General features: G+C 35.4%; 1 protein-coding gene across 1 annotated transcript; it reads right to left on the bottom strand.

The window, feature by feature from the left end:
• Nucleotides 1-13,388: 13,388 nt before the first annotated feature.
• Nucleotides 13,389-54,776, bottom strand: LOC145293315 (uncharacterized). Its single transcript, XM_080139960.1, has 2 exons — nt 54,439-54,776; nt 13,389-18,374 (listed from the first exon to the last, which is right to left on the bottom strand). The coding sequence occupies exon 2, from the start codon at nt 16,858-16,860 to the stop codon at nt 16,009-16,011; it is 852 nt and encodes a 283-aa protein (XP_079996086.1). The 5' UTR covers nt 16,861-18,374; nt 54,439-54,776; the 3' UTR covers nt 13,389-16,008.
• Between the last annotated feature and the right edge of the window lie 17,313 nt (nt 54,777-72,089).

Raw genomic sequence — 72,089 nt, 5'->3', positions numbered from 1 at the left:
ATATCTGGCTTGATGGCCTTGTCTTTATGTATCTGCCTGCCTGTATGTCTTTGTCGTAGAACACTGTCACTTTTCCATTTGATTTTATCGGTGGTGGTTCATGTTCCCAGATGTTCGATGACCTATCTAGTTGCATCTCTCCACAGATCTTCCAATGTAAGTTCCCCAGTGTGACTTCTCATATGTATTACTAACGTTGATTTTTGAGAAAAAGAATGACCACAAACGTCACAACAATGTGGCTTTTCGCTTTTTTATTTTATTTTACTTCAGTCGAAGTTCTCGGAAATCAAGGGGCCCACGACCTGGGCCTAACACTTGAACTCTATATGAGATACATAGATATTCGAATGTTCTATTAAAGTTCTTTATCTCTCAAGCACTGAGTTAGTAAAGAAATTGAGAACATAATTTTCCTCTCCACAATTAACCATTTTTATATGTTGTAGTATATCTTTCATTCGCCAGTATGAGTTCGCATATGTATTACTAATGCTGATTTCTTAGAAAAAGAATAACCACAAACTTCACAAGAATGTGGCTTTTCCTTTGTGTGACTTCTCATATGTGTCACTAAATGTGAGTTCCGTGAACAGGAATATCCCCAAACTTCACAAGAATGTGGCTTTTCCCCACTGTGTTTTCTCATCTGTATTGTTAATGTAGATTTCTGAGAAAAAGAATAACGAAAACTTTACAAGAATGTGACTTTTCTCTAGTGAGAGTTCTCATATGTTTCACTAGAGTTATTAGAATAAGCATATCCACACATAACAATAATATGGCTTTTACCTCGGTGTGAGTTTTCAGATGTCTCAATTTGATTTATTAGAAAAATAATATTTACACATTTTACAAGAATGTGGCCTTTCCCCAGTGTGAGTTTTCAGGTTTCACTAAATCTGATTTATTAGAAGGGAATATCCACACACTTCACGTGAATATGGCTTTTCACTTTCTTTTCTTAATTTTCTTCCTGTGAAGATTGTAACATTGGGTGTGGGCAAGCTAGACCAGCTGCCAACATTGCCCTGCTTTTTATTGAAACTAACCGAGAGCTTGTTTTAGTATCCTCGTTGTTCACTTAGATGCAATTGTCTGGATCTCTTTTGCACTTGGTTCACCAGGAATATTAGTTAGGTAGGACTTCAGGTTCTTCTTCATAAGCCCTGTGGCACCTATAATAACTGGTGTGATTGATATCTCCCTAAGATTCCAGTTTTCATATCATATATGAGACCTTGATATTTGATCTGTTTCTCCCTTTCAGCTCTGTTCAAACCTCCATCATTCGGGACACTCACTTCAACCAAGGTTGCCACTCTGTCTGATTTATTCCCTATAACTATGTCAGGTTTTACAGGAACATTTTCAAGGTATGTGGCTGTAGGGATTACATGATCGTAATGTATGGTATATAAGTCATTTCTAACTGTTCTTTCAGGTAGGTGTTCCAAGGATTTGCTGCTACATTGGATGTTTAATTTTTTACAGATGGTCCAGTGGAGGTACTTACATGTTTCTTTAAATTTTATTTATTAGAAGAGGAACATTTGCACAGTACAAGGATTGTGGCTTTTTCTCACACTGTACTTGTCTTTTTAGTACAAGTTCTTATAAAATATGGTATTTGATTCTCGCTTTTACATTCTTACTTCATAAATTTTATTTCATGCAAACATAGACGCCATGTACTTAACATGAAAATAACATTTATTCGGTATTCCTTCTTTTAGAAATATTGTATACTGCTGTGGTTTCATGTACTGTATAATATATTGTCTTTCCAAAAGCCACATTTTTTGCTATTTGTGATTCGATTTCTTTATGTTTTTTAACTTATTTGCACATTAACTACATATTTGCACATTAACCACATATTTCAAAGAAGTAAATATGAACGATGTTTTATCTAACAAAATTTGTAAATAGTAAGCTATAAATATATCTCACAGATTTTGCTGTTCGCGTCCAAATAAAAACTTCCCTGTTTATATGGTAATGTTTAAAGAAAAAGATGATCCATTAAAAATCAATAAATAGGGTTCAATCAGGAACGCCTGTAAAAATAAATGAAATTCAATATTCTTAGTATTTGCATTCACTTATTAACATTCTGTTTATTTTTGTTAATTGGATAGGGATTTTCTCGCCTTGACTTTCACAGACAGTCTTCTTTGGAACACATGGTTATGTGGTTGAATGTTCTTTGTGGGGAACTTGAATTAATTCCCAGTTAGAAAACGTGTAAGAAGAAAGAATTGATCTGGCACATTTTTCCATCATAAACTTTATAGAAACATTCAACTTTGTGAAAATATAGTTTATTGTGAACCTACTGAATTCTTGATATGTCTTAGTAAAGAAGGATAACCAGGGAGGCATTAAGAGCTCTAATAAACTCTTAAACCCAATATTTCTTCAACACAGTCTGCATCAAAATATCCTTTCAAACGTAAGTGTTCTGATTTTGCAAATTTCTTATCTTCAAGAGTATTTTATCTTTGCATTATTAATTTCTACACGAAGCACCATAATAAATGCTTCAGCAGTTTCTGATTTTCTCTGTTTCTTTGTATAGAAAATGCAACGTTCGTATGTTTCATATCTTTCTATTGTCGCATATTTATCGAATGTCCGAATTATTTCATTTGGGTTCTGTCATCTTTAGAAGTTAAAATTTGGACACAGAGTACAAATTTCATGACTTGATTCCCAGCGTAAGATGCAAAAACGCTATTCATATTGTAACCTATATCTCGTTAGATCTCTATTCATGGCAATATCATATTTCAGTAAAAAAGTTTTAATAAATAATTTTCAGCACATGGTGGAGGTAAAACGCCTTATGCGAGCTACATGCTTTCTTGTTTCTTACATACTGGGTCCCGACATTTTTCACATTCATACGAATTTAGAACAAGCATAACAAAGTAGCAATACACATGAAAACATTTTTGAAGTATATAAACATTAACAATGCATAATGAATAAAAATGCACAAGACAAAATAACATTATAGATAGATCGGCAGACGGTACGTCTCGTAGGGAAAGATCGTCTCCCGGTCCTTTTATTTACAAAAAGAAAAGATTTCAAGACTGTCGCGCCCTCTAGTGGTAGTTCATTGAAGTGCAAGGGAGATAATCCTGTCCAATATATTACATCCCTTCAATCTTACTCTGGATCACGAACATAGTCTTCAAATTTTTTTGGTGGTCTCCGAATACGCCCTGACTTGCGAGAGGGTGGTGATGCCGATTTTTCTACCACTGCTGGAGTCTCTGCAACCTCTTCCATATGCCTGCTCTCAGGTATTAAACTTTCCTCAGGACTGTCGGGTGTGCTGGAAACTTCAGGTGTGCCGAAACTCTCAAGATTCTTTGCAGCATTATCTGCTTGTATCTCAGGCGTAAGTTCCACTGCTACTGGTGATGAGAGTTTCACAAGCTGGTCCACATGCCTCCTTACTAGCCCTCTACCGGTTTCCACTTCAAAATTCACTGCTCCCAACTGTCTGGTAATGGTACCTTCAATCTATCGCTGAGTAGATCCATAGTTACGCACAAGCACAGGATCGGCTACTTTAAATTCACGGAGCGGCACCATTACCTTGCTCCCCCTTTCCATTTTATTTTTTACATCCATAGCCTTGTACGTGTCTGGCTTTGCCAAATGAAACGCTGTTCGTAACTGCCGTTTGAACATCAGCTCGGCAGGAGAAACCCCAGTTGATGAGTTTGGAGTTATCCTATAAGTGAATAAAAATCGGTTCACCTTGGTTTCAAGTGTTGCCTTGCCGTCTGTATTCATCCTTTTAAGCGCTTCCTTGAAGGTGCGTACACTGCGTTCTGCTAGTCCATTCGAGGAAGGATGGTAAGGAGCTGTGAAAATGTGCCGAATTCCATTAGCATTCATGAATGAATTCTTCACTTGTAAAACAGGGACCGTTGTCACTCACAATTAATACCGGTAGTCCATGAGTTGCGAAGATCCCTCTCAATTTTTCAATTGTGGTCATAGCAGAAGATGATTTTGTAATGCAAACTTCAGTCCACTTGGAATGAGCATCCACTACTATCAAAAACATGTGCCCCAAAAATGGACCCGCATAATCTAAATGGACTCTCTCCCATGGTGAACTTGGATATTCCCAGCAATGAATGGGAGCCTTGCCGGGGTTGCTTTGATAATGTATGCAGGTTCCACAAGCTTTACCGGCTCTCTCAATATCTGCATCAAGATTTGGCCACCACACATAGCTGCGAGCAAGGGCCTTCATTCGCACGATCCCTATGTGTGTCTGATGTAATTGCTGCAACACTTTTGTTCTGAGTATAGCCGGAATTACTACTCTACTCCCCCATAATACGGTACCATCGTCACATGTCAACTCTGTCCGTTTGTTGAAGTAGGGCTTCATTGCCGTGTCTGGAATACACCTACTCCAGCCATTCAGGATGTATTCGTACACCCGACTCAAAGTAGGGTCTCTTCTTGTCTCCAATCTTACTGCCGCCACAGTCACTGGAGCATCAACCAAGTTCATCATGTGTATCCTGTTAGAATTAGGTGTGACATCTTGCTCCTGCACACTGATTGGAAGACGACTGAGGCAATCTGCATTTCCATTAAGGGACCCGGCACGATACTCCAACCTGTAATTATAGGCAGCCAGAAATATGGCCCAGCGTTGAACTCTGGCAGCAGCAACAGAAGGGATCGGCTTGTTTTCAGCAAACAACCCCAATAACGGTTTGTGGTCAGTGAACAACGTAAAATTATTCCCATACAGATATTGGTGCAACTTTTGCACCGCAAAGACTAGGGCCAGCCCCTCCTTCTCAAGGTGCGCATAATTCCGTTCTGCCTCAGACAGCGTTCGTGATACGTAGCATACTGATTTCTCCCTTCCATCTTCCATTTTGTGAGCCATTACAGCTCCCAGTCCATAGGGAGAAGCATCTACTTGCACCAGAATCGGTCTAGATGGATCAAAATGAGTTAAAAGAGGTGCAGAACACAGCATTTTCTTTGTTTCTTCAAAAGCCCTGGTTTGTTCAGCACCCCATACCCAGGGAGCACCCTTCCTCATTAAGTTGTGAAGCGGTTCAAGTATAGTTGATAAGTTTGGCAAATGACTATGATAATAGTTAAGTGCCCCTAGGTAGGCTCTTAATTCTGTGATGTTTTGCGGTCGAGGTGCCTCTGTCATGGCGGCTACTTTGTCTGGAAGAGGCGCTATGCCTTCCTTACTAATTCTGAAACCCAGATATGTCACTTCAGGAAGGAGAAACTTGCACTTACTTCTCTTTAATTTTAATCCGGCCTTATCTAGAGCAGCAAATACACTGTATAAATTCTTCAGATGACTACTGTCATCACTACCTGAAACCAGGATGTCATCCACACGCACCTTGCAAAAAGGAATGTTCTTCAATCTTTTGTCCATCTCCCTTTGAAAAATCCCTGTAGCACTGTGTACCCCAAATTGTAGTCTGGTGGGCTGGTATAATCCTTAGTGAGTGTTTACTGTTAGCAGTTCCTGGGTTTCTGCATCCAATTCCAGCTGCTAATAGGCATGGCTCAAGTCGAGCTTGCTAAATGTTTGACCCCTTTCAGAGTAGCAAATATATCTTCTGTCCGAGGAAGAGGGTAATAGTCACATGGTGATGCCCGGTTTACTGTTTGTTTGTAATCTCCACAGAGCCGGATGCCTTCATTATTATTTTTGGCAACCGGTACAATGGGGGAAGCCCACCTAGAGTATTCCACTCTTTTGTAAATTCCCTGGTTTTCCAGGCGATCTAGCTCCTTTTCCACATCCGCTTTTATGGCATAAGGTACTGGTCTTGCCCGACAAAATTTGGGACTCACCGTTTTATCAATGGGTATTTTGACCTTAAAATCCTTTAAACACCCCATTTCTTCACTGAACAGCGAATCAAATTCTTTTAAAAGCCTTTCCAACCTCGAAGGGGAATCTTCCTGGTATAAAGGAAACATGCTTCTCCAATCCAGCTTTACCTTATTCAACCAGTTGCGGCCAAGAAGTGTCGGTACATTACCTTTCACCACCAGTAAAGGTAGTCGATGCTTTAACCCTTCCTGGATTACTTCCACGTCTGTGGTCCCATGTGGTTTCACTAATTCACCAGTGTACGTTCTCAACTTGACATGGCTTTCCTTTAGATCACGAACTTGGCCAATTTTATTGAATTTTTCTAGGTTCATTACTGTGCATGCAGCTCCAGTGTCCACTTCCATGACCACTTTCTCTTGATTAATTAGCAGTTCCACTAATACTGGTGGTGTCCGCAGGTTAGCAACTGTGTGCAAGTCTAGCCTTTCCATACTTATTTCCATTTCTTCACAACAATTTTCCTCCACATTGTTCACCATCCTGCTTTCCTTACCTCGTTTTTCGGAGTTAGGAGGCCTGCTCTCTTCTTGCCTACACTTCCGACGAGTATGCCCTATTCGCCTGCATTTAAAACATTCCTTGGTTTTAAACTGGCACTTGTCCGCTTGGTGGCCAGTGCTTCCACAACGATAACACTCTCGTTTTAATGGTAACCTGTGTACGGACGTTTCACTTCCACTCGTCTGTGCTCCCAACATCAACTTGGAATATTTCCTTGCCGATTCCATAGACACTGCTATTTCAATGGCCTTGTGCAAAGTTCGCATTCTTTCGCCCAGCAAGCGCTCCTGTATCTTCTCATCTTTCACTCCCACAACCAAACGATCACGTATGTGTTCATTTACTTTTTCTTCAAAGTTGCAATGTTCCGACATTTTTCTCAGTGTGGCCACATATTCACTAATGGACTCACCTTCTTGTTTGTCTCTCGTGTTGAATAAGAAACGTTCATGTATCTCGTTGGGGGCCGGCCTGATGTGCCTCTCCATCAGAATACATAGTTCTTCAAATTTTTTCTGCTCTGGCCTGTTTTCGGCTAAACCCCTGAGAATAGCATAATTTCTTGCCCCAATAACCGACAAAAATATAGCACGTTTCTTACCTTCATTCAACACATCATTGGCAGTAAAAAAAAAAAAACTTTACTCTCTCAATATAGTGCGACCATTCTTCTTCCGCACTATTCCATTCTCCAATGGTGCCTAATAAAGCCATTTTTATCCGCTACTCGGCAACTTTTCCTCGTTCGATTTGTTGTGGGTGTTCGCTTTTAATTTTAAATTGTCTTGTTACTCCTCCGCATTATTCGTTCTTCGTCGCCAATTGAAGTATATCAACATTAACAATGCATAATGAATAAAAATGCACAAGACAAAATAACATTATAGATAGATCGGCAGACGGTACGTCTCGTAGGGAAAGATCGTCTCCCGGTCCTTTATTTTACAAAAAGAAAAGATTTCAAGACTGTCGCGCTCTCTAGTGGTAGTTCATTGAAGTGCAAGGGAGATAATCCTGTCCAATATATTACAATTTTGTATATTGGTATTGGTATATATAGAAAGAGCCTGATAAGCTAAGAAAAAATCTTTTTACATTTTTTAAATCCAATTAAAATCAAGGAAGTTATGACTATTTTTATGTTTGGATATTTTCCCCTCTTTAAGACCATATGCATTTTGTCACATTTTTGCACTACTTTTTCAGTTAAAATGCTATATCTTTGTTAAAACACAAGACTAAGCAATGAAATTTACCATATAAGTGTATTTTTGTGCAAGGAATCTGAATATGCTACTGAAAATATCAGAAATTAATGGTTTCCAAATAATCTGCAGTAAATGCACATAAATTGCTGCGATTGCTTAAAAATGCCATGTATTCATTAAAAGAAAAGAAGTTAGAAAACTCAAAGTTGAATTGTAATGCATTTTATGTGTCAAAAACTGGAATCGAAATCTATGATTGGTTAAAAATGAATATATTGCAATATTTCTTTGGTATTATTGTAGATTAATACCTTCTGTTACCCCTCCCCATCTGACCACCTCTCCCAAATATGTGATTCTACCTTTATAGACAAGCGCATGTGAACAACTTGAAAAACTTTAATAAAAGATAAACAAAAATTATTTTAGAATTTAATGTAAAATGATTTCCCATTTTGAATCATTCGAGCGTTTTAGGGCAGTTACCCACCCCCTTTTCATATGATAAATAAATCCTGGGTGTTTTTTGTTTGTTTGTCTGTTTGTTTGTTTTCTAAAAGGCGATTATGCGTGGTTTTAAGAGGGTCTTTGTGCAATTATGAGAAGGTAGGGAGGTTGCCACTCTGACTTTGGGTTAATGATAGAGCGAAGGAAAATTATGTGTGAACATCCTGAAGACTCGATAGAACAACAAAAACAATTTTAGAATTTAGAGTGGGGGTTGGTTTCACATAAATGTAAAATAATTCACCATTTCAAGACGATCCTAGCGTTTTAGGACAGTTGACCAATTTATTTTTATGGGAGATTAATCATGCGCACTTTCTTTAAACGTTTTTTTATGTTTTTTTACGCTTATATGAGCTCACAGAGGAAGTTTGTTCAATGGGGAACTCTGCCACTTGTACTTAGCTTTATTGTTAAGGCTAAAGGTTTTAGGGGGAGGCTTGCCACTCATACTTAGGATTAGACATAGAATTAAGCGAATGGGGGGGGGAGTTACGAGGGTGTTTGATACCCGTTGTGAAACTTTACAAGAATTATGACAAACAGACAAAAATAAATGCTATTTAAAAAAGTGACGTCCCTCTAACAGAAAACATGATGCTTGGAAAAATATCAAGTATTTTTGTCCCACCTATTTAAATATAAAATAAGAAACAAGTTTTTGCTAAAGCTGACAAATTGTTAAAAATTTAAATTAATTTTATTTTGATTTTTAATTACATTTCATGTCTTTTTCTACCGTTTTTATTTTTTAACTGAGCACCTCCTACAAATACCTAACCCTAACCTCCAACAAATATTGAAATATTGATTTTTTTTTTGAATTTTTTTGTTTTTTAATAATCGGGTAAATTAGTTTCCATTCGATAATAATTCACTGCAAACATTTTTTTAAAGGACGAAAATTAAGTGTGTACCGATAGGTGTATCAGAATTTTTGTAGGAATTTTTGACACCCCCTAACACAAAACTGCGAATATAATATAAAAAAAAAAAACTTGTAAGTTCTCTTTTAAAAGTGGGTTGTTTATTTTCTTTATGGATTATACTTCCAAAATAAACTATTAAAGTTGTTTTAAAAGTAATAAAAATATTTTTTTTTATTTTTTTAAAAAACAGTAATGAAATTAATTGAATTTTACGAGTTCAGTATTTTTCAATTTTTAAACTTTAAAAATCTATCAAAAATTTTCTATTGATTCTATTTTTACGATATTTTCAGGGTCAATGTGAAATTTTATGCTCTTTCCAATAAATAGAATATAATATTTTAGACAAACGTTTTTTTTGTTTTTTTTTTATTCACGTCCTCCCCATATTCAAGTGTCTATTAAAAAGTAACTAATTAATTTACTCACCAAAGTTTTATATATCACAAACTGAAAATAAAAGATCAATAAATAATATATTCAAATTTAAAACAAAAAAGTAGTATTTTTTAGAAATTTACGTGTAAAGTCCGAAGTTTAAAACCTTTTTTTTTAAAACCACGTTGTTTGTTTTTTCTTTTGTTTTTTTTTTATTTTTTAAATGAAACCTTGGTCCTTGCTCCTTTAATTGAAAAAAATAGGGCTTGGATTACATTTTTCGAGTAGTTATAAGCTTGGAAAGACAGGGGGTCGAATTAATTCACTCCTCCCATTTTGGAATGTCTATTAAAAAGTAAATAATTAATTTACTCACCAAAGTGTTATATATCAGAAACTGAAGATAAAAGATCAATAAATAATATATTCAAATTTAAAACAAAAAGTAGTGTTTTTTAGAAATTTACTTGTAAAGTCCGAAGTTTAAAACCTTTTTTTTTTTAAACTAAAAAAAACACATTGTTTGTTTTTGTTTTCTTTTTTTTTTTAATGAAACCTTGGTCCTTGCTCCTTTAACTGAAAAAAAATTTCGAGCTTGGAAAGACAGGGTGGAATTATTCAATATTTTTCACGAAATTTCTGACACGCCTAGTGTACCGACGGTGTACCGTTCATACATGTGAATCAAAACAATCGTATTTCATATCTTCGCTTGTTCAAATATTTGAAAATTTAATACTACCCAATTTTTAAAAATAGTTGTATGGTTGATAACAAAATAGCTCTAACTAAACATGTAAGAAATTTTTTTTATAAGCAGATTTTCAATTAAAAAAATCGATCTGAAATAAAAATGAATAACAAAAACAAAATGTCTGTTTACGCCATGCTTATCGCTGCTCTGCTGCTGCTGTTATTACTAATATTACAGAAGTCTTGATTAAAATTCAGAACGATTTCTTTGGATATCATGTTTTTAAATTGCTACGTACCACTAGAGAAACACTGTCCAATTATCTTTTTAACGAATAAACATAGTAAAAATATAGTTTTATTTAATAGTGAGTGTCCGAAAAAAAATTTTTTTCAAAACTTTCAATACTCATCATTTTGAAATCTTTTTTTAACACAACACAAAAAAACGAGTGGTCAAATGAATTTCGGACACTTGAAATTATTAAAAATTGCATCTCTTTTGGCTAATTTCCAAATTTCATACGGTATGAGTGTTTACAAATCAGGGTGGGTCGTTACAAAATCTTACCGAAAATGCTGTTTTATGATGTTCACATTTTTATCACTTTATTTGCTTAAAACTCTAAAAATATATAATGTATGTTATTATTTACTAATTTATTTGAAAGTATATTCATTTTCGAACAAAACGGTGGTATTTTGAAGACTTAAAGTGCTTTGGTTTTTAAAATATGACTATTTTAGCAGAAACCCCTTGAAATCTGTGATTATCCAAAGCGTTTTATTGGCCATGTGTATTGCTAAATAAAGCGTTACTTATTTGCGCTTGTTATGATGTTATGATTTAGATCTCGTTTTGACTTGGGGACGCCGTCATACTGTCTGCCACGTGTCACCGTGACGACCACCACTCAAGTTTCATGATTCCTGACCGCTTTGGGGAGAAACTGACTACGTAGGGATTCACGCTACGATCGCTACCATGGCACCAAAGTCGAGGCACATGATCATGGTTACCTCCACAAAACTACGGGCAAAACGCTTAGATGCCTTACACACCGTAGCGAAAACAACAACCCAAAAGAAACACAGTTTTCTCGACATGGAGGCAATTTCTTCATCACTAACCGTTTGTCTACAACTACGTCCGCGTGCTTGCTATATTTAGCGAAGCCAAGGAAAAGACAGCAGAAGGACCACCAGCCTCGCCATCACAACAACGCTACGGCTGTCGCGACCAATGCTACTACTACTACAACGAAGGCTTCGGCGCGCCTTCTAACAACAACAACTATCGCTATTGACACACGATTATAACCAGCACTACCATTACCAACGAAGGCTTCGTCGCGCCTTCTAACAACAACAACTATCGCTATTGACACACGATTATAACCAGCACTGCTGCTACTACCATTACCAACGAAGGCTTCGTCGCGCCTTCTAACAACAACAACTATCGCTATTGACACACGATTATAACCAGCACTGCTGCTACTACCATTACCAACGAAGGCTTCGTCGCGCCTTCTAACAACAACAACTATCGCTATTGACACACGATTATAACCAGCACTGCTGCTACTACCATTACCAACGAAGGCTACGTCGCGCCTTCTAACAACAACAACTATCGCTATTGACACACGATTATAACCAGCACTGCTGCTACTACCATTACCAACGAAGGCTTCGTCGCGCCTTCTAACAACAACAACTATCGCTATTGACACACGATTATAACCAGACCAGCACTGCTGCTACTACTATTACAAACGAAGGTTTCGTCGTGCCTTATAACCACAATAACAACAACTAACAACAATCTGCCATCTTCACCCCAAGGACAGCTCGTTATTATTCTGTGTTATTTATTAGAAAATAAATTGTTGAGTTCGTTCAAATCTTAATCCTGTGTTGTCTATTCTTTTTGCTTGTCACCATACGCTTCATAACATAACACGCTTGTCTTTCTCAAATATTATTACATGATTTCTCCTAACATATAACTTTAGTATTTACTGAGGTTTTTTCATTTAGTGTGTAATTTATAGCCCTGTGTTTTGGTTATGTATAGAAATGTCTAGCTTGTTGGGTGATCTCGACTTTATTTTCAGACCGGTTGTCGTGATGTTTCGAGAAGCTAGACATGTTGAGTCCTCACTTTCCTCTCTTGATTGATGAATGTGTTTGTGAGACTCTGCTTTGTGTACCAGAAGTGGATGCTTATGTACATTGTGTATTACAGTGGGTCAAAGTATTGTCGTTTATGTCTCAGTCGATAGAATATAAGCAGTCGATTGCATTGGAGTATAATTTTTTACCCTTGTTCTCTATAGAAGATAAAGCGTAGTAGGGAAGTTGTTCCAGAACAGAGTTTTCCTTATTACAACTAAGAAAGGCAAAAACTAGATGACAAATGCAGATGAACGTTGTAAAATGTTGCAAACATGTTTATTGCACCAAAAGTATAAAAAGAAATATCGGAATGAATAAAAAAAATATTTGGGGGCAAAATTAGCAAGAAAATATTTTGTCATGTTTTTGGACAGAAGGGATACGTTTAGCGATGTCTCTGGAACATGGCCAGTAGGAAAACATTTTGTGTCATTGCATGAATTATGTCGCAATATTCTTAACAACCTTCTTGATTTCATAGACCACCTTAATCTGTACTATTCTTGAAAGGTGATCGATGGTGTAGTTCTTTCCGATGAACAAAGCATATGATATATGTACTCCTTGTACTGGTAGCTGGGTATCCCATCAGGACGAACCAAGATGTGACGGATTGGATGATGATTGGTTTGCTGGAACACTCATATCTGTTCCGACCCACACCAACTCTGGGTCCTTATAGCACTGCAGAGCAAGGAAAATCACATTGCAGTTTAAAGTCAGGAGTCTGGAGTAAATTTGACTAACGTTTGGGAGTCTGTTGACTCGGAGGGAAACTGTCCCCGCCTCCACACCCCAGTTTTTTCGAGAAAGTACTTGTCTCTGATAGATTGAAAGCAAGAACTCGGTTATTGAAAAGAAGGCTAAGGCCTGTTCATCGACTATTATAACTACCCCAAAAAAAAGAAACATAAATTTATATTTTATTTCTTTTATTTTAATTCCCCTGTGAAAAACTGTACATAATTATATTTTTATTTTTCTCTTTTGTGAATAATTAATTTCATATGAAAAAAACAAGAGTTGGCGTCGTTTATTGTTATTACTTGCAAGTGAACTGAGGAAAAATTAATAACTAATTTGAATGATCTTTCTTTACAATCGAAGAGGATAGAAAAGATCAACTGCTGCCATCAAACGTCATATCAACCCAGTTTTCATGAAAGCGACTGAACCGCGTCACAGGACCTTGGTGTATGTTTGAGCCGAACCACCTAGGACTGCACTTGTAACTATGTGGACACTGCAGTCTTCGTGTTTCATCTTAACCGAGAGAGGTCAGGTCGTCACTAAATGTTATATTTGGTGCCGCAACAAGGATTCAACTCCAAAAGATATATATACTAGACGAACTTAAAAAGAAAATCGCTCAGGAAATATCCTGAAGAAAAAAAAGAGAAGTCCACGGGATCACTAAAATGTACTTTTAGAACCCCACAAAATTTCGTTGTTTGTCTTTCGAGGGGAACCTGTCTCACTGCTTCACTGAATCTCTCAATCTGTCTCGTTGCATACAATAGGAAGAAAACAGAGGGTGTAGACAATTTAAGTTCAGGTATTAAACTTTGGGGATTCAGACTTTCAACAACGTGCAATCTCATGAGGGGGGGAGCAACACCAAATAAAAAAAAACTAGCTCATCGGGGCTCCAGATACACAGCCCTATATTGGGAAGTCCCATGAGGTGACACTACTCCTCCTGCAAATAGAATATAATTCTCAACCTTAATGGAAAATATTATCAGACTACTAGTGACAATGTTCCTTTAGAGCTGCACCTCTCTTACTTTTTCCTAAAATGAACAAGGCTCCCCATGATCATAATTCAATTTTTCAGCACATTATTTCAATTAACTGCTTCCCTAGTCTTGTTAAACCTTATACCTTCTTTAAATCTTGCTAAGAATTGTAGTTATTGTGTCAATTCATGATTTGGATTTTTGAGGAAATTAGCATCACTTTTTGAGAGGGGCAGACACTATTTAGTTAATTAGGTTAATGGTACTCCACCCAAATATGGACGATTCATAATTTTGTAGAAATACATTCACTTAAGATAACTGATCTAGTCTTTATGGAATAATCTAGTATATCTCTTATCAATCACCTCTATTCGTGCTTTCTGTAATCAATTAACTCATGTTTTTTCCTTTTCTTTTTTCTGTCCTACTATCGATACATGAAATGTCAACCCTTTTTAAACTACAATATGTTTGGTATGCAATTGGGATAAATAATTTCAGTTTTCTAGTCAAATAAAATTCATTTAATTTTAGAAATTTTTGCTCCCACTAAACATTGATCTGATGATATATCCGAAAGGTTTTTGAACGCTATGTTATTTTCATGTTATAAAACAAAGATTTCGAAAATACTTTTTCATTTTTTATTTCATTTAAAAACATATTGAAGTTTTTATCAATACTTTCAAATTTATAACTGGCCTTGTACGTCAGCTCAAATCTTTTCTTCTTAAATGTATTTAAACATCTGCATCAGCAATTTGTTATGAAAAAGTCCCAAATATTAGGGTTAATTTTTGTATTCAAACTATTTCTTTAAATAAAATTGTAATCCCTTTCCTGTATAAGTTCACCAATTATAAACGTCAGGTAATTTTTAATGTTCTTGTTCATGATTACTGGAATTGCAATTCAGTGTGTCCACATACACTGAAATCATTGTGTAAGAGATAAGGCACATACCTCACAAATATGTTTCTATTGCAATAGAAGCATCCTTCATGACATTTCAGTTTTTATCGAGCAATTTTCATATTAGCTACAACATACTATACCTGTGGAATGAAATAAATTTAACTAGTACCGTTTTTTTATAGGACATGCAACAAAAATAAATTGGTTTTCATGTGTTGCAACATTTGCCGTTAAAATTGTAAATGAACAAAATATTGTATGAGAATATAGTTTTCTTTAGCACATTTGAAAATGAAGAGTTACATAGTTCACATGAATATAATTTTATGTAAAAATAAGTGAAACGTATTTTGTTTACAGTACGTGTTTGCATGAGACACAAATCAAAAGAATGATTTCTATCATATACGAGTTCGCATATGTTGCAACATATAGTCTTTTCTTGTGAAAGAAGAGCCACATATTTCACAAGAATGTGATTTCTCTCTATTTTTTCATTTTTCTTATCATTTTGTTTAAGCCAGGGATGGGGCATCCTACCAGATGCCAAACATACACCTGCTATTTTAGACACTCCAACCGAGAGATCTTTTTAAGATTCTAACCGTCCCTTTAAGTGCAATTGTTTGAATCTCCTTTGCACTTGGTTTACCTGGTATATTTGTAAGATAGTTTGTAAAATTCTTTTTCATAAGTCCGGTTGCTCCTATAATTACTGGAATGATAGAGATCTTCTTAAGGTTCCAGTTTCTTTTCATGTCATACATAAGACCCTGGTATTTGGTAATCTTTTCCCTCTCAGCTCTGTTTAACCCAGCATCATTCGGGACACTAACTTCCACCAAGGTTGCTTCCTTCTCCTTCTTGTCCCATATTACAATGTCGGGTTTTATAGCTCCGTTTTCTAGGTACGTGGCTGTATGGATTGCATAGTCATAGTGGATGGTATATGACTTGTTTCTGACTGTTCTTTCGGGTATATGTTCCCATGACTTCTTGCTGCATTCGATATTTAACTTATTGCAGATCGTTCAGTGGAGATATTTGCATACTTCATTGTGTCGCATTGTATAGTAGCCGTCCCTTAGCAGAACCTTACAGCTAGAAATCAGGTGGCTCACACTCTCTACTTCTGTGTAGCAGAACCTGCATTTGTTGTCTTTGCTGAGACCACTCATCTTTTTAAACGCATTGGTCATCAAGCCTTGATCTTGAGCAGCTATTATAAACTTCTCCTGGTCATAGTGGAGCGATCCATCCTTTAGCCAGCTTAGAGACCCTTCCTTATCAATATAGTCTTGGTTATATTCGTCCAGAAAATACTTGCCCCGTTGTTGGTTGGCCCATTCTTCAACTTTCTTGTCATGGAAAGCTTTAGTGTATTTCTGGCGACTTTTTCTGGCTATTTCAGTCGCAGGTATCTTTTCTGTTTCTGTCTCACTTGTACGACAGTCTTTCCCAAAATGTTTGGCCAGTTTTGTGATGGATGTTGTTCTACTGGCTCTTGATTCCTGATGTTGGTGTACCATTTTGAGAGTTGGGTTTTTAGAGCTCATCAGATATTGTCCGGTGCTCACAATAGTTGCACGATGTTGATGGTCAATCTCCGAGAGCCCCATACCTCCTTTCCATCTGGGCAGATACATTCTAGACAGACACTGGTTTCTGTATATTACTTTATACATTGTCAGCATTTTACGTGTCTTAGTGTCTAGTCTATTTATGTCTTTTTGTGGCCAGTCGACAATACCAAAACTGTATGTTACCACTGGCATGGCTAGTTGGTTAATGGCAGTTATTTTGTTTCTGCCTGTGAGTTCTCTCCAGTATGTGTTCGCATGTGTCGCAATACATGTCCCTTCCGTGTAAAGGAAGAGCCACATAGTTCACAGGAATATGGTTTTTCTCCAGTATGGGTTTGCATATGTTGTAACATGTGTTGCTTCAGTGCAAAAGAAGAACCACATACTTTACAAGAATATGGTTTCTCCCCAGTATGTGTTCGCATATGCTGCAACATATGGTGTTGTCTTGCAAAGGAAATGCCACATACTTCACAGGAATATGGTTTCTCTCCAGTATGTGTTCGCATATGCTCCAACATATATTGTTTTCTTGCAAAAGAAGAGCCACATACTTCACAAGAATATGGTTTCTCTCCAGTATGTGTTCGCATATGTTTAAGCATGCCTGATTTCCATGCAAAAGAAGAGCCACATACTTCACAAGAATATGGTTTCTCTCCAGTATGTGTTCGCATATGTTTAAGCATGTCTGATTTCCATGAAAAAGAAAAGCCACATATTTTACAAGAATACGGTTTCTCTCCAGTATGTGTTCGCATATGTCGCGATATATATGATTTATATAAAAAAGAAGAGCCACATACTTCACAAGAATATGGCTTATCCCCAGTGTGTTTGTGCATATGTCGTAACATACGGTCTTTCCTTGCAAAAGAAGAGCCACATACTTCACAAGAATATGGTTTCTCTCCAGTATGTGTTCGCATATGTATCTGCATATGTTGCTTCTGTGTAAAAGAAGAGCCACATATTTCACAAGAATATGGTTTCTCTCCAGTATGTGTTCTTATATGTTGCAACATATGGTGCTTCAGTGTAAAAGAAGTACCACATACTTCACAAGAATATGGTTTCTCTCCAGTATGTGTTCTTATATGTCGCAACATATTTTCTTTATGTGTAAAAGAAGAACCACATATTTCACAAGAATATCGTTTCTCTGCAGTATGTGTCCGCATATGTGTCCGGATATGTTGCTTCTGTGTAAAAGAAGAGCCACATATTTCACAAGAATATGGTCTCTCTCCAGTATGTGTCCGCATATGTGTCCGCATATGTTGCTTCTGTGTAAAAGAAGAGCCACATATTTCACAAGAATATGGTTTCTCTCCAGTATGTGTTCTTATATGCTGCAACATATGGTGCTTCAGTGTAAAAGAAGAACCACATATTTCACAAGAATATGGTTTCTCTCCAGTATGTGTTCTTATATGTCGCAACATATTTTCTTTATGTGTAAACGAAGAACCACATATTTCACAAGAATATCGTTTCTCTGCAGTAAAGGATTCACAATTCATTTTCAAAGTCGAAATATTTAAGAGATGATTATACACTATTATTTATGTAAAACATAATAAAGCTAAACACTAAGTTATAAAAGTGTTCAGTTTTTAAAAGTACTATAGCTATTGCCATTGAATGAAACTATGAATAGAAAAAATACTTTCCTAGTTAAAAGCAAATTGTTTTTAAATATATTTTCAGAAAATGCGAACTGATGAAAGAAAATTGTATGGTTTACAATTCTCTCATTTCTGCCTTTTAATTTTAATCCATTTGCATTTTTCTTGTGTTGTTTGCTTGATATTCTGCAAATTAAAAAAGAAATAAAAGATAAATTTGAAGAAAATATATAAATGTTATACATGTTTTTGCAAACAGAATTATTTTTATGACGTTAAGGTCTAGACATAGTTATTTACGAAAGATAAATTAGAAATAAGTTTCAGTATAATGTGCTGAAAACAAAAAATTGGAGTCATCATGTTCAACTTTATTAAGAAGTCACAAAATTCGAAATTATTTAATTTAAAAATGGAATGAGGATATTTTCCGATACTTATCCCTACTTTATATGAATGAATTCATTTTGTAGCGATAATATTAAACTAAATTTTCTACAAAACCTTCAATGAGATTAAAATTTAATGTTTTAATATAATTTACACATTTTATAAACAAAATAATTTCCAATATTTTGAAGCACAATTGATGATTTTAAAAACTGTAATAATAATCTCGTTACATGTGCAACACATTGACTAATCCATTCGATGCATTTAAACAATCTGGCACTCCTTTACCATTGTGCTTAGTTCAAGAAATTAATGTATAAATATTTACAGATGTTCAAATTGGAGAACGTATAAAAATCACCAAAATTACTTACAAATAGTTGCTATCCAAAAAAATACAAAAGAAAATTATGAATCTTCTTCACATGTTATCAAATATTTCCTAATTTACTATTACACATTTGTGTGAGAACAGGCGCTACCCACTGGACAATACACAATCACCATCTTCGACAAATAGACTGTGCCAGATGACATCATGGCAAGTAAGACAAAAAATGTATTGTTTTTTTTTTAATCTTGATGAGGGCTTTGTTATAAACCGAAGATTTGAAACTTAAAATAAATGAATATTTGTTTATTTAAAAAATAAATATCCGTACATGGTTGTTTTCATTTTTTACAAAAGGTGGATTACAACTAATACCATATATATATATATATATATATATATATATATATATATTCTGTCCAGGTCTGGATCGTTAATACGATTCAGTAGCAGAAACATGTGTAACTAAACAGATAAAATGGTAATAAAATAAAAAATATATATTTGCTCTGCAATAGTATTGAGCACCTTTTTCAAGTTTTCACTATTTACCAGCTGATATATATATATATATATATATTGTACAGAGAGAGTAAAATAGGTGGATTTGTGAAAGCAAACTGATTCAGCAACTGCAGGAAATTACAAAAAATAAAAAATGATTTTCTACGCAAAGGACTAATTTTTTATTTATATAATTCTAAATGTGGAAAATCTTCCTAGACAATATATATATTTATGTGGAAATATTCTTTATTCACTTATATTTCATTTTTATATATACTAATCCTTATTGAAGAAGCTCAATGTAATTATGGAGCATATTATGTCAAAAATTGTAAGTCTCAACTGAATTAAAAGAATAAATTGTAAGATGGTTACTGTCAAGATGATCTTACATCTTACAGATGGTTACTGTCAAGAATTGTAAAAGTTAATGGAATTACAGGAAATAAGTTGTAAGATGGTACACATAATAAAATTTGGAATATAGCCTTTTTATCATTTATTCATTATACATATAAATATATATATATATACATATAATAAATAAATGACAAAAGTGTACATTCTAAATTGCATGATGTGTACGAGCTTACAATTTTTTTCCTTTAATTCCGTTAACATTTACAATTCTTGACAGTAACTATTTCATAGTACAAAATCATTACTTTAATTATTATATATATATATATATATATATATATATATATATATATATATATATATATATATATATAAGCGAACATGTGTGTGCGTGTGTGTGTTTCTACGTCCACCAAAAACTTTCGACAGACACAAAACTTTACAAATTTGGTATTATCTTGAAACTCCAACCTTCGGGAAAAAATATTGAAATTTTGGCCCAAATGGTCAACTCTAGGTTGGTCGTCTGGCCGATTTTTTTTGCATAGGTGGGTCATCAGATTTAGTGACATTTTAACGTTAAATACTACTTAATTCGCTATAATTTAAAATAGATTCTTATGTTATTTATACATATTTGAAAAAATGTTTAGTCATGTCACGTAATGTGACGTCAGCACACTTTAATGGCGACGTTTGTATGCAATACAATGAATATAATAAGAGATGGGTAAGATGTCAGTATGGTACAGATTAAAATATAAACTTTCACATTATGAAAATGGTTCCAACATGATTATCGGGTTAAAAATAGTATAATATGAGAGTATAACGAAAAATGACAACGAAAAATGATAAGGAAAAAAATTATGCTTAAAAATATTTAGCGATAAGAGGAATGAATCGCTATACTTACAAAACAAAAACAAACAGCCATTTTCTTTTTAATATTAGTAACAATAAGGGGGGGCGAAAGATGTGATCACTTGAATTCTAAGAACAGATACTACATATTGATCTTAGTCAAAAGACCAAATAACCAGTTATATGGCGTAATTTATTACTGAACATTATATTCTACTAGACATACATGACCCGTTGGGTCAGTATGTTATATTAGCTATGGAATTCAAGTATGAGCCTTACACTTGTGCCGTAAAGAAAATAGGTCTGAAAAAAGAATATAGATAGATTTCTATGAGTCGTTCTGTTTATTATAATTGATTATTTTTGACAAAAAAAATTTACAGTTACTGAATTATAAGTGGTTGGCCATACTTATAGGTGCACTGAACAGATACCATAATACTTATTATAGTTAAATTCAAATTTTGATATATCTGCTTTTTTTACATCGTTCATTTCTATATTACATTTGAGTTATTTTAAACCCCACTCTTCCCATATTAAATAATAATTTCGAAATAATAACGTTAATATTTCGGCATCCCAATTGTTCTTTTGTTTTTTTGTTTATTTTAAACCCCACTCTTCCTACGTTAAATAATAATTTCGAAATAATGTTAATATATCAGCGTCCCAATTGTTCTTTTTTTTGCGTTTAAATTATCCAGATAAACAATTGTTAATACTGTCTGCTTTTTTTTTGTTTTTACATCATTCATTTCTGTATTACGTTTAAGTTATTTTAAACCCCACTCTTCCCATATTAAATAATAATTTTGAAATAATAAGGTTAATATTTCAGTGCGCAGGTCATGCACACATGTGCAACCGAATGTCATAAACCAGAAAGTGGGTTACATACATCATTACAAGGTCATTTGAGTTTTATAATTATATAGATTAAAAAAGATGCATATTATATATTTATCGTGTACTACATTGACACAAGATGTCATATTCCAAAAATCATATGGCTGAACTGCTGATTCAAAAAAGCAGGTAATGAATCAGTGCATGCTGAGAGTTTATTTGTAACATTTCAGAAATCATGTAAATATATAAAGTAATCCTGAGTTAAGGAGGAGGGGGATTAAAGTCAATCGAATGCTGAGACTAATACTACACTAAGGAATTCATGTTGAAGTAATATGCACTAAAAGAATACCCGGCGTTGCCCGGGATTAGATGAGAGGTGAATATATGTACTAGCAGAATACCCGGCATCGCCCAGGAGCAGAAAAGATATGTGGATATATGTACTAGCAGAATGCCTAGCGTTGCCCGGAATTGGATGAGATAGGTGGACATATATACTAGCAGAATACCCAGCATTGCCTCGGATTGGATGAGATAGGTGGATATATATATACTAGCAGAATACCTGGCATTGCCCAGGATTGGATGAGATAGGTGGATATATGTACTAGCAGAATACCTGACGTTGCCCGGGATTGGATGAAATAGATGGATATATGTGCTAGCAGAATACTCAGCATCACCCGGAATAGGATGAGATAGCAGAATATCTGTCGTTGCCTGAGATTAGATGAGATAGGGGGATATATGTATCAGCAGAATACCCGGCATTACCTTGGGATTGGATGAGATAGGTGAATATATGTACTAGCAGCATACCCGGTGTTGCTCTGGATTGGATGAAATAAGTGGAAATATTAACTAGCCGAATACCTGGTGTTGCAAGAGATTGGATGAGATAAGTGGATATATGTGTTGTATAATTGGGTTCATATTGGGGATCATATATCGAAAGATGGCAGGTACATGTAATGACGGTGATGAGGGAGAGGCATTTATAACATTTTAATACAGTTCTGTAGATTCTTATAACATATATTAGAAACTGAGAGAGGGTGATCAGTTTTTATAACACAGAAGAGGGGAGAAGAGATACATTTCTTGTAAGAGTTACATAAAGTTCCTAAAACGATGAGTGAGACAAAGTTCATATTAAGGATGTTTCACACATTACTTTTGCTGTTGAATGACGACACGACACAGGTTTACAAAACATGATGACTTCTTTATTATCAGATCGACCGGTTGAATGATGATGACGTCAAGGAATTCAAAGTCATTTCTACATTAAATGTTCTACCCCCTTCACCTCTGAGGGGACCCTCCTCTGATCATGTCAACTCTGTCCAACCGACTCAGCTGACTGTTCAATCCGGACTTGTCTGCCTCTGATCTTCGACTGCCTCTCTACTCATCCGAGCTTCTATTATTGAGAATTCATTTTTGCTATGACGTCAGATGTGTGGTTTCAAAACATGACCCACTCACGTGGGGAACTCACATGACTGACACGTTCTCCAAACACACTTCTGAAATAAAGAATTCTCACTAACCTATTTTTCAACATATTTTTAAATTGTATTGTTTATTATATTTTTAGCTGACCTTTTTTATTTCAATTTTCATAAAACAATGAAGAATTAAATTATTTTTACAAACACACAATAGCCAAACTATTTTATATGATATTTAACAATGCAAAATTCTAACATTCCATTTTCTGAATCTATTTCTGAACCTTGCTTACAATGTTCGAATCTCGATCTATCCTAATCTCATTTTCCACTTATCTAAAGTTCTTCTTACAGGAAAAGGGGACAGCCCTTTTTCCTGTAACATATGTATTAGCAGAATACCTGGTGTTGTCCAGGTTTGGATGAGATAGGTGGATATATATACTAGCAGAATACTCAGAGTTGCCCGGGATTGGATGAGATAGGTTGATACATGTAGGAGCAGAATACCCGGCGTCGCTCGGGATTAGATAAGATAGGTGGATATATGTACTAGCAGAATACCCTGCATTGCCAGGATTGGATGAAATAGGTGGAATGTTTCCTAGCAGAATACCCGGCGCTGCCTTTGATTGGATAAGATAGGTGGGTATTTGTACTAGCAGAATACCCGGCGTTGCCAGGGATTGTATGAGATAGGTGGAAATATGTACTCGCAGAATACCCAGTGTTGTGCAGGATTGGTTAAGATAGGTTGATATATGTACTAGCAGAATACCCAGCGTTGCCCGTGATTGGATGAGATAGGTGGATATATGTATTCACAGATTACCCGGCATTGCCCAGGATTGGATGAGATAGGTAAGTATATGTTCTAGCAGAATACCCGGCAATGTCCGGGATTGGAGTAAATAAGTAAAAATATGTACTAGCAGAATACACAGCGTTGCCCGGATTGGATGAGATAAGTGAATATATGCACTAGCAGAATAGCCGGCATTGCCTGGGATTGGATGAAATAAATAGAAATATGTACTAGCAAAATGCCTGGTATTGCCCAGGATTGGATTTAATAGGTGGAAATATGGACTATCAGAATACCCAGCATCGCCCAGGATTGGATGAAATAGGAAAAAATATGCATTAGCAGACTAGCCGGTGTTGCCCAGAATCGGATGAAATAGGTGGAAATATGTACTAGCAGAATACCCAGCATTGCTCAGGATGTGATGAGGTTGGTAGAAATATGTACAAGCAGAATATAAGGCATCGTCCGGATTTCGATTAGATAGGTGGAAGTATATATTAACAAAATACCCGGCATCAACCGTGATTGAATTACATAGCCTGAAATATATACTAACAGAATACCCAGCATCGCCCGGGATAGAATGAGATAGGTGGAATTATATACTAGCAGACAACCCGGTGCCACACTAGCAGAATACCACAAATCGCCCTTGAATTGATTAAATAGGTGGAAATATATAATAGAAGCATATCCAGCATGGCCTGGCATTTAATCACCTTGCTGGAAATATATACTACCCTTGTACCAACCACAGGCCTGTATAAAAGGACATTGCTGGAAATATATACTACCCTTGTACCAATACAGGCCGGTATAAAAGGACGTTGCTGGAAATATATACAACACTTTTACCCGCCATAGCCCGGTATAAAAGGACGTTGCTGGAAATATATACTACCCTTTTACCCGCAATATCCCGGTATAAAAGGACATTGCCGGAAATATATACGACCCTTGTACCCGCCATAGCCCGGTATAAAAGGACGTTGCTGGAAATATATACTACCCTTGTACCCGCCATAGCCCGGTATAAAAGGACATTGCCGGAAACATATACGACCCTTGTACCCGCCATAGCCCGGTATAAAAGGACGTTGCTGGAAATATATACTACCCTTGTACCTGCCATAGCCCGGTATAAAAGGACGTTGCTGGAAATATATGCTACCCTTGTACCAGTCATAGCCCGGTATAAAAAGACGTTGCTGGAAATATGTACGGCCCTTGTACCCGCCACAGCCCGGTATAAAAGGATGTTGCTGGAAATATATACTACTCTTGTACCTGCCATAGCCCGGTATAAAAGGACGTTGCTGGAAATATATACTACCCTTGTACCCGCCATAGCCCAGTATAAAAGGACGTTGCTGGAAATATATACTACCCTTGTACCAGTCATAGCCCGGTATAAAAAGACGTTGCTGGAAATATATACTACCCTTGTACCCGCCATAGCCCGGTATAAAAGGATGTTGCTGGAAATATATACTACCCTTGTACCCGCCATAGCCCGGTATAGAAGGACGTTGCTGGAAATATATACTACCCTTGTACCTGCCATAGCACGGTATAGAAAGACGTTGCTGGAAATATATACTACCCTAGTACCAGTCATAGCCCTGTATAAAAGGATGTTGCTGGAAATATATGCTACCCTTGTACCAGTCATAGCCCGGTATAAAAAGACGTTGCTGGAAATATATACTAGCCTTGTACCCGCCATAGCCCGGTATAAAAGGACGTTGCTGGAAATATATACTACCCTTGTACCTGCCATAGCCCGGTATAAAAGGATGTTGCTGGAAATATATACTACCCTTGTACCCGCCATAGCCCGGTATAAAAGGACGTTGCTGGAAATATATACTACCCTTGTACCCGCCATAGCCCGGTATAAAAGGACGTTGCTGGAAATATATACTACCCTTGTACCCGCCATAGCCCGGTTGAAAAGGACGTTGCTGGAAATATATACTACCCTTGTACCCGCCATAGCCCGGTATAAAAGGACGTTGCTGGAAATATATACTACACTTGTACCCGCCATAGCCCGGTATAAAAGGACGTTGCTGGAAATATATACAACCCTTGTACCCGCCATAGCCCGGTATAGAAGGACGTTGCTGGAAATATATACTACCCTAGTACCAGTCATAGCCCTGTATAAAAAGATGTTGCTGGAAATATATGCTACCCTTGTACCAGTCATAGCTTGGTATAAAAAGACGTTGCTGGAAATATATACTACCCTTGTACCTGCCATAGCCCGGTATAGAAGGACGTTGCTGGAAATATATACTACTCTAGTACCAGTCATAGCCCTGTATAAAAGGATGTTGCTGGAGATATATACTACCCTTGTACCAGTCATAGCCCGGTATAAAAGGACGTTGCTGGAAATATATACTACCCTTGTACCCGCCATAGCCCAGTATAGAAGGACGTTGCTGGAAATATATACTACCCTAGTACCAGTCATAGCCCTGTAAAAAGGACGTTGCTGGAAATATATGCTACCCTTGTACCAGTCATAGCCCTGTATAAAAGGACGTTGCTGGAAATATATACTACCCTTGTACCCGCCATAGCCCGGTATAAAGGGACATTGCTGGAAATATATACTACCCTTGTACCCGCCATAGCCTGGTATAAAAGGACGTTGCTGGAAATATATGCTACCCTTGTACCAGTCACTGCCCGGTATAAAAAGACGTTGCTGGAAATATATACTACCCTTGTACCAGTCATAGCCCGGTATAAAAGGATGTTGCTGGAAATATATACTACCCTTGTACCCGCCATAGTCCGGTATAAAAGGACGTTGCTGGAAATATATGCTACCCTTGTACCAGTCATAGCCCGGTATAAAAAGACGTTGCTGGAAATATATACTACCCTTGTACCAGTCATAGCCCGGTATAAAAGGATGTTGCTGGAAATATATACTACCCTTGTACCAACCACAGGCCGGTATAAAAGGACGTTGCTGGAAATATATACTACGCTTGTACCCGCCATAGCCCGGTATAAAAGGATGTTGCTGGAAATATATACTACCCTTGTACCAGTCATAGCTCTGTATAAAAGGATGTTGCTGGAAATATATACTACCCTTGTACCCGCCATAGCCCAGTATAAAAGGACGTTGCTGGAAATATATACTAGCCTTGTACCCGCCATAGCCCGGTATAAAAGGATGTTGCTGGAAATATATACTACCCTTGTACCAGTCATAGCCCTGTATAAAACGATTTTGCTGGAAATATATACTACCCTTGTACCAACCACAGGCCTGTATAAAAGGACGTTGCTGGAAATATATACTACCCTTGTACCCGCCATAGCCTGGTAAAAAAGGATGTTGCTGGAAATATATACTACCCTTGTACCCGCCATAGCCCGGTATAAAATGATGTTGCTGGAAATATATACTACCCTTGTACCCGCCATAGCCCGGTATAAAAGGACGTTGCTGGAAATATATACTACCCTTGTACCAGTCATAGCCCTGTATAAAAGGACGTTGCTGGAAATATATACTACCCTTGTACCAACCACAGGCCGGTATAAAAGGACGTTGCTGGAAATATATACTACCCTTGTACCCGCCATAGGCCGGTATAAAAGTATGTTGCTGGAAATATATACTACCCTTGTACCCGCCATAGCCCGGTATAAAAGGATGTTGCTGGAAATATATAATACCCTTGTAGCCGCCATAGCCCGGTATAAAAGGACGTTGCTGGAAATATATACTACCCTTTTACCCGCAATATCCCGGTATAAAAGGACATTGCCGGAAATATATACGACCCTTGTACCTGCCATAGCCCGGTATAAAAGGACGTTGCTGGAAATATATGCTACCCTTGTACCAGTCACTGCCCGGTATAAAAAGACGTTGCTGGAAATATATACTACACTTGTACCCGCCATAGCCCGGTATAAAAGGACGTTGCTGGAAATATATACTACCCTTGTACCCGCCATAGCCCGGTATAAAAGGATGTTGCTGGAAATATATACTACCCTTGTACCCGCCATAGCCCGGTATAAAAGTACGTTGCTGGAAATATATACTACACTTGTACCCGCCATAGCCCGGTATAAAAGGACGTTGCTGGAAATATATACTACCCTTGTACCAGTCATAGCCTGGTATAAAAAGAAATTGCTGGAAATAAATACTACCCTTGTACCTGCCACAGCCCGGTATAAAAGGATGTTGCTGGAAATATATACTACTCTTGTACCTGCCATAGCCCGGTATAAAAGGACGTTGCTGGAAATATATACTACCCTTGTACCCGCCATAGCCCAGTATAAAAGGACGTTGCTGGAAATATATACTACCCTTGTACCAGTCATAGCCCGGTATAAAAGGATGTTGCTGGAAATATATACTACCCTTGTACCTGCCATAGCTCGGTATAAAAGGATGTTGCTGGAAATATATACTACCCTTGTACCCGCCATAGCCCAGTATAAAAGGACGTTGCTGGAAATATATACTACCCTTGTACCAGTCATAGCCCGGTATAAAAAGACATTGCTGGAAATATATACTACCCTTGTACCTGCCATAGCCCGGTATAAAAGGATGTTGTTGGAAATATATACTACCCTTGTACCTGCCATAGCTCGGTATAAAAGGACGTTGCTGGAAATATATACTACCCTTGTACCCGCCATAGCCTGGTATAAAAGGACGTTGCTGTAAATATATGCTACCCTTGTACCAGTCACTGCCCGGTATAAAAAGACGTTGCTCGAAATATATACTACCCTTGTACCAGTCATAGCCCGGTATAAAAGGATGTTGCTGGAAATATATACTACCCTTGTACCCGCCATAGTCCGGTATAAAAGGACGTTGCTGGAAATATATGCTACCCTTGTACCAGTCATAGCCCGGTATAAAAAGACGTTGCTGGAAATATATACTACCCTTGTACCAGTCATAGCCCGGTATAAAAGGATGTTGCTGGAAATATATACTACCCTTGTACCAACCACAGGCCGGTATAAAAGGACGTTGCTGGAAATATATACTACGCTTGTACCCGCCATAGCCCGGTATAAAAGGATGTTGCTGGAAATATATACTACCCTTGTACCAGTCATAGCCCTGTATAAAAGGATGTTGCTGGAAATATATACTACCCTTGTACCCGCCATAGCCCAGTATAAAAGGACGTTGCTGGAAATATATACTAGCCTTGTACCCGCCATAGCCCGGTATAAAAGGATGTTGCTGGAAATATATACTACCCTTGTACCAGTCATAGCCCGGTATAAAAAGACGTTGCTGGAAATATATACTACCCTTGTACCAGTCATAGCCCGGTATAAAAGGATGTTGCTGGAAATATATACTACCCTTGTACCAACCACAGGCCGGTATAAAAGGACGTTGCTGGAAATATATACTACGCTTGTACCCGCCATAGCCCGGTATAAAAGGATGTTGCTGGAAATATATACTACCCTTGTACCAGTCATAGCCCTGTATAAAAGGATGTTGCTGGAAATATATACTACCCTTGTACCAGTCATAGCCCGGTATAAAAGGATGTTGCTGGAAATATATACTACCCTTGTACCCGCCATAGTCCGGTATAAAAGGACGTTGCTGGAAATATATGCTACCCTTGTACCAGTCATAGCCCGGTATAAAAAGACGTTGCTGGAAATATATACTACCCTTGTACCAGTCATAGCCCGGTATAAAAGGATGTTGCTGGAAATATATACTACCCTTGTACCAACCACAGGCCGGTATAAAAGGACGTTGCTGGAAATATATACTACGCTTGTACCCGCCATAGCCCGGTATAAAAGGATGTTGCTGGAAATATATACTACCCTTGTACCAGTCATAGCCCTGTATAAAAGGATGTTGCTGGAAATATATACTACCCTTGTACCCGCCATAGCCCAGTATAAAAGGACGTTGCTGGAAATATATACTAGCCTTGTACCCGCCATAGCCCGGTATAAAAGGATGTTGCTGGAAATATATACTACCCTTGTACCAACCACAGGCCGGTATAAAAGGACGTTGCTGGAAATATATACTACGCTTGTACCCGCCATAGCCCGGTATAAAAGGATGTTGCTGGAAATATATACTACCCTTGTACCAGTCATAGCCCTGTATAAAAGGATGTTGCTGGAAATATATACTACCCTTGTACCAGTCATAGCCCGGTATAAAAGGATGTTGCTGGAAATATATACTACCCTTGTACCCGCCATAGTCCGGTATAAAAGGACGTTGCTGGAAATATATGCTACCCTTGTACCAGTCATAGCCCGGTATAAAAAGACGTTGCTGGAAATATATACTACCCTTGTACCAGTCATAGCCCGGTATAAAAGGATGTTGCTGGAAATATATACTACCCTTGTACCAACCACAGGCCGGTATAAAAGGACGTTGCTGGAAATATATACTACGCTTGTACCCGCCATAGCCCGGTATAAAAGGATGTTGCTGGAAATATATACTACCCTTGTACCAGTCATAGCCCTGTATAAAAGGATGTTGCTGGAAATATATACTACCCTTGTACCCGCCATAGCCCAGTATAAAAGGACGTTGCTGGAAATATATACTAGCCTTGTACCCGCCATAGCCCGGTATAAAAGGATGTTGCTGGAAATATATACTACCCTTGTACCAGTCATAGCCCTGTATAAAACGATGTTTCTGGAAATATATACTACCCTTGTACCAACCACAGGCCTGTATAAAAGGACGTTGCTGGAAATATATACTACACTTGTACCCGCCATAGCCCGGTAAAAAAGGATGTTGCTGTAAATATATACTACCCTTGTACCCGCCATAGCCCGGTATAAAAGGATGTTGCTGGAAATATATACTACCCTTGTACCCGCCATAGCCCGGTATAAAAGGACGTTGCTGGAAATATATACTACCCTTGTACCAGTCATAGCCCTGTATAAAAGGACGTTGCTGGAAATATATACTACCCTTGTACCAACCACAGGCCGGTATAAAAGGACGTTGCTGGAAATATATACTACCCTTGTACCCGCCATAGGCCGGTATAAAAGGATGTTGCTGGAAATATATACTACCCTTGTACCCGCCATAGCCCGGTATAAAAGGATGTTGCTGGAAATATATAATACCCTTGTAGCCGCCATAGCCCGGTATAAAAGGACGTTGCTGGAAATATATACTACCCTTTTACCCGCAATATCCCGGTATAAAAGGACATTGCCGGAAATATATACGACCCTTGTACCTGCCATAGCCCGGTATAAAAGGACCTTGCTGGAAATATATGCTACCCTTGTACCAGTCACTGCCCGGTATAAAAAGACGTTGCTGGAAATATATACTACCCTTGTACCCGCCATAGCCCGGTATAAAAGGACGTTGCTGGAAATATATACTACCCTTGTACCCGCCATAGCCCGGTATAAAAGGATGTTGCTGGAAATATATACTACCCTTGTACCCGCCATAGCCCGGTATAAAAGTACGTTGCTGGAAATATATACTACACTTGTACCCGCCATAGCCCGGTATAAAAGGACGTTGCTGGAAATATATACTACCCTTGTACCTGCCATAGCCTGGTATAAAAAGAAATTGCTGGAAATAAATACTACCCTTGTACCTGCCACAGCCCGGTATAAAAGGATGTTGCTGGAGATATATACTACCCTTGTACCAGTCATAGCCCGGTATAAAAGGACGTTGCTGGAAATATATACTACCCTTGTACCCGCCATAGCCCGGTATAGAAGGACGTTGCTGGAAATATATACTACCCTAGTACCAGTCATAGCCCTGTAAAAAGGACGTTGCTGGAAATATATGCTACCCTTGTACCAGTCATAGCCCTGTATAAAAGGACGTTGCTGGAAATATATACTACCCTTGTACCAGTCATAGCCCGGTATAAAAGGATGTTGCTGGAAATATATACTACCCTTGTACCCGCCATAGCCCGGTATAAAAGGATGTTGCTGGAAATATATGCTACCCTTGTACCAGTCATAGCCCGGTATAAAAAGACGTTGCTGGAAATATATACTACCCTTGTACCCGCCATAGCCCAGTATAAAAGGACGTTGCTGGAAATATATACTACCCTTGTACCAGTCATAGCCCGGTATAAAAGGATGTTGCTGGAAATATATACTACCCTTGTACCTGCCATAGCTCGGTATAAAAGGATGTTGCTGGAAATATATACTACCCTTGTACCCGCCATAGCCCAGTATAAAAGGACGTTGCTGGAAATATATACTACCCTTGTACCAGTCATAGCCCGGTATAAAAAGACGTTGCTGGAAATATATACTACCCTTGTACCTGCCATAGCCCGGTATAAAAGGATGTTGTTGGAAATATATACTACCCTTGTACCTGCCATAGCTCGGTATAAAAGGACGTTGCTGGAAATATATACTACCCTTGTACCCGCCATAGCCCAGTATAAAAGGACGTTGCTGGAAATATATACTACCCTTGTACCCGCCATAGCCCGGTATAAAAAGACGTTGCTGGAAATATATACTACCCTTGTACCTGCCATAGCCCGGTATAAAAAGACGTTGCTGGAAATATATACTACCCTTGTACCCGCCATAGCCTGGTATAAAAGAATGTTGCTGGAAATGTATACTACCCTTGTACTCGCCATAGCCCGGTATAAAAGGACGTTGCTGGAAATATATACTACCCTTGTACCCGCCATAGCCCTGTATAGAAGGACGTTGCTGGAAATATATACTACCCTTGTACCAGTCATAGCCCGATATAAAAAGACATTGCTGGAAATATATGCTACCCTTGTACCAGTAATAGCCCGGTATAAAAAGACGTTGCTGGAAATATATACTACCCTTGTACCTGCCATAGCCCGGTATAGAAAGACGTTGCTGGAAATATATACTACCCTTGTACCAGTCATAGCCCTGTATAAAAGGATGTTGCTGGAAATATATGCTACCCTTGTACCAGACATAGCCCGGTATAAAAAGACGTTGCTGGAAATATATACTAGCCTTGTACCCGCCATAGCCCGGTATAAAAGGACGTTGCTGGAAATATATACTACCCTTGTACCCGCCATAGCCCGGTTTAAAAGGACGTTGCTGGAAATATATACTACCCTTGTACCCGCCATAGCCCGGTATAAAAGGACGTTGCTGGAAATATATACTACCCTTGTACCCGCCATAGCCCGGTATAAAAGGACGTTGCTGGAAATATATACAACCCTTGTACCCGCCATAGCCCGGTATAGAAGGACGTTGCTGGAAATATATACTACCCTAGTACCAGTCATAGCCCTGTATAAAAGGATATTGCTGGAAATATATGCTACCCTTGTACCAGTCATAGCTTGGTATAAAAGGACGTTGCTGGAAATATATACTACACTTGTACCCGCCATAGCCCGGTATATAAGGACGTTGCTGGAAATATATGCTACCCTAGTACCAGTCATAGCCCTGTAAAAAGGACGTTGCTGGAAATATATGCTACCCTTGTACCAGTCATAGCCCTGTATAAAAGGACGTTGCTGGAAATATATACTACCCTTGTACCAGTCATAGCCCGGTATAAAAGGATGTTGCTGGAAATATATACTACCCTTGTACCCGCCATAGCCCGGTATAAAAGGATGTTGCTGGAAATATATGCTACCCTTGTACTAGTCATAGCCCGGTATAAAAAGACGTTGCTGGAAATATATACTACCCTTGTACCAGTCATAGCCCGGTATAAAAGGATGTTGCTGGAAATATATACTACCCTTGTACCAGTCATAGCCCGGTATAAAAGGACGTTGCTGGAAATATATACTACCCTTGTACCCGCCATAGCCCGGTATAAAAGGATGTTGCTGGAAATATATACTACCCTTGTACCAGTCATAGCCCTGTATAAAAGGATGTTGCTGGAAATATATACTACCCTTGTACCTGGCATAGCCCGGTATAAAAGGACGTTGCTGGAAATATATACTACCCTTGTACCCGCCATAGCCCGGTATAAAAGGATGTTGCTGGAAATATATACTACCCTTGTACCAGTCATAGCCCTGTATAAAACGATGTTGCTGGAAATATATACTACCCTTGTACCAACCACAGGCCGGTATAAAAGGACGTTGCTGGAAATATATACTACCCTTGTACCTGCCATAGCCCGGTATAAAAGGACGTTGCTGGAAATATATACTACCCTTGTACCCGCCATAGCCCGGTATAAAAGGATGTTGCTGGAAATATATACTACCCTTGTACCAGTCATAGCCCTGTATAAAAGGATGTTGCTGGAAATATATACTACCCTTGTACCTGGCATAGCCCGGTATAAAAGGACGTCGCTGGAAATATATACTACCCTTGTACCCGCCATAGCCTGGTATAAAAGGATGTTGCTGGAAATATATACTACCCTTGTACCAGTCATAGCCCTGTATAAAACGATGTTGCTGGAAATATATACTACCCTTGTACCAACCACAGGCCGGTATAAAAGGACGTTGCTGGAAATATATACTACCCTTGTACCTGCCATAGCCCGGTATAAAAGGACGTTGCTGGAAATATATACTACCCTTGTACCCGCCATAGCCCGGTATAAAAGGATGTTGCTGGAAATATATACTACCCTTGTACCAGTCATAGCCCTGTATAAAAGGATGTTGCTGGAAATATATACTACCCTTGTACCTGCCATAGCCCGGTATAAAAGGACGTTGCTGGAAATATATACTACCCTTGTACCCGCCATAGCCCGGTATAAAAGGATGTTGCTGGAAATATATACTACCCTTGTACCCGCCATAGCCCGGTATAAAAGGAGGTTGCTGGAAATATATACTACCCTTGTACCCGCCATAGCCCGGTATAAAAGGACGTTGCTGGAAATATATACTACCCTTGTACCAGTCATAGCCCTGTATAAAAGGACGTTGCTGGAAATATATACTACCCTTGTACCAACCACAGGACGTTATAAAAGGACGTTGCTGGAAATATATACTACCCATCTACCAACCACAGGCCGGTATAAAAAGACGTTGCTGGAAATATCTACAGCCCTTGTACCAGTCATAGCCCGGTATAAAAGGATGTTGCTGGAAATATAATCTACCCTTGTACCCGCCATAGCCCGGTATAAAAGGATGTTGCTGGAAATATATACTACCCTTGTACCAACCACAGGCCAGTATAAAAAGATGTTGCTGGAAATATGTACGGCCCTTGTACCCGCCATAGCCCGGTATAAAAAGACGTTGCTGGAAATATATACTAGCCTTGTACCCGCCATAGCCTGGTATAAAAGGATGTTGCTGGAAATATATACTACCCTTGTACCTGCCATAGCCCGGTATAAAAGGATGTTGCTTGAAATATATACTACCCTTGTACCAGTCATAGCCTGGTATAAAAGGACGTTGCTGGAAATATATACTAACAGAATGTTATCAAAGTTATTATTTTAATAAGAGTGGGGCGATAATATGGGTTTAATCATTTAAAATGATTGTCTAAATTAGTTACATATCCAAGAATTTTGAAAAATGATGCAATGTGAGTTGTTTTATTGGTGTGTTTGTAATGAAGTAGGTGAGAATATATACTAGCAAAATTCTCAGTGTTGCTTGGGATTGAATGGAAATATATATTAGCAGAATACCCTGCATCACTCCTGATTGAATGATATAGGTGGAAATATGTAGAAACAGAATACCAGACATTTAATAATGCAGGTGCAAATAAATACTAACAGAATACCTGGAATCGCCTGGGGATGAATAAGATAGGTACAAATACAGAACAGACTAATACTTGGCATAGCCCTGGATTGTATTAGATATCTGCACCTATACACTAGCAGAATACCCGGCGTTGCTTAAAATTGAATGAGATAGGTGAGAAAATTTACTAGCAATATCCCTGGCATCACTCGGGATTGAAGGAGATTGATGGAAATATATATTAGCAAAATTCCTGGTGTTGCTTGGTATTGAATGAGATAGGGGCAAATACATACTAGCAAAATAATCAGCGTCGCTCTGGATTAAATGAGGGTGACAGAATATAAAGTGTGTACCGTAAATGGCTTAAACAATTTTCTATCTCAAAATTACTTCATTTGTAAAGTCGATTCCAGATATGGCTTAAACAGTTTACGATCTCAAAATTAGATTAATACATATATATTGTTGGTTTTCTATGAAAGTTCACTAGGCCAGTTTCGTTAGGGAGTAATCTATATTTTTTGGAATTTTTTATGTTATTATCCGGGAATGATGTGATGGTTGTAGTGGTGGGTAGAAAGAAGCATGGTTATGTTAATTTTAAACGTGCTCTTGTGTTTTCTTTTGGGAGTTGAGTTGGTGAGAGTAATGTCCGTTTTGAGGTAAAAAAGTATGAGCATGTGAAATTGTTTCATATATGTATTAAAATTACCCGTTTTTGTATAGGTAAAATTATTTTAAGTATGTGTTGTATCTCATCCATCCTCGTAAAGGTTAAATTATTTCATATATATGCTGTAAATTACCTACTCTAGGTAAGATATAATTATTTCATACGTGTAATACCCGTTCTAGGTAGGTAAAATATTCTTTGGCTCGAAATAGCAAATGATACATAGACACTAAAAATTCCTCTCTCCTTAAAATAACAAACATATTCAAAATCAAATTCAATTTTCTCATTGTTTATACAGTCCCGGGTAATGTTGGATAGCACCGCTAGTCTAATATATAAAAGCAAAAATGTGTGTGTGTGTGTGTGTTTGTATGTCCACCAAAAACTTTTGACATATACAACCAAACTTGATAAAATTGGTATCATATTGAAGCTCCAACCTTCGGACGAAAAATATCAAAATTTTGGCCCCAACGGTCAACTCTAAGTTGGTCATCTGGCCATTTTTCTGCATGGGGGAGGCAAAAAAGTAGCAACATTTTAACGTTTTTCCTATATATTTTACTAGAATTCTAATGTTATTTGTACGTATTTGAAAAAACGCTTAGTCATGTCACGTGATGTGAAGTCAGCACGCTTTAATGCTGACTTTTAATACATACATAAACTGCCTTCGAAAGGTAACTTGATATTATAACCCAGAGTTAAATATTAATTTTTGAGTCAAAAAATTGGTACCAACTTAATTATCGCATTTCAAAACATAGAATCCCAAATTTACACGAAAATCAAAGGGGGGGGTGAATAAAATTATGAGTGATTGAAAATTTTTACCAACGACAATCGAGTTGCTATATTTTAAAATGTAAACAATGAATTTCTCAATCGCCCAATTGCCCGAATCATAATCCAAAACATTACATATAGCTGAGTAGAGAGGGAAAGGGGGAGGAATAATATGAGTTAATCAGCGTTTGTTTTACTAAAACCTTATACTTACACGTTTTAATATTATATGAAATGTGAATTAATGGATTTAGTGAGATCCCAGGCATAATCTTCTCCTTATTTTCGAGTAGATCAAAAGTTGCTATATTTTAAAGTGTAAACAATGCATTTCTATATGAATGTATTAGTAACAATATGATATCCTAACTCTGTTTAGCGGTGGGGGGGGGCGGATAAGACCATTTGAATTCTAAGAAAAATACTACACTTTTATCTTAGCCAAAAGACCAAGTAACCGTATTATATAGCATAATTTCCTGCCGAAATAAATATATACTAAATGAATACCTGGCATTGCCCCGGATTAGATGAGAGAGATAGGTGGAAATATGTACTAGCAGAATACCCGGCGTCGCCCGAGGTTGGATGAGACAGGTGGGAATATATACTAACAGAATACCCAGTATCGCCTAGGATTGAATTACATAGGTGGAAATATATAGTAACAAATTACCTGGCGTTATTGGATGATGTTGCTGGAAATATATACAAGCAGAACACCTGGCGTCACCCGGGATTGAATGTGAGAGGTGGAAATAGATACTAACAGTATACTCAGCATCGCCCAGGATTGAATGAGACAGGTGTTAATATATACTAGCAGAATACCCAGCAAATGATTGTCAAAATTAGTAACATATCCAAGAATTATGAAAAATGATACAATGAGAGTTAATTGATTGATCTAATTGTAATGAAATAATCAGACCAGACAATATATCAAAGTTATTATTTTTGTAAGGAGAAGGGCAATAATGTAGATTAAAATTATGAAGATGATTGTCGAAATTAGTAACAGATCCAAGAATTACAAGAAATGATCAAATGTGAATCAATCAATTGGTGTGTTTGTAATGAAAGAATGATCGCAGACAATATATCAAAGCTATTACTTTTGTAAGAGGAAGGGCGACAATGTGGGTTAAAATTATGAAACATTATTGTCGAAATTAGTAACATATCAAAGAATTATGAAAAATGATAAAATGTGAATTAATCAATTGATGTGTTTTTAATGTAAGAATCAGCCCAGGCAATATATCAAAGTTATTATTTTTGTAAGGAAGAAAGGGCGATAATGTAAGTTAAAATTATGAAAAATGATTGTGAGAATTAGTACCATATACAAGAATTATGAAACCAAATTAACTGCGAGTTAATTGATTGATCTAATTGTAATTAAATAATCGACCCGGACAATATATCAAAGTTATAATTTTTGTAAGGGGAAAGGCGATAATATGGGTTAAAATTGTGAAAAATTATTGTCGAAATAAGTAATATATCCAAGAATTATGAAAAATAATATGAGTTAATTTATTAGTGTTTTTGTAATGAAATATGAAGCCCAGACAATATACCAATGTCATTATTTTTGTAAGGGGAAAGACGATAATGTAAGTTTAAATTATGAAAAACGATTGTCGAAATTAGTAACATATCCAAGAAGTACGAAAAATGATGAAATGTAAATTAATCAATTGGTGTGTTTGTAATAAAAGAATCAGCGTAGACAATATATCAAAGTTATTATTTTTGTAAGGGGAAGGGCGATAATGTAAGGTGAAATTATGAAAAATGATTGTCAGAATTAGTGCCATATCCAAGAATTATGAAAAATGATAAAGTGTGAGTTAATTGATTAATCTTATTGTAATGAAATAATCCACCCAGACAACATACAAAAGTTGCTTTTGTAAGGGGTGCTATAATGTGGGTTAAAATTATTGTCAAAATTTATAATATATCCAAGAATTATTAAACATGATGAAATGTGGTTTAATTCATTGGTGTGTTTATAATGAAATAATCAACCCAGACAATATGACAAATTTATTATTTTCCTAAGGGGAGGGGGCGATAATGTTGGTTAAAATGAGGAAAAATGATAGTCAAAATTCATAACATATCCAAAACTTATGAAAAATGATCAAATGTAAGTTATTTCATTATTGTATTTTTTTAATGAAATAATTAAACAAGACAATATGTATAATTTATTATTTTAGTAAAGCAATAATGTCAGATTAAATTATGAAAAATGATTATCGAAATTAATAACATGCCCAAGAATTGTGAAAACTGCTGAAATATGGGTTAATTGATTGGTGTGTTAGTAATGAAATAATCAGTCAAGAAAATATATTAAAGTTATTATTTTTTGTAAGGGAAAGGACGATAATGTGGGTTAAAATTATGAAAAATGATTGTCGAAATAAGTAACATACCCAAAAATTATTGAAAATGATGAACTGTTTATTAATCGATTTGTGTGTTTGTAATGAAATAATCAGCCTAGACAATACATCTAAATTATTATTTTCGTAAGAGGGGGGCAATAATGTTGGTTAAAATTATGAAAAATGATTGTAGAAATTAGTAACATATCCAAGAATTATGAAAAATTATGAAATGTGAATAAATCGATGGGTGTATTTGTAATGTAATAATCAGCCCAGGCAATATTCCAAAGTTATTATTTTTGTAAGGGAGGGGGCATAATGTGGGTTAAAATTATTTTTTTTAATATTTTTTAAATTAGTAACATATCCAAGAATTATGAAAAATGATGAAATGTGAATTTTTCGATTGGCGTGTTTGTAATGATATAATCAGCCCAGAAAATATATCCATGTTATTACTTTCATAAGTGGTGGGGGCGATAATGTGGATAAAAATTATGAAGATTATTGTTGAAGTCAGTAACATATCCAATAATTATGAAAAATGATGAAATGTGAGTTAATTTATTGGTGTTCTTGTAATGAAAATTGTGGTAAAGTAAAAGTTGCCTTATCATTCACGTCAATGCATTTATGTAATTATTTAGAAAACCTGTTGAGTTATGGTGAACAAATGATATCATTTCATTTAAAATGATGGTGTCTTAAATTAGAAATCCTAATGGTCCATCTTCTAAAAATGATTTAAATTTTTTTTAAATTATGGTAGCCTTGACGGGAAGAGAAATTAATTCATATATGTTGTGCAATACCTGTCGAGAGTATGTTAAATTGTTTCATATATGTATATAAATTACTTGTCCAAAGGTAGGTAAACACATTTTAAATATGTTTCAAATTACCCGTCCCAAAAAGGTGAAATTATTATATATACATTCTGTAAATTACCTGTCCTGTGGGCTGTGGGCATTAGTTACACAGTCATCGGAAACTGTGGTCAGAAACAGATCTAGAAGTGATGGGTATTGTTCTTGCTGGTCTGGGAAACGGGTTGGAAATGTAACCATCTGTGATAGGAATGAGATATAGAGAAGTTATATGTAGTCATACCAACTGCGTCTGTGTGAGTAGAAAATCCAAGCCAGTTGCTGTGGTGGACATTGAAGTCACCAAACACATGCACTTGTGTGCCAGTGTCGAGGGAAAGTGCTGTATCTATGCTGTCAGAGACTTTGTTTATTAGGGTACAGTCCTGGGTCGAGGGAGAGCGGTAGAGAAAATAAAAGTAGCTAATGTTATGTTACATGTTAAGTCTAAAGCACATAAAGGCTTGATCGTTCGATTCTAGTTTAGTTTCTCTAGTCAAGGAGAGGGTGTTCCGAATATATACTCCAAGCCCATGTATATGTCTGTGTAGTAAAAAAAAAAAAAAAAAAAAAAAAATCGAGCAAACCTTTTACCACTGGCAACGCCCGCTTCAGAGAGTGAAAGAAGAAAGAAGAAGAAGAGAATGGCCACTGCGTCTATTTATAGACTAGAGATCATGGGAAGAGTATGCAAATAACTTTGGACGGTTTTGTCCTATAAAAAGCCTGTATTTGGGAAAGAGGGTGTCTTTTTTGTTTGGCAGAAGCAATTGCTGTCAGAAGTGCACTGGACTGCAGGATTGAAGAGTGAAGATTGAGTTGTGGGGTCATTGTATTTAACCACAAGCTATTCCGGCAAAGAACAGATCATGGAATCTGGGATGTTGAGATTGGGAAAAGATGTGATACCACCTTTTAGTGGAGAAGGTGATGTAGTCGGATGGATAAAGAAAGTAAAACTGGTGGCTAAGCTTCAACATGTGCCAGACCTTGCCAGTTTTATTCCACTTTTTTTGCAGGGAGATGCACTCGCTCTCTATCTTGAGATGAATAATGCAGAACAAGAAGATGCAGAACTGATAGAGATGAGACTCGTGACCGCCTACACTGAGGGGCCTTTTGAGGCATACGAAAAACTGCAACGATTCAAGTGGACAGGAGAATCTGTGGATGTTTATGCTAATAAAATCAAAAGATTGGCTGGACTGGTGGGATATCTGGGAAGAGGGCTGGAACATACAGCCAAACTGGCATTCATAACTGGATTCCCAGACGATGTATCTGTGGCATTACAGCAGCTACTGAACATAGAGAGAATGGATGTCAGCAAACTGATACCGACTGCACGGCTTTTAGTCAGCAAAAGGGTCGTAGAAACTCGGACATTGGCCGCAAGTGCGCAAACTAATGAGACTAATAAGGGAAAGAAAGAATCAAGCCTTCAGTGCTTTAGATGTCAAGGACCGCACCTAAAAAAAGATTGCACAGAGATCCCTAGGGCCAGGGCAACATGCTACAATTGCGGAAAATTTGGCCATATTGCGAGATATTGTCCTCAGATTCAGGGAAACGGGCAAGGGGGAGCTTTTGCGCCGCAAGCTACCCTAGCAATGAAATGAAGGCGCGATACTGGCCTCTTCCTATAATAGAAGTAGAGGTGAATGATTCTGTAATGACTGCACTTGTCGATACTGGGTGCACCACTACTTTAATCAATTCCAAACTTTTGAAGGGATATGGAAGGACCGGTACAGTGAAAGCAGTTGATGGGAGGAATATAGAATGTAAAGGAGCCAGACAAGTGGAGATAAAAGTCTGTGAAATGCACGTAAAAGTGAGGGCAATCTTGATGAATCACATCGTTGATGGGATCGACGTCATAATTGGAATGGACGTGATTAATGAGCTGGGAGGTGTAACTATAAAGAAAGCCAAAGTGAAGTTTGGAGATATACAATGTGCCGTGGCTGCCCATCAGCTGAATGTTTGCAAAATCGAGGATAAAGACTTTGAAGCAAACTTCGATGGAGATAAATGGACAGTAAGATGGACATGGAAGGGAGAGCCTCCAGTATTGCAGAACAAAGTTCAATATTATAAAAACTCTCTGGAAGGCGATAAGAAATTAGAATTCGAGAAAGAGGTGGAAAGATGGATATCGGATGGTATTCTGTTACCATGGAAAGGAGAAAGAAAAGGCGTGTTGCCATTGATGGCAGTATTTCAGGCCACAAAAGGGAAAGTTAGGCCAGTGTTCGACTTTCGTGAGTTGAACCGTTTTGTGGCGTGTCATACAGGGAGCGACATAATAGATGTATGTGATGAAAAGATAAGAAAGTGGAAACAGTTGGTAGGAGGGACCGCAATAGTGGACCTTAAGTTTGCCTACCTGCAACTACATGTGGCAAAGGAACTATGGCAGTACAAGCTGGTCTGTTATAAAGGAAAAACCTATTGCCTAACACGATTAAGATTCGGACTTAATGTCGCACCAAAGATTATGGCAGCCATTTTAAAAACAGTATTAAAGAAAGGAAGTAGGACGAAAGAGGCCACTGATTCATACATTGATGATATAATGGTAGACGTAACAAAAATATCGACACAGGAAGTTGTGGAACATTTGAAGGGGTTTGGGTTAGCAGCAAAATCTCCGGAATCCCTGGACGGAGGAGCGGCACTGGGCCTTAAGCTTATGAAAAATAAGATGGGTGCACTAATGTTCAGGAGAGGCAACGAGATCCCAGAGATGGGAGGAGAAATTAGTAGGCGGGAGCTATTTTCGATCTGTGGTAAATTATTGGGGCACTATCCAATTGCTGGATGGCTGCGATTAGCATGCAGTTATGTGAAAAGAAGAGCAAATGGAATGGATTGGGAAGAAAAAGTTGATTGCAGAACCATGAAAGTGATGCAGGAGGTTCTAGCTGAGGTGAAAAAAGAAGACCCTGTTAATGGCGCTTGGCACATACCTGAAGTGAGCACAGGAGTCGTGTGGTGTGATGCAAGCAATATTGCAACTGGCGTGGTTGTCGAGATTGGCGGTGTGGTGGCGGAAGATGCAACTTGGCTGAGGAAAAGTGATGACTTTAATCACATTAACATAGCTGAATTAGATGCTGTTCTAAAGGGTGTTAATTTAGCTATCAAATGGAGACTGACAAATATTGAAATAAGAACTGATTCATCCACTGTACTCAGTTGGGTGAACTCTACTGTGGAGGAGAGTGGCAGAATACGAACAAAGGGTGCCGGAGAAGTGATAATAAAGCGGAGATTAGGGATGCTTAGAGAGTTGATATCTGAATTGAAACTGCAAATAAAAGCAGTGTTTGTGCCTTCTGAAAGAAACAAGGCAGATGCGCTAACGGATAAAAAAACAGTGGTTAATTGAGAAAGAGGAGGTGCCGATATGCTGTCTTGGAATTGGAGAAATTAAAGAGTTGCATGACATGCATCACATGGGAGTGGAGAGAACATTATATTTGGTGAGGCAAGTGGATCCGAATGTAAAACGGGAAGAAATTCAGATGATAGTAAAGAACTGTGTTCGGTGTCAATCGATCGATCCTGCCCCAAATATACATAATCCTGGGGAAATTGGAGTTTTAACAAACTGGACGAGACTAGCTATTGACATAGCACACTACCGAGGGGGAGCGTACTTATCAATAATTGATTGTGGGCCAAGTAGACTGGCGATATGGAAGGAACTGCGAGTGGAAGCCGCATCTGCAGTTGCAACTGAATTAGAAAAGGTGATGCTTGAACGAGGTCTAGTAAGGGAGGTGATAATGGACAACGGCACTGTTTTTCGCTCAGAAATCTTTCAGACGATGCTAAAAAAATGGAAGATTAAAAGTTATTACAGGGCAGCCTACAGACCTGGAGGAAATGGCATTGTGGAGCGACATCATCGGACCGTGAAAGCAATAGCTGAGAGAGGAAGAATATCGCCTGAAGAGGCCACATTTTTGTACAACATGTCCCCTAAGGTCGGGCAAAGAGATGACACAGTACCACATAGAGCAATCTTTAATTACGAATGGAGGCATCCTAGAGACATGTCACCGGAAATTAATGATCAAGGACTAGCCAGAATCCAAATAGGAGAAGAAGTTTGGGTGAAACCGCCTAATGCCCGATGCACAACGCAGTGGGGAAGAGGAGTGATAACAGGAGTGCAATCCCCAAACAACTTAAGTGTCAATGGAATGCCACGACATGTTTTAGATTTAAGGCGTGTGGTCCATTTAGGTGATGAGGATGGTGGTACTGAGCCAGGGAGTGATGAAGATGAACTGGTGCAGATGCAGAGATCGCAAAGAGAACGCAATGTGCCGATCTGGACACGGGATTATGAGATGTGAATGATCTTTAATGATCATGGGGGCGTGTAGTAAAAAAAAAAAAAAAAAAAAAATCGAGCAAACCTTTTACCACTGGCAACGCCCGCTTCAGAGAGTGAAAGAAGAAAGAAGAAGAAGAGAATGGCCACTGCGTCTATTTATAGACTAGAGATCATGGGAAGAGTATGCAAATAACTTTGGACGGTTTTGTCCTATAAAAAGCCTGTATTTGGGAAAGAGGGTGTCTTTTTTGTTTGGCAGAAGCAATTGCTGTCAGAAGTGCATTGGACTGCAGGATTGAAGAGTGAAGATTGAGTTGTGGGGTCATTGTATTTAACCACAGTCTGTCAGAGTCCTTACGGCAGAGTGGGAGATATCCAGGCATGATAAAGTAGTTGAAGTTGTTAGATATATCTATTTTAAATATAAATCTGATTATAACAAGTAATAATATTCGCTATCATTATATTATTATGTTTGGTTAATTTATTTTTTTATTGTAATTTAGGCTTTCCAATTTATTTGACCTTATTAGCTAATTTTATATCTTATTTAATATATTCAAAATAATATAAAGAAAAAGACTATACTATGATATCCATACTATAATATGCTATGGCAGTTTAATATAATTTAACCTAATGCTTTAATGCTTACTTAACTAAATAAACGAGTTTTAAAATTAACATTCAAGAATTTGAGTCTAATTTTACTTTATTGTATTATGATTATTAGAAATTTGTGATTACAACAGAATTCATACTCTTTCCTATTTTATTTTTATTTTATTATTAAAAATATTTTATTTGAAACTAATTTTTAACATGTCCAAACATTGTAATAAGACCAATTTTGGAAATATTACGAGTTATTTCTATTCCATATGCTCATTTAATATCTAATTCACTAATTATATATAATCATAGAATACACTTATTAGCTGTAAGTTATCAGTTTTAAATTAAATACTACATTATGTAAAATATATTATCATATTTTCTAATTTATTCTAAGTATATATCTGATTATAACTAGTGATAATATTTACTATCATTATATCATAACATTTAGATAATTTATTTTGTATATTGTGATTTACAATCTCCTGTTTATTTAACCTTATTTGCTAATTTTATATTTTATTTAATATATTAATCTCTATAAAGAAAAAATAATTTTCCATGTTTTGATAATTTTATTTATTTTAATTTAATCTATGCTTCTAATCAGGTTTTAGGCGAAACAGGATATACTTAGATCTATGTAAATTGTTTTGAATTACTTCCTGTTGTTTTAAAAAGTTTTCTTTAGATATTATCATATGATAAGATTCTAGATTGCAAAGGTTGCATCGGTCAGACTTATTTAGAGAGTATTTACTAGCACTTCCTAGTATAGACTACTTCAAGTTGTATTCAATTTTATTCTTTCTTAATTCCCTAATCCAATTAGCTAAGGATATTTTTTTCTTCATATTATTAACTGCTAGTGCTTTAAAGGATGATATATGGTTGTTAAATCTCTCTTTAAATCTACATTCCGTGGCACCAATGTATGTTCTGCTTCTATTATTATCTATAACTTCACATTTACATAGTATAAATGAGACAATGAGATAAACCTTCTAACAGAGATTCATCAATATTTATACAGTTGCAAAGTGAATTCCCTTCAATGTTTTCATTGGTTGAGAAACATCTTTCATTAGTTTGTCTATTGTTACATGGTTAGAACTTATTATAGTTTTCACTAAGTTAGTGATAGTCGAAAAATATAATTTACCATTATTTCAATTTATGATTTTATCTAGATTATTTTTTTGGGGGGGGGGAATTTTTCTCAATAATTTCCAAACCTTCCTACATCAAATTATTTTTTATGTGTGCACTATGAGGCAGATTAAACCAAATCCAATTTCTACATCGATTTGTCTTTTTATTTATATTACTGCTATTATTTTGAGGATTCCTTATATTGTTTTCTACAAAATTATTATTACAACTTTAATGTTTTTAGTATTTATACAACGAAATTTATCCATTACCATATTGTATGAAATAACATGTGATGATTTCAGTTTAGATTTTTGCCTTTCCATTATCCTATTTTATTTTTAATATACTTTATTTCACCACTATATTCTCATCTAGATAATGCTTCATCATAATATTCTTTATTGCTATTAAATATATCCTCGTTTTGGGATAATCTGAATATTCTTTTTGATATGCTACATATCATTGATTTTTTTCATTGAGATTGCATATTGTAAATTAGGTTAATGTGTAACATCTAAAAAATTTACTTTTTCATGATTTTTATTTATGGTTGTTTTTAAGACAATGTCTTTATAGAAATTACATAACATTTGAATAATTCTTTCTAAGTCTCTACTACCAGAGTTGATGAAAAATAGTGCACCGTCTCTATACAGACCACCCTTATAATTTGTTCCTTTTTAGTTAACTCATTAAGAATGTAAAGACCAACTAAGTAACCTGTGCAGAGTTTGGCACCCATCGTAATATCAAAGTTTAATTCTCTGTATTTATTATTGTATTTTATAAAGGTTCTTCTGGTTAATTTTACTATGCCAGTTTCTAATTTTGTAATATTAGTTTCAAGTTTCAAAAACTCTGATGCGTTTTCTAACAATTTTGGAGAAATATATGGGCAATATGAATCAATGTCGAACATTGTAAACTTACTATTATTACATTTAGGTAATGTACTAAACCAACTTACTATTATTACATTTAGGTAATGTACTAAACCAACTTACTATTATTACATTTAGGTAATGTATTAAACCAACTTAAAACTTCATCTGATGATGATATGAGTTAATTTAGGTTTAATTATTGTCAAAATTCTATTTAAAATCCTTTTACTAATGTTATCAATATCTTAAATACAAGGAATAATCAATCTAATTTTGGGTTTATTTTCAAAGTTGGGTTTGTGGTCCTTTAAAGTAAATCTCGGGCATTTCGAAGAAGAAATTTCAATATTATTCTGTATATAAATTGGGAACAAATGTTCAAAGCAGATGCATTTATGTTATAAATGTCTTCTTCGTTCACAAGTTTGCACAAAATATATCAACAATCAAATTGATCAAGTTATAAAAATATACCAAATAAAAATAATTAAAAAATCAAATTGATAATGCTATGAGAATAAAATTGAGAACGTTATAAAATAAACCAAATAAAATTAATACAAACATAAAATTAATAACGTTAGAAACATATACCACATAAATTATATCAAAAATCAGATTGATAACCTTATGAAAAATATAGCAAATAAAATAATTCCAAATAAAGTTGATAACGTTATAAAAATATATCAAAGAAAATAAATTACAAAAAATTTATAACATAATAAGATATCCCAATTAAATATAATTACAATATCAAATTGATAATGTTAAGAAATAAAATTGATCATGTAATAAAAATATCCAAAAAAAAATTATTCAAAAACAAAATTTGTAACGTTATGAAATATCCTAAATGAAAAAGTCAAAAATAAAATTGATAAAAGTTATAAAATATAATAAATAAAAATAATTCAAACATCAAATTGATAACATTATAAAAATATACAAACTAAAAATAATTCAAAAGTCAAAATAAACTGTTATAAATATATACAAAATAAAATAATTAAAAAATAAAATTGATAATCGTCTAAAAATATACCAAATAAAATTGTTGAATTAAAATTAATAAAATTCAAAAAAATACAAATTGTTCAAAAATAAAATTGATAACGTTATAAAAATATACCAAATAAAAATTGTTGAATTAAAATTAATAACATTCTAAAAAATACAAATTAAATTGTTCAAAAATAAAATTGATAATGTTATAAAATATACAAAATAAAAATTGTTGAATTAAAATTAATGAAATTCTAAAAAATACAAATTAAATTATACAAAAATAAAATTGATAATGTTATAAAAATATACCAAATAAAATTGTTGAATTAAAATTAATAAAATTCCAAAAAATACAAATTGTTCAAAAATAAAATTGATAACGTTATAAAAATATACCAAATAAAAATGTTGAATTAAAATTAATAACATTCTAAAAAAATACAAATAAAATTGTTCAAAAATAAAATTGATAATGTTATAAAAATATACCAAATAAACATTGTTGAATTAAAATTAATGAAATTCTAAAAAAATACAAATTAAATTGTTCAAAAATAAAATTGATAACGTTATAAAAATATACCAAATAAAAATTGTTGAATTAAAATTAATGAAATTCTAAAAAAATACAAATTAAATTGTTCAAAAATAAAATTGATAACGTTATAAAAATATACCAAATAAAAATTGTTGAATTAAAATTAATGAAATTCTAAAAAAATACAAATTAAATTGTTCAAAAATAAAATTGATAACGTTATAAAAATATACCAAATAAACATTGTTGAATTAAAATTAATAACATTCAAAAAAAATACAAATAAAATTTTTGAACTATAATGCTACATTTCTACGCACACAAAAATGTTATGCAAAAATAGTCGAAATAAAAACCAAACCATTTTCGTAAATCTTTAACTGCTTAAAAAATATCCTCAAAGAATAAAACAACAACTAAGTATTTCAAATTTCAAAGATTGGGATCACTCTTACATATCGATTAAACATAAAAGGAGCACCCTCTTCATGGTCAGTCAACGTTCAATGAAACATGCAATGATTCACAGTTTCTAATATCTGAGGCAAGGGGAGAGGTTCATATCGGTTTTGGCTTTCTCACATGCTTATAGGGATAAGAACGCATGTGTTGTTAAATATTCTGTACTTAAACAATTTAATAAACAAAAGATACTGTAAAATATTCTTGTTGGTTATCTTAAATTTTAATATTCAAATTCATATTTGATATTTAAAAGATGACATCTTATTTTTTTGTGTTTGCTTAATAGAAAAATGGAAAAGGGTCTTTTTTATTACAATTTCACATTCAGAGAGGAGCTATATTTTACTAATCCATTTTATTTTTGGTTCGATTTAAAACACTCCTCATTAATGATAACGTTTTTATTAGAAATCCATTCTTAATATAGGAAAAAGGGTCCTTTTTTAAATAATTTGTCCGTTCACCTTACAATTTAATAAACATAAACTAGTTTAGACAAAAAAATCGAAACGTGATCAAAAACAAACATAGAACACAGAAAATGTTACCAAAGGCAAAACAATGTACTGTTTTACATATCTGGATAATTGTTTCAATTCTACCTACCATTTTTTAAAAATTAGTGCCAAATTTTGTATAAGAATAAAAAATGGTTAACATGAAATGGTTATCTGGAGCGTTCTAATAATCACTCCAAATTTGAAAATTAAACAAAATAATGGTAGAAACCTGCACAATATCTGTTACAATGAAACATGTTGCAATGAAACATGTTACAATGAAACATGTTGCAATGAAACATGTTGCAATGAAACATGTTACAATGAAACATGTTGCAATGAAACATGTTGCAATGAAACATGTTGCAAGGTTTGTCGGCCAACGATCATTTTACGGTATTTTTTGTTGATTAAATTGTTAGGTGCAAGTACAAAAGAGTTAACAACATGTTTTAATCCCTCCCTCAAAATGTAAGAAAGTAAAACAGGAGATAAGCCTGCTTTCTCCCTTCCCGCTTCTCCATAAATTGGAAACTAAGAATAGTTACATATCTTATTGACCACTAATTGTCAAGCAAGTGGATGCTCATTATACGTTAAATTTAGATACAATGTGATAATCCCCACTAATACTTTTTAATCCATTCTTTGCGAATAATTTTTTAAAGCTGTGGAAACGTAATAGTGAAAAAAAAGTAGATTTTCTTATTTTTAGTAAACTATGCGGAGTTAGATTGTAAAGATTTACCAATATTATTTTCGTCATTAAGATTTTGCTAATTGGTTATGATCAATAAATGGGTGTTCATTTCATGTAAACTTTAAAAAAGAAATCCTCAATCTAAAATCTAAAATTTTGGAAAAAACATGAATAACCAAATGGAATTCTCTAGCATCATAATGATGATGACCTCTATCTCCTGAGACAATGGCATTCTGCACCTTGTTTGGTTCCCTATAGCGTCTGCTGTGAGCACATAGTTCAATTTTAGATTCGCAGCTTCATTGGCCACTGCTTTAGGTGTAGTCAGCAGTATGGATTGTGAGTGTAGCAGCACTGAACTCGATCCTCTCTCATCTACAGGTTCTTTCCATTATTGTCCTTCTTTTCTGCTAATCTGATGCTGTCCTTTATCTTTGCTCACCACGCTGTGTGATTGGTTGTCTGACTCGAGATCTTGTGATTTAATGCCACAAGTCTCCAGATCTCTATTTCAGGTGTTCTTGTAGCGTAAAGTTGATCATTAAGTTGGCCGTATTCCTGAGAAGAGCTGACAGAGAGCAGCCGAGGATGTCATTTGGGATGTCACTAATTTTAATTCTGCTTACATGACTGAACCAGCACGTCCGAGCTAGCATAAGCCACTTTGACCCAATTCTATCAGGTGAGGCTCAAAAGACGTCTGAGGTTGTGCATGTTGAAGGCATTCAGTCTTTGTTCTTGGTGTGACTACAAAGTCCAGAACTCACTACTGTAAAGAAGAGTGCTCAGCATGCAGGTCTGATATACATTCATGTTATGTTGAGTGTCAGCAAGGTGTGATCTTACACTTTCTTGGCGAGCCATGGCAGTGGCTGCTTTGCCTATTCTTATGTTGCACTTTGCATCCAGATACAAGTTACTCGAGATAATGGAGCCAAGGTAGGTGAAATTGTCTACCATTTCCAGGGTGTGGTCGCCAATAGTGATTGTAAGGGTGATGTTGACACCTTAGTACATAATGTTGGTTTTCTTCAGGCTGGTGAGTTGTTGAAGATTTTCCTCAGAATGAGCAATGAGAGCTGCATTATCTGCAAATAGCATCTTTCTAATGAGCACTCAGTGCACCCTTGTATTCTCTTTAAAAAGGATGGGGTTGAATAGGTTGCAATCGCTCCTAGTATGTAGAAAGATGCTATCTTCTGACTCGTATAATGCATAGTGCAGAAGATAATGAAAGATGCAAAATAGCATAGGCACCAAGACACATCCTTGCTTGATGTCACTATTGATTCGGAAGGGGTTGGAGGGTAATACATAATACTGGACGGTGCCCATCATGCCAACATGGAATGATATGATCATTGTCAATGTTTTATTTCGTTATCTCATGATCAATTATTGCTGTTTTTCCAACATCAATTTGTTGAAGGTTGTTGGAGAGACCAGAACACATGGTTCTAACATTCCAAGTTACCAACCATAAAGCTGGTGGTTTCATTTCTTATTTTACCTGATACTAAGTTTTACAGTAAGTTTTCTAACTGTTTAAGCTTGACACATCTAATGAAACAAATGAAGTTATGGTGTAGTAGCATCTAATGAAGTTATGGCAGAGTAGCTTATTGCAGAAGGGTTGCTCAGGTTAAGGTGGGTAGTAACTGCCCAGTAGGCTTTTGAAATTCTTTCCACTGTCAGGAGCAAACTCATTCATCCAGCTCTATGCCAACAGGGGTTAAGCTTAAAACTGGTAACTACTTACTCCCTGTGCTGTTTTTACGCTGATACAGCAAAACTGGAGAGATCTCTCCAGGTGCAGGTCTAGGCTGGTAATAATGTACATACCCATAATATTTTAAAACTCTTCAACTGTCACAATTTTTAAATCAGACCCACATATTGTCTGATCCAGTTGCAGGAACAAACTAAAGGAAAGAAATTCAACTCACTTTATTTTAAGTGGAAATGAAATGCATTTGTTATCCAATACTTGCAAATAACAAATTGTTTCTTATTTCAAAACCTCTTTAAATCCTGCCGTGTTGAACACGTACTTTTCAAAGTCTCTATCACTGCAACTATCTTATGCCTGCACTCTCTTGGCGACCTGTTCACATGTCCTTCTCACATCACATGCTCTTCCTTTTTTTCCTGATTTATTTTTCTATTTCTTTCCTTTTTTTATCTTTTTCCTCGCTATGACATCAGCTTTATGCACCACTTGGTCATTTGCATATGTGTTTAAATGTGGCTGCTTTTTTTGCTTCTCATGTGTCAATGTTCTGTTACCTAACTAGTACGCCTGCTTTGTTACAATAAATGGACCTAGGTTTGCCCAGTTACCAAGATCCCCAGCATTGCAGATAGACTCTGATGAAAAGGCAAGCCAATACAGTCAGTGCCAGCATGACTGAAGCAGTTGCCAGAAAATGGTGCAGAGTTCCACCATCTGCTTATGAGGATTCCAGACTGGATTTTGCTGTGGAATACCTCTTAGCCTTTGTCTTTCCCAAGGCATGCACAAGATAGTGGAGATTGGTTATCTTCATTTTTCAACATCCATGCATTCCTATCATGAACGTTTGTATAATTTTTACCATTTTTAGTTTAATTATATTTCTGTGTTCCTACTTTTAATGTTATTTTATTTTTCAAGACTATATAAAAATTATGTTACGCTGTAGATTCAATGTTCATTCATGCAAAGAAAACACAAGAATCATAGAAATAAAAATTATGCTAAAAAAGGTAATTTGAAAAGAACAAGAAATATTTTTTGTAATTATAATTTTTTGTGTGAAAATATTGAATACACAATGCTTAATGCTTACAGACTTTGGGGTCTTTTTTTTTGTAATGCTCCCCTCCAAAAATAGTTTTTGTAATGTTCCCCTCCAAAGATTTTTTGTTACAATTTATGATGCTTTATTTTCATAAAAAAAGCAAAAATAAATTCAATCATTTTCTTTTTTTTACTACTGAAAACCACAACTTTAATGAAGTCGTTTTTGTTTAAACTAAATAATACATTTCCACTAAGATTTACATAAAAAATAATGGGTTCATTATATTCCTTGATCGTTATTTAAAAAAATACTGAAAATTCATTAAAATTAGTTAAGTATCGGATTTTTGTGTTATTTTTAAGTAAAAGGAGGGGGTTAAAATACATCTTCAGCATGGGCTATTCATTTGGCACGTATCTACCAGCTTGAATAATATTTTTAGGAGATTTATTTTACTCAGAGATTCATACTTTTTTTTTTTATTATTTGTGTCTATTTGAAGCATGGCGAAATCAATATTTTGGTACTTATTAAAATATAGTATTTTTTCTTCTTCTTTTGTAGAAATATAAGAAACTGTGCTTGATAAGATAGAGTCGATAGATCGAGCTTTTTACACATGTGACTTCAAACCAAAAATACTGAAATTATTTAAATTTCATGTCGAAAATACTAATATATCCAAAAATTAGGAAAATTCATATAGTATTAAATTATTTATAGTTAAAAGTAATTTTTACGTAAAATTGGGGGAAATGGCATTTTACCTATATGTAAACACTTTGAAGATTGCGAATACAGAGAACATACTTATCTCCCTTTTCGCCTTTATAGTAACGGCTGACATAGTCTTTTAACCTTGTAGCGATAGAATTTTTTTTTTTTTACTAAAATCACAATAGCAATTATTCTACTATTGTAATTTTTCGATATGTTCATATTTTCGACATGACAATTACATAAGTTTTTACTTCGAACCAACGACACATATATATTTTTTTAAAATCGATCAGTCGACTGTATTTTAACAAGCATCGACTTTTTATTGCAATAAAAAATAAACTTATTTTAATGTTTAAGATTATCTTTAAAGTTATTGAATTGAATTTTTTAGAAATGTGTAAAAAAAATAAATAAAAAGGTAAAAAAAAAAAAAAAAAACTTGCCTTTCATTGCAGAAATTCAATCGGGATGATTTTTTTTTTTTTTTTTGTGTGTCCAAAATAGAAAATTGTTTTGTTTGTTAGGATTTCTTTAGTAAATTGATACAATTTTGTTTTGTATTCATTAAGAAATTAAATATATGAAAATTAAAAGAAGAAAAACACGATTTAAACGTGAAATTATTTAAAAAGAAAATCAACTGCTAAAGAACAATGGATTTAGGTCATCGTAATACGGTGTAATCATTATTTTGTTCTTTGTATAAAAATGTCTTTTCACTGGGTAAGTGTGCGAACTTGTTTGTAATGAAACTTAGATTATACTAGACTACCCGTGACTGTTTGGGTCAACAAATGTTATAGCTAGCTATGAAATAGTGGGCCTTCTTGCAGTTTAAGGAAATAAAAATATGAGGAAGAAAATGGGATATCAGTCGTACTGTTATGCCACTTGATTGGATAGTGAAATTGACGTCATTTTATAAATAAAATGAAATACTGAAATTGACAATATTAGAAAACAGAATGTTTTTTTTTTAATTAACTATTTTTATTAAATACAGGAATTAAAAAAAAAAATGACTTTTAGCAGTTTAGATTATTTTTTTTTAATGAATCACTACTCCCGCGCAATTTTATAAATAAAATGACAAACAAATTAAGATAATTAGAAACAATGAAAAGAAACGATATTGAAATTGACAATTTTAGAAAAGTTACTTTAAAATTCAATTTTTAAAAAAATATTTTTATTATTTTTTTTTATACTAATAATTATTAAATACTTAGTAATTAAATTCTTTTACCATAATTTCAATTTTTAAATTCAATCAATATTTTATAGTAATGACTGGAGATCTAATTATTTTTTTTTTTTAATTTTAAAACTAAGTAAAATGTTACAATTTTAATAGCCAATCGAATTGTGTTACTTAGATATGACTTTAACTGTTTAAAAATTATTTTACAATAATTATTTTTTATATCAATAATTATTAAATACTTAGCAATTAAGTTCTTTCACAATAATTTCAATTTTTAAATTCTAACAATATTTCATAGTAATAACGCCACTTTCACTTTTAGGGATTATATATTTGGTGCTTTTAAGGCACTCCCTAATAAAATAATTTAACACAATTTTCCGAGCAAACAACAAACCACTTCTTAAACTTAACAAGGAAAGGTTTATTTAAAAAGGCATTAAACTCGAAGGAGGAAAAGAAGGAAGGAAGGTTCGGGACTTCACTGCTTACTAAGTAGTTACAGCCGGTGGCTGTCGTCTGATACCTAGTAGGAGCAGAGGAGCGAAAAGTCTAGTCCCTTCGAAAGCTGGTGGAGTAAGAGAGTGTTTTCTTCTCAGGACCGGAAGCTGTCAGGTCCTTGGTGATTTAAAATATTCATGCGCTACTCCTCTGATTGGCCAGTGTATGGCCAAATCACTCAATCAGGGAGGAATATGTGCAAGAAGAAAGAGGTCTATTTGCGTCTGCTACATAACCCCCTGCTTAGGCTGAAAGCCGACAGAGAAAAAGGTAGCCTAACAAATAGTAAGAAGAAGAATACAATAGAAATGTAAATTTATTTGAGTATTTTTTTGAAAAAAAAAATTTTTTTTTTTTTTTGGTGAAGGAGAGAAGAAAAAAATGTTCTTTTTTTGGAAAGGAGAGAAAAAATGTTCTTTCTCAACAGAAATACACAGTTTTGCATAGTCTCTTCGGCCAATGTACCCGTCGACCACTACGTGTAGTGGTCACATAATTGTTCTCACGAGGAACATTTACCTCAGGTGTATGATGATGCTGTGTGTATGTTGGAGGAATGTGTGGCTCAGGTGTTAATGTGTCCAGAAAGGCTCTTTTTACTCTATCTACCGATACTGTCTCTTTTTTACCACTAATGTCTAAGATCAACATTTTGTCAGTGCGTGAAAGCACGCGATAAAGGCCAGTGTAAGGTGGAGTTAGGGGGCTTTTACTGTGTCCTTTCTAAGGAACACGTGAGTCCATGTCGATATGTCTTTCAGAACCAAAGATTCAATGGTCTGTTTCCTAGGGTGCATCGGCTGTAGCTTACTGAGATAAGCTCATAGTCTGTTGACATACAGAGCTGTGTCAGTTGTTATATCCTCTATTGGGGTCAGCATCTGACCTGGCAACAATAGAGGTGCTCCATAGACCAGTTCAGCTGCCGAATATCCCAGGTCCTCCTTGATTGATGCCCGACAGCCAAGAAGGACGACCAGTATGTACATTGCTGTTGGTCGGTGTAAGCGCGTAATGCTGCTTTCAATTGGCAATGGAAGTGTTCTATCATCCCGTTAGAAGCAGGGTGATAGCTTGTTGTCCAAATGCGAGTGATCCTGAGGATCTTGGACAGTTCCCAGAATAGGTGGGATTCGAATTGTGCACCACAATCAGTGGTGATTGTAGTGGGAACTCCGTAACGCGATATCCAGCCTGATATAAGGGCTCGCGCTACAGATTCAGCCGAAATGTCACTAAGGGGGATGGCCTCAGGCCACCGTGTGAAACGGTCTATGCAGGTCAGGAGATAAGTAAATCCCTGACTAACTGGCCATGGTCCAACCAAGTCAATGTGAACATGGCTAAACCAAGCGTCAGGGGTGCTGAATGTTCCAAGGGGTGCGCGGATATGCTTGTGCACCTTTGACTTTTTGCAAGATACACAGGAACGTGTCCAAGCAGTGATATCATGCCTCATGTTAGGCCAGAAAAATCTAGCTGTAATCAGCTTCACTATAGCTTTGCATCCGGGGTGTGCTACGTTGTGTAGAGTTTCAAAAACAACTCTACGATGGGTCATTGGAACGAATGGTCTAGGTGAATCCGTTAAGGTGTCACAGATGATCTGCGTGTCAGAAGTAGGCACGGGCAGGTATGCGAATTTGCAAGTCGCAAATTCAGGTGACGATGGATCCAACGTGTTCAGACTTGGCTGATCTAAGGCCATCTGTTGCAAATCGATATCAGATGGTGAGGACAGAGAATTAATGGGCAGGCGAAACAATGCGTCTGCTGCTGCGTTCTGTTCACCCGTGATATGCCGGATATCGCTAGTAAATTGCGAAACAAAGTTCAAATGGTGTGTTTCACGTGGAGAATACTTGTCCAGCTTAGCACGCAGTGCATGTGTCAGTGGACGGTGGTCGGTATAGATTGTAAATTGCCGACCCTCGAGTGAATGTTGGAAGTGTTTCACTGCAAGGTACATTGCCAGAAGTTCCAGGCCAAACATGCTGTAATGTTGTTTGGCCGGTTTTAGCTGTCGCGAAAAGTATGCGAGAGGTTGTAACTGTTGTTGGTGCTGCTGTTGCAACACTTCACCTACAGCTGTTCCCGCTGCGTCAACGACCTGTGAGAACTGGGCCTCGGGTACAGGATGTGCCAGTAAAGATGTTGTTGCTAGTGTATTTTTCACTTCATCAAAAGCTCTAAGTTGGATTTCATTAAGTAGATCTGCTCATTTTTCTTCTTCCTGTTATGTAACAGGTCGGAAAGAGGAGCTGAGAGATCCGCACAGTGTGGGATAAAGCGTGTGTAGTTGTTCAACAGATCGAGGAAGTGTTCAAGTTGGCGAAATGAAGTGGGCGGTTGAAGGTCTTGTAGAGCCTTCACCTTTCCGGTAATGGAGATATACCGTCTGGGCTGATAACGTGGCCCAGGAAGACTAGTGACGTAACACCGAAAACACATTTACCAGGGTTAATCCTCACCTGGTATTGCTGAAACCGTTCGAAAAGTAGGTGGAGGTGAGTGATGTGTTCCTCAGGAGAGGCACTAGCCACGAGAATGTTGTCTATATAGTTATAGACAAAATTTAAGTCACGCACTACTTCATCCATAAAGCGCTGAAAAGTACTGGCAGCGTTACGTAGGCCGAAAGGCATGGTAAGAAATTCAAAGGCTCCGAATGGAGTTGTTACGGCAGTCTTTGGTATGTCGGCCGGATTAACTGGTATTTGATGGTAAGCCTTCACCAAATCTAGTTTGGAAAAGGTCTTACAACCATGTAGAGAGGAAGCAAAGTCCTGAATATGCGGGATTGGGTAGCGATCAGGTACCTTCATGGCATTAAGTCGTCTATAGTCCCCAGTCGGACGCCAATCTCCGTCTCGTTTTGGGACCATATGCAGAGAGGAAGCCCAAGGACTGGATGAAGGGCGTATTATTCCCAACTGTAGCATATGATTAAATTCTGCCTTCGCTGCTTTGAGTTTATCCGCAGGAAGGCGACGAGGGTGTGAGAACACAGGAGCACCTGTGGTCTCGACGTGGTGTTCTGTGGTGTGCATGGGTTTGCTCACCAAAAAATTCAAATTTGTTAACTCCGGGTAGGAGTGTAGCACCTCGTGGTACGGGTCATTCGCATCGGCAATGAAAAATACTGGGCTGATAGATGGGGCATTTGATAACAAGCCAGGGATGAAAAGTTCCATGCTAGCGTCTATCAGCCGGCGTCTGCACATGTCTACCATTAAATTAAAATGGTGTAGGAAATCCGTGCCTAAGATGGGGTATGGTAAATCTGCTATGGTGAAAACCTACGTAAAGTCTCTCCATAAATTCAAGTCCAGAGAACATGAAATTTGACGATACGTAGTGATAGGCAAATAGTTCACCGCTTGCAGGGTTATCAACGAAACTGGTGGCCTTTCTTTCAATGCTCTGATCCCCATCTGGCATCAATTGTGATGGATGGCTCTCGTCTGAGTGAGGCCCCGTGTTTTGACAAGCTTCTGGGTTTGACCTTTACTCCTGATCTGAAATGGAACACATACATCAAGTCTGTTGCCAAGGTCGCTGGAAAGATGGTGGGATCCTTCTACTGCTCCAGAAGATATCTCACTACTGATGCAATTCTCTATCTATATAAAAGCCAAGTACGTCCAAGGATGGAATACTGTTGCCATATTTGTGCAGGAGCTGCTAAAAACAGCCTTTCCTGCCTTGACAGAGTACAAAATAGACTTCGTGGCTTAGTGGGGAATGCCCTTTTCTCTACCCTGCAACCTCTCTCTCCCACAGAAGAGACGTTGCGAGCCTGTCTTTGTTTTATCGTTATTTCCATGGCAGGTGCTCGTTTGAACTCCAATCTCTGGTCCCCCCTCACCAATCCTTCACGAAAAACACCCGTCTAGCTGAATCCACTGTGAAAACTTTCCCCCACTCTATATCTGTGCCTAAATCAAAATGCGGATTCCATGAACAAAGCTTCTTTCTTAGAACTGCATGCCTGTGGAACTCTGTTCCGTCGGCCTGCTTCCTACCGGACTACAACTTGGATGTCTTCAAGTCCAATGTTAACAAATTCCTAATGAACCGCCCTCTTAAGTAAACACTTCATCAAATCTCCACACTAACGTAATGTACTTGCAATAACCCTTATCCCTGAGTGGCTTCCGGGCCTTGATAAGTGGTGATCACTGTGTAAAAAAAAAAAGTCGAAGTGGCCAAATGCTACAAGAAGCACCTGTGTCTATCAAGTAACGTGCTTGAGATTAGAAAATTTAAAATGGCGGCCGACTCTCTTTAACACGGTAAGTTCGGAAAAAGGTGTAATAAATAATAAACTAGACAAAACACTGTTAGAAATTTGCTCAATATATGTTACCGTGACATAACTTGACATATATTCGGTGGTTTTTAATAGTATTTTGTCTAGTTTATTATTTATATGTAAGTTTTCCCGAACTTACCGTGTTAAAGAGAGAGTCGGCCGCCATTTTGAATTTTCCAATACATCGGTAAACACTGTATGCTTTTTGAGCAGAATAAACATGTTAAATTGAATAAAAACACGAAAATTATATCTAGTTTGGTAGAAAAGTAATTTATATTGCCTTTGATAACATTTATTTGTTATATATTTGTTTTTTGACAACTTTTTCGAATCTATGTGTACAGTAATACAAACCCGAATTTTCCAATACATCGGTAAACACTGCATGTTTTTCGAGCTAAATAAACATGTTACATTGTTACACTGAATAAAAACACAAAAAATATATCCAGTTAGGTAGAAAAGTAACTTATCTTGCCTTTGATAGCATTTATTTGTCATATATTTGTTTTTTGACAACTTTTTCGAATCTATGTGTACAGTAATACAACCCCCCCCCCCCCAAAAAAAAAAAACATTAAACAAGTAAAAATATTTTTTAAAAATATTAGGGGGGGGGCTATAGTCTATTTAAAAAAATAATATCTCCTTCAAGAACGATCATAAAATGTGTTTTCAATCGGCATTTATTCAATAAGGGACCAGTTTTCCTACCTAGCGAAAGGGGACCAGTTTTCCCGAGACGAGTTTTCCCGGGACGAGTTTTCCCGGGACGAGTTTTCCGGGCTCTCCGGTCTGAGATACAATCTCGCCTTTTCTAAATAAACCCTCTGTTGTTGTTTTGTTAAAAGAAATGTCGTTTGGCCTTGTGTTTATTAAAGTAATTATTAGGAGAAAATGCACAACATTTATACACTGTATGTTTTTCGAGCTGAATAAACATGTTATATTAAATAAAACAAAAAAAATAGTTAGGTAGAAAAGTAACTTATCTTGCCTTTGATAACATTTATTTGTTATATATTTGCTTTTTGAAAACCTTTTCGAATCTATTTGTAGTAATACAACCCCTATTTTTCTTTTTATTAAATACAGGATTTTTTTAAAAAGTCATTTTTAGCAATTTAGATTTTTTTTTTTAATCACTCCCGCGTAATTTTATAAATAAAATGACAGAAAGAAACGATATTGAAATTGACAATAGTAGAAAACTCTTCTTTTTTTTTTTCAAAGATAACTAGAACTGAACGAGGAAATATCTGAGTCGATTTGTTTCACTTTTAATAGCCAATCGAATTGTGTTACTTACATCTAAGATTTTGAAAATTATTTTACAATATTTACTTTTTTATACTAATAATTATTAAATACTTAGTAATTAATTTATTTTACAATCATTTAAATTTTTAAATTCTATCAATATTTTATAGTAATAACGCCAATTTCACTATCCAATCCAGTGGGATTCTTACTGTTATGTCCCATTTTCTTCCCTATTTGTTTTCCTAAACTGCAAAAGGGCCATGTAATCCTGTGGTTATAGTTTATTTTCTTGGTTCAAAATTATTTTTGTCATTTGACTGATTTCGCCTTTTGTGAAATTCTTTCCTTTTATTTGAGTTGTTTATGTGAAATACTCAGTTTCGCAATTTTTTATATAACGATTATTTGAAATGTTCTCATTGTGGATGTAAACAATAGTTCAACAACAACAACTACTACTACTACTACTACTACTACTACTAATAATAATAATAATAATAATAATAATAATAACGACGACAACAACAACAACAACAATAACAATAATAATAATAATAATAATAATAATAATAATAATAATAATAATAATAATATGATGTTCAGTCTTAAAAAGTGAAACCGGTTTTTCTATCTTCATATATATTTTTAATGAATTGGATAGACGAAAGAGACATTTACTTCAGAAATCCCAATCAATGTATGGACAAAGAAAAACAATTCGACACATGTAACTAATGAACGGACATTTTTACATGAAGAACGAAATAAAGATTACACCGTTTTACGATGACTTAAATCCATTGTTCTTTAGCGGTTTATTCCCTTTTTAAATAATTTCGCGTTTAAATCGTATTTTTCATATTTTAATTTTGATTCTTTTATATTTTCATATATTTTATTTCTTAATGAATTGGTCACACAAATCAAGAGTTGTAGCACTTTACCCAAAAAAAAAAAAAATCCTAACAAACAAAACAAATTTTCTGTTTTGAACACAAAAGAAAAAACGAATTCATCTCGATTTCTTTTGGTATTGAATGCATGGAATTAAAGGTAAGTTTTTTTGTTTTTTTTACACGTAAAAACTTTTAAAATAATATGAAGATATTAAAATAAGTTTATTTTTATTGCAATCCACTTAAAATATTGATTCATAGACGGGAATAAAAAAACTATGAATCTCCGATTAAAAAAAATATTCTAAAAACATATTATTCAATCTGCATTTAGATTGTTGTCAAAAATGTGTTTATTTTAAGTGAAACTTATGTGATTTCTGAGAAAATAATAATGTTTACTAAAAACACAATAATTTGATTCGCAATTAGTCGAATTTTATTTTCTCACATGTTAGACAACTGAGCACAAAAACTGCTTTTTCGATATTCAATTGTTTTAACAATTAAAAAAAATCTTTTTCTATTTACACTAATTACCTTTTATGTTGCTAGAGAATTCCGTTTGACTTTTGATGTTTTATCTAGTACTTTACATTTTAGAATGGAGATCGTTTTCTTTATTAAATTATACATAAAATGAAACCCCATTTATTGGCTATCACGGATTAGCAGAAACCCAATGTAGAAACAAATATTTACTATAGGCACCGCCAAAACTGGGGGGGGGGGGCAGGTCAGTACTTTTTGACGGACCGTCTTTTTAAAAATCTACCAAAAATCAGGTAATTATCCGATCAATACGAAATTTTCAGCGATTATTAGGAGAAGAATGAACTTTATAACAGTGTACTTATTTTTCATAAACGATATTTATATATATATTTTTTTTTTGCTTACAACCCCCCCCCCTTGTTTTGAAGTGGGAACAAATATGCTTAAAATAATCATCTGAAACTGAACAAAACATATTGTGTTGTTGTAAGGGACAGAATTATAGATTAAAAAAAAAAAAACTTGTTTGCATACCTTATTTTGACGTCTGAATATCAGAACTTCGATTGTGTTTAATTATCCCGCTTTTGAGTTTTGAAGTGTGAAATTCGGTGAATATGTTAAGTAAAATAATTAATTTAAGTTAAGCAAAACAAAAAAAAATTTTTTTTTAATATTTATACGAAAAAAGCCATTTTAAAATTGTTGATAAATAAATTAACAATTTTTTTTTAGCGAGCCGAATAATGCATGACCATTATTAAACAGGGCATGCTTTTAAGAATCGATACAAAAAAAAAATCGATAAATATTGTGCCCTTTGTGTTAAAAATAGCATCATTTTTTTTTATCCCGTTTGAAAACGTTTGCCGCCTTTCGACTACGGTGGACCAAACGCGCTGAAATAATTTTTTTTTATTCTGCTTTAAATTGCCCCCCCCCCCATTTTGGGGAGCCTGGCCCCCACACACATACACATTAAAAACCAAACTCATACAAATGGTCACCCATCTGGTACTGGCCAGCCTCAGCTTAATAATACATTGAAATTTTCGTCACTGAAAAATAAGTTTTTTTGGCCTGTTTGGTCTTCCATAGTTTTCTTATTATCAAACGCAAACGTAAACAGAGTCGATCTAGACTCTACATCGACGCGAAATATCTGGTTACCTATATGAATAAGTGGAATTATTTGAAATTCAGGTACTTATATTATAATATTTTTGCATATTCTCTTAGAAAATCATCCTAAATCTTAGTTAGATAATAAATAAATAAATTAATTATTTCAAAAACCTTTTTTTTTAAATATTTAAGTACGTTTTTTGTGCAAGACAAAAAATGTCAATTGTTAACTTTTTGGGAAAATTTAACATTTAAAATTTAATTAAAAATAGTAGAAAAGTTTTACATTATTCTGTTTCTATATGATAAAATTCAGGGTTTTATCTTTCTGGAAAAAAAGTTACTCAGAAATAATGGATTTTAATAAATGTAATTTAGTTTTAAAAAACAACAACAACTTGATTTTGCGGCCATTTTTGGCGGTGCCTAATTTACTATCTAACTCAGCGTAGTCAACTCACTAAAAAAACATCCAAATTCAGTTTTTTGTGCTATTACGTTCCAACGGACTTTTAAAAATGTCCACAAAGAAGGAATTTTTAAAAATATGATAAATATTAAAGACTAGCTAGACGCCCGACGTTGCCCTGCCGTACAATATGCCTAAACATATTTTAATCTATGCAGATTGTATATGTATTATTGGAGAATCAATCCTCTATTGATTATTATATATTACAGGAAATAATTTGCCCAGTGGACTAATTCGAAAAAAATATAATAATAATAATAATGTAGTTCATCAAATTCCGTCAGTGTTTGTTTACAATATCACGTCAGCTGATATTTGGGCTTGACGATGAATTCCTGGAAAATTAATTTCTTAATAATGTTTTTGTTCTGGACTCGCGGCAGTTATTCCTCATAATCTTGCTTTCAGGTACCTACAATACCTTCCAGCAGTCAAACTTCAGAAAGCATGCATTGGGCAGACAGATAAACTCAAATTAACACAACGAAAACAACTGTTAGGTTGAAAACGCTTTATTAATTAGGTAAAAAAAATCTGAAACAAAAATAAAACAAAAAGAGGAATAAAAAGGAGAAAAAATAATGAAATAAAAAGAAATAATAAATGAAAATAAATGATATTTTGGATAGGATTCCGAATTAATCAATTCTAGGATATTTTTTCTCCTCTTCAATCAACAGTTAGGTGAAAGTCCGGAACAGTTATAAAGTGTCTTTTTTCTCTTTAATTTGTTAGGTGAAAGTCTGGAACAGTTATAAAGTGTCTTTTTTCTCTTTCATTAATTTGTTAGGTGAAAGTCTGGAACAGTTATGTCTCTTTTTTTCTCCGAAGGTTATTTTAGCACGGCGCATAAACTGCATAAGCAGTTTATGCACCGTGATTAATTAAGCACTGGATTAATTAAGCACTGGATTTAATTAAGCACTGGATTAATTAAACATAAATAAGGTTTCAAGTTTTTTCATAGAAGTGATAGGAAGGTAAAGTCGATAAAAGAGCACAAGGTGAGGAATAAAGGGATATTCTAACATACCTCATGGCTGGGGAGTCAAGAAAGGTTGTGCATATAGTTTCGAATTCCGCGGTAGAAAAAGGAAGAAAAACAGAATCGAACACAAGACTAGGATGAGATCGCGTAAGAACCCGAAGTTCTTGAAGAATAGCAATAAGAAGTTTTCTGTTTTTTATTTGGAAAACGGCCAAGTTTTTCTTTAAAGAAAGAGCTGGAAGGGAAGAAAATAAAAAGGGAAAACTTATAAAAAAAACTCATACAGAGATGAATGAAAAAGAGGCTCGGGGAACCGGTGCTCTTAAAGCATGTGTCCCTTCGTTCTGAAGACAGAACACTCCTCGTCCAATTGTCATTTATGAAATTGCACCAGTACACCATCAGTGTGCAGGCAAGTGCTCCATTGGAATCCCCCTGGTCTTTTAATCGGTCTTGAAGGGGTTTGTTTTGACGTCGTAAAAGGTCAGATTCCTCTTCTAGATCACAGGCGGGAATCTTTGCCTTTAGGGTTTGAATTTCATATTTTAACTTTTCAACTTCAGCTTTTTGTCCTGTGATACGGATCAGTTCAGAGACCCAACCGTCTTGAAGCTTTTCCTCTCGCTCAAAATTAGCAAATAATTCAGCATTGTTGGCCATGGCATCAGCTGGTGCCGACGTCCTCTTTGGTAATGATTTGCCTTTGATTACACTCTGTGAGTTTTTTTCATGGGTTGAATCTTCCTTCTATGTGAGGCATTTTTATTGGATGCACTGCTTTTGTATAAATTCTTGGTGCTTGACGCTTTTCGGATGGCGCTGGTTGTAGAACCTTTTAAACTTTTGACGATTTTGCAAAGATGACATTTTTGTCATTTTCCTCCAGAACCTTTTCTTTTTTACTAGTTTTTATGGAATCCGTCTTTGTACTGGTGGTGGTTGTAGTAGTATTGCTAGTCACAGCCGTATTAGTATTCAACTTCGATTGATCTGTCAGTAGAGAGAGTTTCTTCTTCTGACGCACGGCAAGATTTTCATGACTTTTACTGAGATACTGCTCCCCAAGTGGAGTCCCTGTTGACTTCTGGTCTCCTGTCGAAGTTGAAATGGTACTGAGGCCAGAATTTTCAGATTTTGATCGCATGGGACCCACAGTATCGGCTGCTTTTACTGTTTTTAATGATAGGACCTTTCTAGACATGGCATTGATCAGTTGACGAATATAATCTTGAGGAATTTCTTGCAATGTCTGATGAAATAATGCTATTTTGATGAAATGCAATTGATGATATTGGCAGGACAAAGAAGAAGGTTCCTTCTCACAGCTCTACCATAGTAGCCTAGCAACATACACAGGCATGACAGAAAAACAGTTTATTTCAATAAACATAAAATTTATAGAACAAAATAAAAAGTAAATGGTCACAAATTTAATAACTAATTGAAATTCCCTTTGCTGTTTTAAATGCTAGGACTAATCTAGCCATAGCATTGATCAGTTGACGAATATCATTTTGAGGGATTTCTTGCTATGTCTAATGCAATAATGCTAAAAATCCAGGCTTGGAATATGGTTTCTTTTCTTTTTGCGAAGGTTCCGATGTAATATGCCCCAAAGGTTTACAATTGGTTGTATATCTGGGGACTTGTCTTGCCCTAGCAAAGTGACAAGGAGCTCTGTTTTCCATAAATAGGGAGTTAACTTGATTCATTTTACCACTTGAGAATATTGGTAAGAGTCCTTCCTGTAATATTGAAACATATTTAGCAGAATTTATGTTTCTTTCACACTCCACCAGGTTTGAGCAACCACCACTCCAAATTGCATCCCATACCATAACCAGGAAACCCCCATGTTTTATCGTTGGCTGCAGTTTTTTTAAGTCCAACTTTTTCTCAAGAAGCCTCCATAGCCATACCCTTCCACTGTCGGGAAATAATGCAAATCATGACTCATCAGAGAAAATGACATTGGCCGAAAAGGTCATAGCTCTCTCCACCATCTCATGAGCCCAATCTTTTCTGCACTTGATATGGGCAGGATAAAGAAGAGGTTTCCTTCTCACAACTCTGTCATAATAGCCTAGCTTGTGAAGATACCTGACAACTGTTCTGGGACGCCAGCTTGTGTTGCAATGTGAGAGGCTTTGCACCCAGGATCCTCTTCAACATTTCTTTTCACGCGATGCAGGGTTCGTTTAGAGGGGTAAGGTTTTGTTCACTCTTTGTCCTCTCTTGTGAATTGTATGATCACTTTATTAACAACAGAAAGCGGTATTGAAAGATTTCATGCTATTTTGCATTGACTAAGACCACCATCATATTAACCCATGATTTGTCCTCGCAGAAATGCTCATTTGGGTCGAGGCATGCTTCAGTGTTGTTAGAGGATATTTTAATGAGATACTATTAGTTATTTCAGCACTATTCTTATCTATAAATATAAATAAGTATATATTAATCTTAGGAAAACATTTACTTTAGTGTCTATTCTTTTCTGTCATGTCTGTGTAGGTATATACAAAAGGAAATACCATGGATCAGACAGGTATGTAAAATTCTAAGCAATCCAAGGGGACAACTATTAGAATCAAAGGCTTTCGAGCATTTTGAGACAAGCAGAGAAAAGGAAAATTTTGCTACTTGGCATGTGTGTTTAGAGTATGTCGAGGAATACAATTGCTAGGAGTTCATTCAAGAACAGTCAATTAAAGTACTCCTAAAACAGACAGATTGGATATGAGAGAAAGAGTTGTGCAAGACCTATTAGATTTGTAACACTTTTTAAACCTTGTCTACGACGAAGATAGTTGTGGGAGTTACACCAACCTAAATGTGCCAACATTACTCAGTGCATGTACTAATGTGAGATTTGTAGATGTATAGGATACTCTCAGGTTTAAGTAATTGTTTAAGAAAGCCCACTTTTTTGTATTCTCTGTAATATCCTCAAAGTTATTGGATTGATTATGTGTGAATTAAAACATTATTCATACTGATAATTAGAAATAAAACATTAATCACGCTGATAAGCTTAGTTACAAATAATTTTATATTCACATAAATTGTAGGTGACCTGGTATATTTGCACAATTCAGGATGCCCTGTATGTTTGACTCCTAATGCATTATATTTCCTTACATATCAATGTGTTTTGGGATGAATGAGAATTTTTCACAAAGTGGTGTGTGAATACCTAAAATTGCCATAAAACAACCATACATGTTTTATTCAGTAAAATATCACTATAAAATTCCTATAAAAACATTTGAAATTTTAAAAATGAATCAAAGAAAATTTTGTAATGTGTTACAGAAATTTGCGGATTCACCTGTTTTATATATGTAAATATTGAATTATATTGCTGCCAATTTATTAGAAGTACTTTTTTCTAAATGATCTGATTTGGTCAATGGTTGATACATTAAGAGTTATGTGGTCTGAAATGTTTAAAAAGTTGTTACAAACCTGCCTTGTGCAACTTGTATGAATCTAGGTGGACAAGAAATGAGTGAAGAAAAAAGAAATAAAAATAGCCTGCTTATCTCTTTATATGCCTGCAATGTTACCACCTGATATGCAGATGAGATGCTCCTGGTTGAAGATAAAAGAGGGTTGATTTTCAGAGAGGGCATTCATTGGATTTTGAAGAAGTAAGTTCGATTAGCAAAAGTGTGAAGAGAGTAATAGCAGAGAGCTGAGTTTTTGGACTAAGGAATTTTGGCATCTGTGGGTTGAAATCTAACAATTGAGACTTGACTAATTTTACACAAGTTTTATTTGAATCTAATAAAATATATATATTCATAAATACCCTATTCAATATATATATTCCTTAGAATACATCATCATATTTCAGTACCTTCTTTCCTAAAAGTTGTGCTTCTTCTTACCTACAAGATTGATCTTTTTAGACAAAAGTAAATAGATATTCAAGTGGCTTCATAATTTGTATACGGACTAACTACATTGACACATCAATTCTCTTATACATCAGCGAATTTAAAAAAACATTGAGCCTGGTCAGTACCATTTAGTGAGCATTTAGGAAAGTAGGTGCTGTATGTAGGAGGACGTCGACACTGCAATAACTGCAAAACGTTTATGTTGTCATCTCCACTGATGGAAATATGCATGTGATTGTGAACCGCTTGCGATTTTCATAATCCAATGAAATTTCCACCTAAAATAAAGGTAACACTATAATTAATTTGATTAAAGAAGTCAATATCGATTAAAAGAAATACATGGTTCAAATCAACTGAGAAATATAAAAACAAACTTTTTAAAAACTAGAAAGGAAACATTAAATAAAAGAATGAATACAAATTTTCACAGATTTATTATTTAATATGTGTAACTTATGTGTAAATAAGAAAATGATAGTTTGCATATATATAAATGTCTTAGCTGTATTTTCATAAAATATTTGTTTACATCTTCGAATGAGAGATAAGTCAATTATGGGATACAGTGATCATTGGATGTACATAAAAACAAAACATGTAAAGTCAAATTAAAATGAAACTAAATACTGAGAGAAAGAAGAAATTAAGACTCAAAACCGAAAGAAATATGGTTAAATTTTAATTATCTGTTTATAGATATTTAAAAAATCATGATCTTCCCGATATTTAAAGATAACACATGAAAACTTAACTTTCAGCTGGATTAAAGGATTACGGATATTTCTCCTTAAAAATAATTAGCTCAAAATAATAACATTGAGAAATTGCGAAATATATGAGATGAAGTTGGAAATGTAGTTTTCACATGTGAATGTCAGCACCAATCAATATGTGTTGTATTGCCATAAAATATTTTGTTAAAAACTAAATAACACGGTTAAGTTTAATGTTTTTAGGAATTTAATTATTGAGTCTTACTAATATTTAAATATCAAACATTCAATGGTAAATTGTAAAGTCGAGCAATCCAAAGGAGAAAACTATGAAGGCTTTCCAGCATCAAGAGACCAATGAAGAAGGGGTCCAATGCTTATTGAGTGTGCTGGGAGTATGTACGTTGAGGGAGTACAATTGTTCTGAGTTCATTAGAGAAAATTTCATTAAAGTACTTGTAACATAGACATAGGGATGCGATATATTGATATGAGAGAAAGGGTTGAGCATGAGACTAGGTGCGCGGCCTATTAGATTTGTAATGCATTTTAAACCTTGTCTAAGACAAAGATAGTTCTGGGAGGTACACCAACCTAGATTTGCCAACATTTCTCAGTGCATGTGCTAATTGTGAGATTTTTAGATGCATAAAATACTCTCAGGTTTAAGTAATTGTCTTTAAAAGTTAAGACAGCCTTGTTCTATCCTCAAAGTATTTGTGAGTGTATTTGATACTTAGTGAGTTAAAAATCTAGTTAAAGATAAAACATCACGTTATTAAGTTTTGTTATAAATAATTAATATTTATGTGAATTGTGAGTGATAATTTATATCTTTCTTTAAACACGTCTAAGATTTAAATAATTGGATTGACAAAATGAGAAATACATGATATAAACAATAAACAGTATACTAATAAATATAATAATAAATATACTAATATGTGAATGAAAATACTAAAAATATTGAATTTCATTTATTTTACAGGTGTTCCTGATTGAACCCATTTATTGAATTTTAATGGATCATCTATTGCTTTAAACGTTATCCTAAAAACAGCAAAGTTTTATTTGGATGTAAACAGTTACATCTGTGAGATGTATTGTACTGGATACTATTAACAAATTTTGTTTTACAGTTATACAACATCGACGGTCATATTCTTTGAAATATGTGCTTACTGTTCAAATAAGTTAAAACACTAAGAAATCGAATCACAAACTGAAAAATATGTGGCTTTTGAAAAGACAATATTTTTTGATACATGAAATAATAGAGGAAAGCAATATCTCTGAAAGAATGAACACCAAATAAATGCAATATTCTAGTGAAATAGATGGCGTTTATCTTTGCATGAAATCAAATTTGCTTCAAAATTTGTGAAGTAAGAATATAAAAACGAGAATCAAATACCACATTTTATAACAACTTTCACTAAAATGCAAGTAAAAAGTGAGGAAAAGCCACAATCTTGTGAAGTGTGTAAGTATTTCTGTTCTAATAAATCAAATTTAATAAGACATATTAGAAGCCACACTGGTGAAAAACCATTTTCATGTGAAGTGTGTGGATATTCCTTTTCTAATAAATCAGATTTAGTGAGACATATGAAAACTCACACCGGGGAAAAGCCACATTCTTGCAAAATGTGTAAATATTCCTTTTCTAATAAATCAAATTTAGTGAGACATATGAGAATTCACACTGGAGAAAAGCCACATTCTTGTGAAGTGTGTGGATATACTTGTTCTGATAAATCTAGTCTAGTGAGACATATGAGAACTCACACTGGAGAAAAGCCACATTCTTGTGAAGTGTGTGGATATTCCTGTTCTCGAAAATCAGAATTAGTGATACATATGAGAACTCACACTGGGGAAAAGCCACATTCTTGTGAAGTCTGTGGATATTCCTGTTGTCAAAAATCAGATTTAGTAAAACATATGAGAACTCACACTGGAGAAAAGCCACATTCCTGTGAAGTGTGTGGATATTCCTGTTCTCGAAAATCAGAATTAATGATACATATAATAAATCACACTGGGGAAAAACCATATTCTTGTGAAGTGTGTGGATATTCTTGTTGTCGAAAATCAGATTTAGTAAAACACATGAGAACTCATACTGGAGAAAAACCACATTCTTGTGAAGTCTGTGGATATTCCTGTTCTCAAAAATCAGATTTAATGAAACATATAAGAAATCACACC

The sequence above is a fragment of the Euprymna scolopes genome, chromosome 14 (assembly GCF_053919585.1).
Source record: "Euprymna scolopes isolate OS-2025 chromosome 14, ASM5391958v1, whole genome shotgun sequence".
Taxonomy (NCBI): Eukaryota; Metazoa; Mollusca; class Cephalopoda; order Sepiida; family Sepiolidae; genus Euprymna; species Euprymna scolopes.
Note: the sequence above shows the minus strand (reverse complement) of the source record. Positions and strands in the feature narration are given on the sequence as shown.

What these genes read in the sequence shown, in the direction of transcription:
- LOC145293315 (XM_080139960.1), bottom strand. Translation starts at nt 16,860, where the DNA reads ATGTGGCTCTTCCTTTACACGGAAGGGACATGTATTGCGACACATGCG.